Here is a 72089-nt window from a genome sequence, read left to right as displayed (position 1 = left end):
TTAATGAGGTGTTTAAGATTGAAATATTAAGATTGAGGAGTTTGATCTCAAAAAATGAAGATTAAAGTGAAATTATAAGAAGTTGTGGCTGTAGAAGGTGTGGTTTTGAAGTTGAAAATGGTTGTATTTATAAGGAGTGGATTAGAACCGTTGGATAAGAATAGTCGTTGCTAGCTCAATCAAGACCGACCGTCTTAATATGAGACGAGACTCGTCTTGGCTCAATATAGGCCGACCGACCTATGCTGATATGCTCGGCTCAAATTGAGCCGACCGTCTCGAACTGAGACCCAGTGGACAAACCGTCGAATTTAAAGATTTGTCCATCCATTTTACTTGGAACGATTTTTTGGGGACCATGGTTTTTTTTGGGGACCATGGTTTTATTTTGGGTAAAGGCATTAGAAGTAATTTTAGGTCACCCCATATCTGGTTATTTATTTAATACCTAATCTACCCTCTTAATTAATTTAGGTTATGATTAGTGAAATGATTTAGTTAAAAACAATTAGTGAGATTAAATTAAAAGATGAGTTTATTATTAGTTGAGAAGAATTATTGAGAGAGTAGAGTTAGAGAAGATGAAGGAGAAAAATATGGAAAATAATTTTTTTTTCCAATTCACTAAGTTTGAGTATTCAAATGATGAAAACTCATCTGATTCTTCATCTCCATCCTCTCCTAGAATATTTGTTAATCTTCAAAATGATCCGGATTTGAACTGGATTTTGAACAGTTCGGTTACTTTATATGAAGAACAAGTAATCGAACTCATCTGAAGCTGTAGTTCGGTTGCCCCGTGAGATGAACAAGTAACCGAACTCATCTGAAAGTGTAGTTCGGTTACTTGTTCCAAACACGCAGATTATCGAACTCTCAAATAATAGAATTTCTAGGAGTTACAGTGTTATGTTCGGTTGGTTCTCAACTAACCGAACTTTGGTGTACAAAGTTCGGTTGGTTCGCAAATTGCATGCACCCGAACTTTACGTAATATAAGAGTATATAAGTTTACAAAGTTCGGTTCTTTCGCAAACTTGAACCTAACAGCTAACCAACCGAACTCTGAGTTCGGTTTCCGCCATAAAATTGTGAAGTTGCCGAACTTAACAAACAAAAAAAAAAATGAAGTTCCAGCGTCTATTGGCTAAGTTCGGTTACTTTGTAGTTTTAAAAGTTTTTGCGAACAAACCGAACTCTATTGGCTAAGTTCGGTTATTTTGGAACTCAACATAGTGGCCACAACAACACAGTTCGGTTAGACTGGATTTTTTTTTTTCGGTTCTAAGGGTGGAGTTCGGTTACTTTGTAGTTTTAAAATTTTTTGCGAAACAACCGAACAGAGAGTTCGGCGACTTATTTTTAAATCCAATAGAACCGAACTGTTCTTCGTGTTCTTTATTTTCAAGAAGTTCGATTAGTAAACTAGGATTTTTTTGGAAAATCGACCTAACCGAACATGGCTCTGTAACTCCTATTAAAACCCTATTTTGATGATTTCTATTCGATTGAAGCAATCAAAATCAAATTAAAGTGAAGGGTTTGTTGGAAAATACCTCCAGAGTGGTCCCATGGCAGAATCAAGTTGCGACTGGCGTCTTTTATACTCGATAAAATTATTATGTAACCGAACTTAATTGTGATTGCATTGATGTTGTTACATTTCTTAAATAGGCGGTGACGGTGGTGGTGGGAGGAGGTGGTGGTGGTAATCGATGGTTGGTGGTGGTGATAATCGAAGGTGGTGGTGGTGGTAATCAGCGGTGGTGGGGGGTGGTGGTGGTAATCGGTGGTTGGTGGTGGTGATAATCAGAGGTGGTGGTGGTGGTAATCGGCGGTGGTGGTGGGAGGAGGTGGTGGTTATATATAGGTGGTTATTAGGTTGGTTTTAAATTAAATTAGGTTAATGGTAGGTTAGTCATTTCAACGTTTTAGGACACCCCTTATCACTATAGGGAAGGTGGCCTAATAAACCTCGCGTTTTTAAGGGACACTCAAAAGGATTTAGGGCCAACAATAAAACAAAAAAGGTCATCCAAAAGGAAAATGTAGCCAGCCCTTATCTCGCATAATTCGTAATGGCGAAATTACCCTTATATATTCGGAGGATATGATAACATTGTTATCCTCCGATTGTAATCGGAAGCCAAAATATTACCCAGACTCCCGATTGTAGTCGGTGCAGTATTAGAATGATTTCTGTTTCATTTTTTCCATTTCTTTTTCATTTTTGAGTTGTATGAGTTATAGAGAAGAATGTGAAGGAAAAAAGGCAAAACCCATTTTATCACTACAAAAATGGATGGATATGAAGAAGAAGGTGAGAATCATGGCGAAGAACAAAATGTTGAGGGTTCACGACCGTTTAGAGAAGACGATTTGGGGTATATGTTGAATGATCCAAACTTTTGTGGAGAGGAAAACCTAGACGGCGCTTTCATGGAAGAAAATGGAGAATCGCCTGATATTGAAACACAAGTATTGTGTTAAGAAACTCAAATACTCGATTTTCATGCGTTTGTGTGCTTTTGTAAACAAGAAAAACCGATTATTGCATGCATTTAATGCCATGAACTACCAAGATTCGGTAGATAATTTCTCGAATAAACTTACGAATATAACACACTGTGTACCAAATATGTATATTCGGTAGTTCCAAGATAGTAGTTTACTGCCGAATATGAGAAAAAACCCCAAACTGGTTTTCCAAAAAAATCTACATTCGGTAGTTATGTAGAGTTATTTACCCCCGAATGGCCCCAAAAACGAATTCCTCAAAATTTTTCAAAACTCAGTATTCTTATCCTTTACAATCGGTAATAGTTTAACATTATTTGACTGCCGAATATAACAGTGGCCTCAAAATAAAATTTCCGAAAACTTGAAAATCGGATGTTTATCGATTAAAGTTATCTCCCGGTTATTTATATTCGGCTATTTTACTATATATTTTAGCTTCCGATTATATCATTTTTTGCACTCAATAAACTGTGTACATTCATTTGCATAAATCGGGTGTTTTGGATAACCGATAGGATTCCGAATATAGTATATTCGGCAGTTTGACTTATTTAATAACCTCCGATTATTGTATAATAATTTGTTGCTTTCATATGCAGGCCATTGAAGAGTTTGTTGATGATTTCTATTTGAGGCCCGACACTTCCCTATACTATGCAAATGATTTGGTATACTCATTACTATTTTTTTTTTTCAAAATTTATATGTTAAATGGTTATGCTTATTAGATTTGTTTTCTTTTATGCACGTTTAGACATTTGGAAGTAAGAAGGAGGCAAAGGAATGGCTTATGAACAAGGAAAAAGATAACATGTGCGTGGTAGTTCAAAATAATCATGTTAGTGACACTCGATTTGAAATGATTTGCGAGCGAGGTGGGACGCGAAAGAGTCACGAGGGAAAGAATAGTAAGTACGTACGGAAGACGAATAGGAAATACCGAAGCAATACCAAGAAGATAGGATGCCCATTTAAGATTGTCTTCTATAAGCCCGATGGTATTAAAGGTAAAGAGTATAAAATGTGTAAAGTTGATAACGGTTGTCACAACCATGATGATCCGTTGGATTTAATTGGACATGTAATGGTTGCCAAGTTAAAACCACATCAAATGAAGATGGTGAGGTCTATGCGGATCCAAAAAGCGAGTGCGATCTTAAGTAAAATAAAGGCGGACGACCCCGACAACTTGTCTTCTTTGTCTACAATTAAGTCGGCCCTAGCTACGATCAAAAGGACTGAATGGGATGGTAGAACGGTCATGCAACAATCGGAGTGGTTAGCGGAGTTACACAGATACACCTTGAGAAGGGAAGAAAAGGATGGTATAGTGGTTCGTATTTTCTTGGCACATCCCGAAATGATCCAATTGGCTCAATGCTTTCATCAAATTTTGTTGATAGATGCTACTTATAAGACAAACAAGTATAACATGTCGTTGTTGAACATTGCTTGCCATACTTCGGACAAAAACACGTTTACGATTGCATGGGGTTTAATGGATCATGAGAACAATGTGAGTTTCATTTGGATGTTGGAGACGTTGAGGTCCATTTATAACGATGATAATTTTCCAAGGGTTATTGTAACGGATAACGATCAAGCCTTAATGCATGCAATAGCGGTAGTGTTTCCGGAAGTCCAAAACTTGCAATGTACGTCGCACATTCAATGCAATCTCAAAACCAATTGCCATCATCATTTCCAAGCTAAAAGACCAAGGAAGGGTACCAAGAGGCCAAAGGAAGAGGATGAGCACATTAGTAAATTAACCGTGGAAGAACGTAAGGAAGAGGATAGGCTATTTGAAGAAAAGTGGAAGGAGGATGGAATTATTTGGAAAATGTTCATGAAAGCATGGGACAAAATCGTTTGGTCGATGACCGAGGAAATTTACGAATGTAACTTGAAGAAATTTGAGGATGAATACGGCACGGACTACCCAAAACCGGTTGAGTATTGTAAAAAACAATGGTTAACGATTAAGGAGAGGTTTGTGTTTGCATGGACATATGAATATCGTAACTTCAAGAACGAGGCGACAAGCATTGCGGAGGGGTCTCATGGTCGACTAAAGAAAATACTAATTGGTAGTCAAAATGGAGTTGTGTCGATCCAAGAAGCAATCCATGAATTCACCAATCGTGATCTCGTAAAGATTAGGAAATGTATGCAATTTAGTGTACACAAATTCCCGATGGAACATATTAAGGAAAAATTGCTTCTAATGAGAGTTGTTCATAAAGTTTCAAGATGGGCAATAAATTGCATGATGAAACAATTGAAGTTATATAAAACTTATGATGACGAGAATACAGTTTGTGTTTGCAAGGATATGAAAGGTATTGGACTCCCGTGTCGTCATAAGTTGGGTAGGTATGTTGAAGTGATTGACATCGATGATATTCACCCATTTTGGAGGCAATTAAATTTCACTCTGAACACCCCGGTAGTTGATGGTCCGTCTTTCTTTGAGTCAGAATTGTGTGCACGAATAGCCGAGCGTTACGCTACATCAAACGACACCAAGAAGCAAATATTGATGCATAATTTGGAGGAAGCCCTTCACCCTTCTTTAAGGGAGGTTGATGAACCTATTAAGCAAAAGAACACCGGTAGGCCGAACACCGAAGTGTCGAGGACCATCCAAAGAAAAGAGTTGAAGGAGTATTTGTCTAATAAAAGAATATTGTCTAGGCACGAGCGTTCGGAAGCCGAATTTGAAGATGAGCCGGAGCCTAAGAAAAGAGGTCGGCCAAAGATCTCTACAGATCCTTCTCAAGTAAGTCAACCCAATGTTGTCGAAGAAGTTGTTGAGCAAATGAACGCCTCGCAACAAACCCAATCAATGGAAATTCTTACTATAAAAGAGGACAAAGGTACTCTTCGTTGCCCTAGAGATCTTAATGGAAGACCAAATCGATCCACATATACAATATACAAATAGTATTTGGAACAACTCCCTCCATTTATCATTCCATTTGTTTTGTTGACCGACGAGGTTGATGGGGATGGAAATTGTGGGTTTCACGTTGCTACGGAATAAATGGGTTACTTTAGAGAGGCGGATATCGAAGATGTCACCCAATGCCAATATTTAAGAAATAAGATGGCGGTACAACTAGTGAAGGACAAGGGTTTTTATATGGAGATGATGAGGCGAGGAGATAGATACGACAAAGAACAAGAGTTCAAAGACTTAGTTGCGCGTGTGAAGTGCCGAAAGGGATTGAAGACAATCAGATCCAAGTATTGGATGACAATGCCTAAATTTGGATATCTCCTAGCGGACGTTTTGAATTGCGTGGTACATTTCTTTGTTCCTCCTATGTATGGACTTAGCATGATGTTTGCACCCACAAGAACGGCTTGCGACGAGTCGGCTAAAGATAGAAGAATCGTAATGGCATTTGTAAATGAAATGCATTTTATCGGTTTAAGAGTAAAGAAAGATTGTCTGTTACTTCCATTGAGTAAGTGGCACGATTACTTCCCGATGAACCATTGCAAGGATTGGGTGAAATAATATGAGTCCAACATGGTTGATTGGGATCGCGTTATGGACCACAACTTTCCCGCTGAGTTACTCGAATTGATCCCCTCGGATGATGACGATGTTTGATCTTTTTTTTTCGAACATGTAATTTGTACAAGTTTTTTGGAAACTTTTTTGTGAAGATATATGATTTAATCGGTCGCAAATAATACAATGTTGTCTCCCAAATGTACGAATCGGGCTCTTTGATACACGTTTTGATTACGAATATTAATCAGTATCGGAACAACAGTATTATAACACTTCAATCCGATTAATCATATTCGGGAATTCCATATTTTATCAAACCGCCGATTAATATTAAAAATTTGAATTTACAGCACTCAAACATCACATGTTATTCTTTTTTCCCAGTCCGAGATGCAACAATCAATGCGCCTTAGAAATATAGAAACGACTCTCCTCTCCACTTGGAATAAGCATCTTGTGCCGCAAACCTGTCGTCTCTGTGCCTAGCAAGAATACGGTTGTACTCGGTGCACAATTTTATAACATGGTGCACCCTTGAAGAAACATGGGATGGTTCATAATTGTGGCGTGGCTTCTTGTACTTACCAACAAAAGGACCCAATGAAACGTTAATCCAAAATATACGATCGTCCTGCTGTTCTTTGGGTATATCTTTCACAATGTAATAATTTTTTATCCATTCGGTCTCTTCTTCAACTTGTTTTAATCTTTCTATATGATGGAATTGTTCTTCACCTCGCTTCTTAGCCTTGATTTCCTCTTCCTCCTCCTTCGCTGCCACTAACGATGGTTTAAATTTTTTGGGTTGTTTGTTCCTTTTTTGTATTTCTTCTTCCATTGCTGCAATTGATGTAGTTGTTCGCTTGCATCTTCGAAGTATGTTGTCGATTGATGATGGACTTGCCATTGAAAATGTTTTTAATTTTGATTTTTTACTCAATAATAACTGAGAGGGGTTACCCTCCTTATATAGATTAGAGTTCCAACGGCTCTAATTTTTGAAAATATGGCCGTTGAGGTTTCTGAAAATATGGCCGTTGAGGTTTCCTACCAATGATGCACTACAATCGGTTGCTAACGATACACGTATTCCCTTCGAATAAAACATTCGGAGGATAACTTTTTTTGTAAAGTTCCGAATGAACGATGGCCCAAAAATCAGAATTTGAGAAAAACTGATACTTTTCAAATTTTGAACTTCAAATAATCGGAAGTTAACTCAGTTACCAGAACTTCCGAATATGGGGTGTCTAACCTTCTATATTGGCCCTTGGAACCACCTAGAGCCATGGCATGATTTGTTTTGAACTTGTAATATTCGGAGGATAATTTTTTTTTGTAAAGTTCCGAATGAACGATGGCCCAAAAATCAGAATTTGGGAAAAACTGATACTTTTCAAATTTTGAACTTCAAATAATCGGAAGTTAAATCAGTTACCAGAACTTCCGAATATGGGGTGTCTAACCTTCTATATTGGCCCTTGGAACCACCTAGAGCCATGGCATGGTTTGTTTTGAACTTGTAATATTCGGAGGATAATTTTTTTTGTAAAGTTCCGAATGAACGATGGCCCAAAAATCAGAATTTGGGAAAAACTGATACTTTTCAAATTTTGAACTTCAAATAATCGGAAGTTAAATCAATTACCAGAACTTCCGAATATGGGGTGTCTAACCTTCTATATTGGCCCTTGGAACCACCTAGAGCCATGGCATGGTTTGTGTTTGAACTTGTAATATTCGGAGGATAATTTTTTTTGTAAATTTCTGAATGAACGATGGCCCAAAAATCAGAATTTTGGAAAAACTGATACTTTTCAAATTTTGAACTTCAAATAATCGGAAGGTAACTCAGTTACCAGAACTTCCGAATATGGGGTGTCTAACCTTCTATATTGTCCCTTGGAACCACCTAGAGACATGGCATGGTTTGTTTTGAACTTGTAATATTCGGAGGATAATTTTTTTTTGTAAAGTTCCGAATGAACGATGGCCCAAAAATCAGAATTTGGGAAAAACTGATACTTTTCAAATTTTGAACTTCAAATAATCGGAAGGTAACTCAGTTACCAGAACTTCCGAATATGGGGTGTCTAACCTTCTATATTGTCCCTTGGAACCACCTAGATCCATGGCATGGTTTGTTTTGAACTTGTAATATTCGGAGGATATTTTTTTTTGTAAAGTTCTGAATGAACTATGGCCCAAAAATCAGAATTTGGGAAAAACTGATACTTTTCAAATTTTGAACTTCAAATAATCGGAAGTTAACTCAGTTACCAAAATTTTCGAATGTACCACACAAATCATTGTCATTTGAACTTGTCTAACTTAGTTACCAAAATTTTCGAATGTACCACACAAATCATTGTCATTTGAACTTGTCTAACTTAGTTACCAAAATTTTCGAATGTACCACACAAATCATTGTTATTTATCTGCTCTTATTTACTTTACGACCGTGACTACCTCCCAGTCCTGCACGACCACGGGTTTGAGCACCTTCAGTTGGAGCAGCTTCAGTTGGAGCAGCTTCAGCGGTCGATGAAGCTCGAGTTCTTTTACCCTTCTTTGATACTGCCACCTTGGGCTGATGCCTCTTCGTGACTTTCTCCCCAAACTGGGCAGCATAATCTTCGTTATCCATATTATCAACTAGATCTCTAGCCTCTTTGATCTTCTCAGCTGGCATGGGATCTCCGCTCTTCAGGCATGCAGTTAACATTTTGGAAACACGCTTGAACCTATTCACATGTTTTTCATACGTAATGACATAACATCAAACGGTAATTACCTAAGATTTATAGGAATAACATAAAATGAACAAAAATATAAGAACACGCACCAGTCTATCATAACCAGCTGGTTTGTCTTTGATGATACAATTATAACTTGAACCCGCCGCAGTAGTGTTGGATTTGATTTCACGGATAACCAAAGGATGTGATACCTTGTTATACCAACTCATATAGTCTGGAGAATTTTCATCACCTCGGGTGGTTCGTCTACCAGTGTCGATAATGAAGTCATTCCTCTTATCCCAGTTATCAAGAACAGTAGGTGGGCCTGTGTGAACAATCTTGAGATTATCAACCACTAGAAGAGCACAACTCCAACTCCAATTTGTAGTAATCCCCCATTTTCTCCACAGGTTGTTGTTGTATATACCCGTGTTGTCGCATCACCCTAGAGGGGTTATACATCACATATCCTGTGGGGTGCCACAACGGTCCAAAATAAAGGGACAAGTCCGACCGAACATTTATATGCCCACTGGATCGATCTTCCTTGTATGGATCAAAGCATACGTCTGAGGCCTTCAATTGGTCCAAAATCTCCCTCATGCGAATCAACTGCTGCTCTTTTGTCCTAGAACGGTTGTCTTCAAATATATACTTTGTTCCTCTAGGAGTACCTTTGCACCACCCCGGGTTCTCTCCGGCCAACTTCAGGATAGGGAAGTGGTCATAGATCCATGCCTATATACATAAGAAACCAAGTTTTAGTAAATAGATTGTGTATATTCGGTAGTAATTTCCAAACTTTATTTCCGATTATATATAATCGGAAATAAAACTGAATACCTATCCGCCGAAAACTAAACATTCGGAAATAGAGATGGATCATTTCCTACCGAATATGCGTCATTTGGAGTTCAGTAACCTATAGTTTTTCTGGCCTGTATATTCGGTAGTAATTTCCAAACTTTATTTCCGATTATATATAATCGGAAATAAAACTGAATACCTATCCACCGAATACCAAACATTCGGAAATAGAGGTGGATCATTTCCTAACGAATATGCGTCATTTGGAGTTCAGTAACCTATAGTTTTTCTGGCCTGTATATTCGGTTCTAATATCAAAAGAATATTTCCGATTGTATATAATCGGAAAACAAAGTAAGTACCTAACCACCGAATAACCAACATTCGGGAAAAGAGATGGATAATTTCCTACCGAATATGCGTCATTTGGAGTTATGGATATGCATCATATGTATTGTCTACTGAATAACTAGAGTTAAAGAAAAAACCTGCAATAGAGACACATTCCCGGCAACTTGGCAGGTTCCTAGCCTCGAAGCCTTTCTCAACTCTTCCATCAAGAATGCTAGGCATACCGTGCCCCAAGAATAGTCACCGACTTCATGGAGAGGATCCAAAAGTTGTATAAGGTTGGCGTCGATCCGGTTGCCAGAAGTATTGGGGAATATGACACATCCCAATACACAAAGGAGATATGCGGTGGCAGCGTGGTTCACTTGCTCATCAGTTAACGTTCCATTCTTTTCCTTCTCCAAGGTGCCTCGAAACATATTCATCAAAGATGTAATGTTGATCTGTCTTGTTTTGTAGCTTGCATGCCTCCTAAACTCTGTTGTTGTTGTCTCTTCATCCCAACCTAAGCACTTTTTAGTTAGAGCATAAAGTTGTGCCCAACTTACCTGCTTTGTGCAGTTAAACTTCACAGTTGTGCCTTGGTCGGGAAGGTTAAAAATCTGCACATCATCATCCGGAGTAATCGTCATCTCCCCAAACGGCATATGGAAAGTATCGATCTCAGGATACATTCTCTCCACGAACGCTGATATGGCCACACGATCATGTTCCAACAATGAATTCTCGGCGGCATTAGCTAACCCCGAGTTGGCAACAATTGACTTGAACCTTTCACATTCACCGGATAAAGGCCACGCAAGCATTTTTGTTGGTGTGGCGGTAGGTTTGAGTAGACGGACCGCATCTTGATGATCCTATTAAAGTACATAAAAAAATCCTTAATACAAATATTACGATATAACACATAGACAATACATTAATAAAAAATAGTAATTTTATTACCTCGGTTTCGTATATTTCTTTGGCCCATGAGTCTTTGTATCCAAATAGCAATTTTCCTCCATCCGCCGGTAGCCCAAGGATTGTGCCTGCTAGAATACCCTTCTTCTTCAAGTGCTGAGGGACAAGATGTGGTGCTTTCTTAGCAATATCCTTCTTTACACCATCTTTTCCTTTTTTGGCTTTTTGGGTACCACTTGGTTGTCCTTCTTTTTCTACTCTTGGCACTGGATCAACTGGTTCAATTTCATGGTGGGGTGTAACTTGTGGAGCAGTTGGTTCTGCACTTTGTTGAGCGGCTTGTTCAACACTTGGTTGCACCCCTTGTTCACTGCCTTGTTGTTCTACACTTTGTTCAGCACTTGGTTGCACTCCTTGTTGACTGCTTTGTTCTTGTAAGATTTGTTGAGCACTTGAATTATCTTTGGCGCTCCTTTCCCTCCTAGCACTAGCTGTCACTTTCTTCCTCCTTTCTCGACTTTGTCTAAACAACAAAGAAAGGAACAATATTTACAAACTATACAATCGGAAGACAAAGTATGGAAATATAACCTGAATGAACACATTCGGAAGTAAAAAGACACATACTGTTCCCAAATACAAAACAATCGAAATATAAATAAACATGTTTACAACCGAATATGCATCAATTGGAGTTCAGAAGCTGTAAATTTTTCATCCTACACAATCGGAAGACAAAGTGCACATCTATAACCCGAATGTACAAATTCGGAAGTAAGAAGACACATATTTTTTCCGAATGAAAAACAATCGGAATATAACTAAACATGTTTACAACCGAATATTCATCAACTGGAGTTCAGAAACTCTAAAATTTTATCCTACACAATCGGAGGTATAAAACATTATATTGTCTTCCGAATAAATACTGGCCCCAAAATGGGATTTTTCCTATATCAGAAATTTTGAGATTTTTTCAATATATACATTCGGTAGTGAGTGTTCTTCCGAATACTCTGTGTCTACTTAAATATATTCGGTAGCCAAAAAATTCATTAAACTACCGATTATTAGCAGTTTGTATCCAGGAAGATATGTCCACCAATATTCGGCAAATAATCATCAAATCTTTCTCCCGAATACTGTCGATGTTCTTGAGAAATGAAGAACACGACTACATTCGGAAGTAAATGAGCATGAATATCGTCCGAATATGGATAAATAACTGAAAACCCTAGAAATTTTTTTCTCGATTCGACGAATTAAAGCGAAATAAACACCAAAAATGATAGATTCTTACCTAATTGGGGCCATTTGAAGTTGACGAAGTGTTTGACTATCGGAATCGCCACCACCGACTACATTGTCGGGTACTTGTTCTTCGCGTTCTTCTTCATTTGCAGCAAGAATTTCTTTATTTCTTGCTAAAATCCCAATCTTTGGATCGATACCCCGAGCAACATTTTTTGTTCTAGGTCTGTGGGTTTCATTTCCCTTATCCATTGTTTTATAAACGAATCGACGATGTTTTGATTTTACGATTCGCGGCGATGTTTCGGTTGAACGAGGAAAGTTTTTTTTTTTCCACAATCGGAAGATATGAAACTGGAAGAAGAAGAGTTGAAATGAGTAGAATCTTTTTTGATTTGGTTTTTATACGGTTTTACCAGAAGGGCATTTATGTAACTTCAATATCATATAGGGTACCCTTAACTAGAGTCTTTGGATGGGTATAAATTGATGGCCCCTAAATCCTTTTGAGTGGCCCCTAAAAATGCGAGGCTAATAAAACCATGGTCCCTTCAAAAAAACCATGGTCCCTAAAAAATCATTCTTTACTTGTTTGTCGGTCTCAGTGTGGTTGGATAATGGGCAAATGTGCTTGTTTGTCGGTCCCATTGGACTTTGCTCTAAAGAAAACAACCCAACTACCCATCTCTCACAGGCCCGGCACAAACTGTTATCCCTTTTACGCCTCTTCCTATTAATTCTGTTTCGTTTCTAGGGTTTCGATTTCATTTTGTAAACATAGAGGCAGAGCTTCGCTGTGAAAGTACCCAGAGCAAATCATTATCCTACGCCTATAACTTCCAGGTTAGGACTAGTTCCTGTCCTTTATCGGAATCTCTCGATTGGAAACTTATTGCATTGAAGCACAAATGCAGATGGCTAGAGGTATGTTTCAGAACCCTAATTGTATTTTGAGATTTATGGGTTAATCCATCTTATTTTTTGATTCTACCAGAAATCTGTAGTGTGTATAATGTTTTTCTTTTGAAGAATCAGAGAGGGTTTTGTTGTGATTTGTTTCTCACAATCCTTGTGAATGTATTTTGGGTTTTGCAGGATTATAATTATATCTTCCTTCTCATTGCTGAGTTGCTGTAGAAAAGCAGGATTTCAATCTTTAAGACTTTTTAGATTTTAGCTACGGAGATGATTTCAGAAGAGGATACAGTTGAGAAGATCCTAAAACTTGGCCAAGGAAATGAAAAAGTGGTGCAGATAGGGATATAGTCAAGGCTTGTATCAAATTATTTATTTTTTTTCAAGGGCACATCCTAAATTTGGGTTGCTTTGAGTCAAGCTCGCTCATGTTTTTAGTGATCATAAAATATTCTGGGAATTCTTCGGATGGAAATATCTCAGTTTGGTGGTTGGGAGACGACTAAGATTGATCAAGCACACCCTGGGGCCTGTGGGTGCAACTTCAGTTTCTTGGGCACCAGTGACAGCTCCTGGAGCTCTAGTAAGATCTGGTTTACTTGTTCCTGTTCAGAAGCTTGTTTCTGGTGGTTGTGATAATACTGTGAAGGTTTGGAAACTTTACAATGGAACATGGAAGATGGATTGCTTCCTGGCTCTTCAGATGGGTAAGGATTGGGTGAAGGATGTGTCTTGGGTGGGTATCAAATCTAGGACTTCCAAAATCAACTGTTGCAAGTGCTTCGGCAGGATGGAACTTTTACTGTACGGACTGTCGCAGATCTGTGGGAAGGCAAAGTTTTGAAGGATTTTAATACTCCTGTTCAGAGAATTTCGTGATCTCTTACTGGTAATACTTGGATGTGGCTGATGGTACAATACAACACTGTTACATTCTCGAAAGAAGCAGTTGTTGGAGAATGGCAGCAGGTGAGAACAGTAGAGCCCTAATTCCAGTCTTTCCCTAATTCCAGTCTTTCACTTTATAATTCTCTTGGTAGCTTTATCATATATATTGGGCTGTTTTGTGTTTTTTCTATTCTTATTTTTCTCCCGTGATTATACATTTCCTGGATAGTGCTGGTCAATTTGAAACTCCAAAATTTCAAGAGTTTCGTAGAATTGAAGCTATTGATGAGCTAATTGATCAGTAGTTGGTTGTTGTGGTGAATTGTTTGTCATGCTATCCTTTCGTTTTATTCAGTGGAGTCATCAATACTCTCCTTAAACCTTGTGAGTTTACAACTTGGGAGATTACTTCTCAAATTTATGCAGTTGAAAAACAGAAGTTAGTTTGGAACACAATTTAGCTTACTTTCTTCTGATCTGAGGGATTAATTTCTTCTGATTAGTGGAAGTTTCACAAACTTATTTTACTTTTTACTGATGGTGTGTTTGAATACCAGAATCAAAACTTTTGATTCTACAAAACTCTTGAAGTCTTAGTAAAAAGTTGATTTTTATTATTCTAGAAGTCATTTGAAATTGGGTTCCCAAATTTACGTATGATTTTTGTGCCTCTTGAATTCGAAAAGTAACTTCTTAAGTGGTATCCAAACATGCTATAAAAGTGTTTGGATCCACCTTGAGAAGTTGCTTTTCGACTTCTAGAAGCAAAAAATGTCAGAAGTTAGGTTCAGAATGACTTCTAGAAGTAAAATGATGTACTTTCTGTGAAACAAAATGTTTTTGCTTCTTATATTGTGGAAAGAAGCAGTTAATGGAGAAAGGCAGCGAGTGGCAACATAAGAGCTTTAATTCCAGTATTTCACGTTATAATTCTTTTGGTAGCTTTATTATATATCTTGGGATTTTTTTTTTTTTTTGTGTTTTTTCTTTCTCTTACCGTTTTGTAGAACTTCTATTCTTAATTTTTTCCCGTGATTATAAATTTCCTGAATAGTGCTGTTCATTTTGAAACTTTAAGACTTCAAGAGTTTTGTAGAATCGATCAGTAGTTAGTTGTTGTGGAATTGATCAGTAGTTAGTTGTCGTGGAAGTGAACTGAATTGTTTGTCATGCATATCCTTTCGGTTTGATTGAGTGGACTCATCAATACTCTCCTTAAACGCTTTTGAGTTTTCTTACTGCATTTTGAAAAAAATTCAAACTGGCTTCTGAATTCGTCAACTATTTTCCACGTAGAAACAGGTGTTCAACCATACTAAGCATATGGTTTTCTCTTCTATAGTTCTTCTCCCTGCGAGTTTCCATGTGATGGCTGCCTTTAGAAATGGTTTCTGAACAAACATATCTTATTTCTGTAGCTTATCTGTGTTTCTGGATGTATTAATGATCCTTGATGCCTTACTTCATTTAGGTTTGCAGATTGTGGATGCAAGTATGAAGTGTGTAGTTTATTCTTTATTTTTATAAAACTGTTACCTTTTCCAGTGATGAGCTATTTAGTAATCCGAAAACGAATTGGCATGATGACAGATGGTGCTCCCTTTCTGCGGTATAGGTTGAGGAACCATGATTTCATGCCCTTGTGGATAATAGGCATTCTGAGGATTGAAGGTATCAGATTTGAGATCTGGAAACAGTATCATTTATTTCGGTGTTTTTCTTGCTATGATTTCCGATTTTTTTTGGTTGTCTTTTAATCATTATTTTCACTGAACTGTTACATTTTCCAGTGATGAACTATTTAGTAATCCGAAAAATGAACTGGCATGAAATTGATGACAGATGGTGCTCCCTTTCCGCAGTGTAGGTTGAGGAACCATGATTCCATGCCCTTGTGGATAATAGGCATTCTGAGGATTGAAGGTATCAGATTTGAGATCTGGAAACGATATTATTTATTTCATTATTTGGGTGTTTTTCTTGCTATGATTTCGATCTTTTTTTGGTGTCTTTCAATCACATGCTTCTTTTACATATGTAGATTTTACTGCTATACTTCTTCAGTTTTGTGTCGCATATACGATTGGCTCTCTTCCTGTTTTTCTTATACAGTTTGCTCTGGGCCTCCGCTCAGATATACTTGAGAGAAACTGTACACTTTGAAACTTGGTTGTTGTCAACAATCATGTGCACCACCAAATCTTAGCTATAGTGATTTTCTGTGTATTTGTTTTGAACTGTAGGGTTTAGAACTTTAGCTATTTGGGTTTTCTTTTTTAATGAATCAGAGAGGGACCTTAAGCTTACGTCAGTAGTGCATTCTTCTTTATGCCAAACTATTACCTTTTACTGTGATGAGCTATTTAGTAATCCGAGAAAAGAGCTTGCATGAAATTGATGACAAATGGTGGTCCTTATCTGCAGAACATACTGAGGAATGAAGGTATCAGATTTCGGAGATCTGGAAACTATAATAATAATTTAGTTTGGTGTTTTTCTTGCTATGATTTCCGATTTCTTTTAGTCGTCTTTTTATCATATGCTTCTGCAAAAACTCTTGACAAACCGTGGAAGAAAACCACGGGAAAACTACCCTCTCACATTATTGAAATTGTGGGGGCCAAAAATCCCCCAAGGGGTCGGCCCCAGCAAACATGTGAGATGACGGTTTTCCCGTGGTTTTTTTCGACGGTTCGTTTTTAGAACCACTGTCTTTTACAATACCTTTTCAGTTTTGTGTTGCATATATGTCCACCACCGAATCTGTTATGGTGATTTTCTGGTTATTTGTTTTGAGTCTAGGATTTGGGACCTTGGTATTTGGGTTTTCCGAGAGAGACCTTAGCTTATGTCAGTATAGCGTGTTCTTTGTTTGTGCCGAACTATTACCTTTCTTTTTGAAAAACCTTTGTAAACAGTTAAAAAGCTTTATGGAGTGTTTGTGTCATACATGAGAGATTATTTTTTCACTTTTATTCAGTTGTAAAACCAGAAGTTAGTTTGGAGACACGATTTCAAAGTGACTTTTAAAAGCAAAAAAGTTTACTTTCTCTTGATTTCAGAAATTAATTTCTGCTTATGAAAAGACAAACACTTCTGCTTCTAGCATTTAAACACTCTATTAGCAAAAGTTTCACAAACTTATTTTATTTTTTACACAATAGGGTGTTTGAATACCAGAAAAACAGTCTCCAGAAATAGAAGTCAATTGCAAAAGTCAGAAGTAAAAACATTTTACTTCAAGAAAAGTTAACTTTTTTGACTTTACAAGTTATTTTGAAATACGGTTCCCAAATTTACTTATGATGATTTTTGTGCCTCTTAGAATTTGAAAAGTAACTTCTTGAGTGGTAGCCAAACAAGCTATTCGGATCCATCTTGAGAAGTTGCTTTTTGACTTCTAGAAGCAAGAAAGTCAGAAATTAGGTTGGAACCAGTTATTAGAATGAGAAATAAAAAATCTACTTTTTGTGAAGCAAACTGTTTTTGCTTCTGACTTTCGAGACTGACTTCTGCTTATCCAGAAGAAAACTAGCCTAAACGGCCCTAAACCCTACTAGCTCATCTTTCAATGGCCCGGCATAAACTAGAACTGTTGTACCTTGTATGCATCTTCCTTAATAGTTTTTCGTTTCCGGGCTTTCGATTTCATTTTGTAAACACAGAGGCAGAGCTTCACTAAAAAAGAACCCTGAATTAAAAAAAAAGAAGAAGATCAGTATCCTGCACGCATGATTTGACTAGTCAGGACTAGTTCCTGTCCTTTACCCGAGTCTCTCAATGGCAACTCATTGCTGAAGGAGAAATGCAGATGGCTAGATGTATATTTCAGAACCCTAATTTTATTTTGTGAGATTTAAGGATTTATTTCCTGTTAATTTTTATATTTTACTAGAAATCTGTAGTGTGTGTATAGTGTTTTTGTGTGTATTTTGGTCTAAGACCTTAGTTATTAGAGTTTTTCTTCTGAAGAATCAGAGAAGGTTTCTTGTTGTCTGATTGATTTCTCACAATCGTTGTGAATGTATCTTGGGTTTTGCAGGATTAGAGTTATGTCTTCCTTCTCATTGCTAAGTTGTTGTAGAAAAGCAAGTTTTCAGGCTTGCGACTTTTCAATGGTCTCAGAAGAGGATACAGAGCCTAAAACTTGGCCTTGGAAATGAAAAACTGGTGGAGAATGGGATATGGTCAAGCAATACATCTTATCAAATTATTTAATTTTTAATTTTTGCCTTTTCTTTTCAAGGGCACATCCTAATATTGTGTCATCTTGTTCTTATGATGGGAAAGTGGTTATCTGGGGTGAGGTATGTGTCTTGGGTACCAAATCTAGGGATTCCAGAATCAACTGTTGCAAGTGCTTCCACAGGATGGAACTGTTATTATATGGACTGTCGCAAAAGAAGGTGATCTGTGGGAAGCCAAAGTTTTGAAGGATTTTAATACGTCTCTTACTGGTAATATTCGGATGTGGCTGATGGTAACAACAATGTTACATTCTCGAAAGAAGCAGTTGGTGGAGAATGGCAGCAGGTGAGAACAGTAGACCCCTAATTCCACGTTATAATTCTCTTGGTAGCTTTATCATGTATCTTGGGGAGTTTTTTGTGTTTTTCTTTCTCCTACCCTTTCGTATAATTTCTATTCTTATTTTTCTCCCGTAATTGTACATTTCTTGAATAGTGCTGTTCAATCTGAAACTCCAAAATTACAAAAGTTTTGTAGAATTGAAGTTGTTGATGAACTATTTGATCAGTAGTTAGTTGTTATAGAAGTTAACTGAATTGCTTGTCATGCCTTTTGTTAGATTGAGTTGAGTCGTCAGTACTCTCCTTAAACTTAAACGCTTGTGAGTTTTCTTATTGCATTTTGAATTTTATTTACAAACTGGCTTGGTTTTTTCTTGTATAGTTGTTCTTCTCCCTGCGAGTTTCCATGTGATGGCTGTCTTTAGAAACGGTTTCTGAACAAGCTTAGCTTATCTGTGTTTTGGGATGTGTTCATGATCCTAGATGCCTTATTTCATATAGGTTTGCAGATTTTGGATGCAAGTTTAAGTATAAATATGTGTAATTTATTCTTTATTTTCACTGAACTGTTACCTTTTCCAGTGATGAACTATTTAGTAATCCGAAAAACGAACTGGCATGAAATTGATGACAGATGGTGCTCCCTCTCCGCTGTGTAGGTTGAGGAACCATGATTTCATGCGCTTGTGGATAATAGGCATTCTGAGGATTGATGGTATCAGATTTGAGATCTGGAAACAATATTATTTATTTCATTATTTGGGTGTTTTTCTTGCTATGATTTCGATCTTTTTTTGGTGTCTTTCAATCACATGCTTCTTTTACATATGTAGATTTTACTGCTATACTTCTTCAGTTTTGTGTCGCATATACGATTGGCTCTCTTCCTGTTTTTCTTATACAGTTTGCTCTGGGCCTCCGCTCAGATATACTTGAGAGAAACTGTACACTTTGAAACTTGGTTGTCAACAATCATGTGCACCACCAAATCTTAGCTATAGTGATTTTCTGTGTATTTGTTTTGAACTGTAGGGTTTAGGACTTTAGCAATTTGGTTTTCTTTTTTAATGAATCAGAGAGGGACCTTAAGCTTACGTCAGTAGTGCATTCTTCTTTGTGCCAAACTATTACCTTTTACTGTGATGAGCTATTTAGTAATCCGAGAAAAGAGCTTGCATGAAATTGATGACAATGGTGCTCGCTTTCTACTTTATTGCAGTATAGGTTGAGGAACCATGATTCCATGCCCTTGTAGATAATAGGCATTCTGAGGAATGAAGGTAGCAGATACGAAATCTGAAAATGTACGTATTTGTTTGGGTGTTTAGTTTTTTTTTTTTTGACTCAAAAAAGGGCAATGATATTAAAGAGGGTTCAGCTGCACCATTAAGAGTGTGATGCAGAGAGTAATGCCATCAAATAAATCTGAACCTACAGACCAATTGAAATTAAAAGCTTTTACACTATCAATGATCTTTTCTAGCTTGTTTGGGTGTTAGTCTTGCTATGGTTTCCTATATTTTCAAGTTGTCTTGTGATCACATATACCATTTTTCCTGCACTACTTCAGTTTTGTGTTGCATATACAATTGCCTTTCTTCCCTTTTTTCGTTTGCAATTTTCTCTGGATCGCTGCTCAACTTTTGATACAGTGGAGAAATTATACACTTGGAAGCTTTGGTTGTCAACATTCAGGCCCACCACCAAATCTCAGCTGTAGTTTTTTTTTTGTGTGTATTTCGTTAAGGTCTAGGGAGGGTCCCTTGTTGTCTGATTGGTCTTACAATTTGTATGTATCTTGGGTTTTGCAGGATTGAAAGTTTTATCGTCTCCTCATTCCTGAGTTGTGGCATTGGTTTTCGAAAGGTAGGAGGATCCGAATCTCAAAACTTATAAGATTGTAGTAAAGCCTAAAACTCCGAAAAAAGGAAATGAGAAAGTAGTGCAGATAGGGATATGGTCAAGGCATACATTGTATCAGATGAAGGAACAAGTATAGAGAATTTGCCGTAAGTTTTGTGTTGCATATACTTCTTGTTTTTGTATAATTGATAATTATAACATAGTTTTAAGCATTTAATAACACACCCAAATTGCATCAAATGTAATTCTTCGTTTGATTAGAAGAGGGGAAAATACTAACAACAGTAGAAGGGTTCTTCCAGGATTGCACGTTTGCACATGGCAAGAGAGACTTGCATATGCTGTTGATTTTATACATATTATTTTATTTATTTTGAAAGAAGAATTGTTTGTTAATTTTATTGAAATAGTATACGAGTATATATTGAGAACCATTGAAGGAGTTTGGAAGTAGTCGAGGTATCAGAAAAGAAAAACATACAATGCATACATCAATGACGTAAAATTAGTGTTAGTATTAAGCCTAGCACCCTTGGTGTGCGGCTCTTTTCCAACTTATTATTCTGCAATACCTTATCTGCTATCTAGGTCAGTGGGAGCAGACCATGACTGTATTACGAGGAAGATGATTAACTTATGAACTCACCCCGCCGGCCCTCCCAAATTTGGTTTGACGCATAATCAAGTCTTCAATAACTACACAGTTTCTGGCATTGAAACCATTCATTTTGCTGCTTCCAAAATAAATCTGGAGCAGCTTGCTCTTACATAACTGCTGTCAAAAGAGAAAAACCTAAATAGAAGGAAGTATCTTCAAGAATGGAGGTAATTTATTCATTAAGCGTTATACAAAAAGAAGAAAGAAATATACATTGTTGCAAAAGAGAGACACAATTACAAGCATCAACTTTAAAAATGCGATCTACACAATAAATCAATACAAACTTACAAAAAAGAAAAAGAAGTTCAGGAAGGATTTACTTTCCCCTTTCTAACTAGACTCTAACTTGTCAAGCTACAGCAAGAAAAATCAAAAAGAAATTTCATTTCCACCAGAGTATGGTAGAATGCCAAAAAATTAATGAAACATCTAAACAATCGAATGACTATGACCTTGATATAGGATAATGTACAGAGAATCAATGCACAGAACTACTGATCTACACAGAGAGTAGGGAGAGAAATTCTCATAACTTTCATGGTCTGCTGTGTTTTTCGTCTTCAAACTGAGAACAAGCTTTTTTACAGTAAACAGAGAAAGATCATACCAATCATTCTCTGCCAATAAATAGAAGAAATTTGTGGTCTGTTTTACCTGGGTGCTACAACAACAGATGTATGAACAGCAAAAGCAAGGGGCTTTTGAGTATTTCACCTTTGAAAGAATGGTACAGTTCAGGTCAATGTGACCTTTTGTATCCCAGCCCCAGGCCTCGAAATCAATGAGATAGGCAACATCAAAATCTATGGATAACTGTCAAGAACCATGAGATCAACTGACCTGCTCCCCAATCAAATCAAGACCAACGACTAAGAATGTGATCCCTTGAAACAATAGAAAGTAGAAGTGAATCCCTTGAGCAGATAATAAACTTCTGGCAGAGGCAGCTAATAGAATAAACGCAAGAGCAAGTTCCTTCTTGTACAAACGATTTTTCTTTTTGGATTTCTTGGTGATTTCTAATTTGGTTAGATCAGCTAGGCCTGATTCGGAAGAAGATTTATAGATGAGACTTGTGGTTTCAGCTTGAGTCTCGGATTCTTTTTCAAAAGCAATCAAATCAGCTTCTGACGATCTTCCCAACTTCTTAGTAACCACCCACTCATAGGAACTAGTTAATCTGAAAAGTCCAGATATCATGGCATTGAATTTAGTTACTGACATTGTGTTCTCAAATAAAAGGTAAGGGACGATAAATGGGACTGATCTTGGTGCAGGAATTATATTTAAGATGGACATGACTCCAGGAACGTAACATACGACCCAAGCAGGTAAGTGCGCTTCTGGTAAGAACATGGTAAGTGGGAGAATGATGCAGAAGAGTGTGAATGAATAAAAAGGTAGAATGAGTTTCCGTAAAAGAAAGAACAGAAATATCAAATTTGCCTTCTTTGCAACACTTATCTGCAAGAGAAGAATAAATAGATTAAACACCTCATAGTTCATATAAAGGTTAACCAAATGACCAACACAGATTGAATGAAAACAGTAATCACGACCCTTGATAAATTCACCAAGGTCCTATAGATTTGCAACAGTAACCAAAAGTCTCAGTTTCAGGGAACAGTAGTGCCAACAGGAGTTTGTTTGATGAAAATGTCGTGAGAAAGAAATAATGGAATACATAGAAAAATTTGAAGTCATTCTTACAAAAAAATTCCAGTCCATGTAACAGAAAATCCTCCTCACCTTTGAACGAAGGATGTCAACGAAGCACAGACGGAACAACTGCATTGGGCCAGAATGCCAACGGTGCTGCTGTTTTATATACGCTCCATAAGATTCAGGGAGTTCACAAAGGCACTAAGCACATGAAATAAAGATCTTTTTAGACGATGGCAGACCCAAATTGATGATAGAAAAGAACATCTAATAATTCACAAACCTTAACATCATTTAGATATATGAACTTCCATCCACAAAGATGAGCACGTACAGCTATGTCCATATCCTCAACTGTAGTTCTTTCTAACCAGCCGCCAGATTCCTCAAGAGCTTTGATCCTCCATACACCAGCAGTCCCATTGAAACCGAAAAAGTTGATGAATATGCCATTCACCTGTTGTTCAACCTCAAAGTGGAAAGACAAGTTTATGTTCTGCAACCTTGTAAGCAGGTTCTCATCCTTGTTTACAAAAGACCATCTTGTCTGAACCAGTGCAAGATCTTCATTCCCCTTCAGTAAGAAAAACTAACCATTAATAAAATAACTTCTATCACCTCTGTCTTTGGTCCTCTTTTTTCTATTGAAGTATCACTTAAGGGAAATAACCAATGGACACACCTCTTCTTTTTTTTAGATAATTATTTAGTTTTTCAAGTGAAAGAAAACTATTGTTTCAAATGTTGACCTATTCCTTTGTTGTTTACATTTTAAATCCTGAGAGAAGGTTCCGATCATTTCAATCGCAGCATTACGTATTCATTTATTCACTGCTAAGTTTCATAGTCAAATTCTGTTCAACAAAAATGAACTAAAGCTTCTAACACCTATTTCACTGGTCTGATAAGAGTAGAAAAAAAGAAGTGTACAAAATTACCTTAAAATGGGGGATCGTTTTCTTCAAGAAATCAGGCCCAGGTTGGAAGTCTGCATCAAAAATGGCAACAAACTCATAGTCCTTTACATAGTCGCAGCTCATAGCTGACTTAAGATTTCCTGCCTTGTAGCCAGTTCTTATAAGTCGATGTCTGTATATTATGTGCACACCCTTTTGCTGCCATTTTTGAACTTCAGCCTTGATAAGATGTTGCACATCTAACTCATCCGAGTCATCAAGAACCTGAACTAGCATTCTATCTGCAGGCCAGTCCTGGATGCATACAGCTGCTATTGATTGATGGTAAACCTGTGTTGCACCACACATATAACAATTCACGCAAAAGTCATTCAATAATCAAGTCCAAGATAATCACAATATTTGCTCTCCTTTTGAACAAGATGAAGAAGCTAGAAATACCCAAGCGCATATGAACTAAGGTCAACTAAAAACATGGAAAGTAGTAGAATGTAAAACGAAAGTCAGGTTTGTAAAAACATAATCGATTCATTACTACATTTTTAACTCGAATTTTTCTGTGACTTTCTTGAATATAGTATGGCAATGCGAGTTATCAACTATACAGTTAGTTAATCTGAATGCCAACGTCAGACTCTGTTGAAACAATCTGGCTTACAGCTGACTAACTGGAATTGACGATCCCAAATTCCCAATAGATATTAGTCGGAATAACCGACCCTTCTATTCATGCTATCAGGGAACATGACATATCATTCTCCATTTCCACCTCTATTTACAGAAATTCCATTACAAAAATAGGGCTAACACTTGAATGCAATGCAGGGTCTTCTACATAAGAAATTAAACTGGATAGAACTGGTGCAAGATAAATTAGCCATTTGGACAATTTACCCAGTGAGAAACATCAATCTATAGTTATACTACTCCTAATGAAAATTAAGCAACACCAAAAATGCCATTAGAATGCCAGGATATTAGAATACAATTATAGCTCAAGAGCCAAGGGGCCAAGGGGTTTCAAAACTTAAGCATGATAGGCAACAGAAACTTCTAAATCCAGAATTCACTACAGCATTGAGGGTACCACACATGGAGAAGATCACTTACAATCAGGGATAGAAGTTACGTATACTTTCAAGTAACTAATCACTTTTTTTGAAGCATATAACCTAGCATATTCACATAAGATAACTAACACATTTTGAAGCATTCATTTCAGTTTTCTAAAAATGAGTACATCCAAAAATTAAATAAGCAGCAATTTCATGGATAATTCAAGTAATACTGAAGAAACATACAGAATTATAGGCCAGATCCAAGTATTTATTGTTACCTCCTTTTCGTTGCACATAGGGATCTGAATCAAAACCATTGGATAATCCTCAGAATTCTGATCTTCAACATCTCCTCCTCCTTCTCCATCATTGAATTCCATCAATGGAACGGGTTTCAACCTCCGAAACTTAATCCAGAAACACCCTAATATCAAGACAATACGATCCACTGATTGAATCAAGAACAAAACTATACAAAAATTCGACATAACCTGTAACGGAGGTGCTAAATAATCTGCTCTTATCAACAACCATTTCGCATACACAAGTTTCTCAAAACTCAAAGCTGAATCTATAGACGGTGGTCTGAAATGCCATCCTTTAAAGTAAGCAATAAGCTCAATCACAAGTAAACATACAACCACAATCAGAAACACCTTAATAATCTTATAAAATCTCGATTCAGAATTCGACGATGATCCAGAACTTGAAGAATTCGTCGACGAATTCGAATTATTCTTCGATATTCTACGATTTGTAGTCCGAATCAATGAACAGAAACCGTTGATTAACCAAGCTAAGAAATTCGAAATTTGTTGAAATTTAAGAAGAATAACAAATGAAATTTGCCGAGCATTTCTACTTCTACCAACTTCTTTTCTTCTATGTTCATCATCTTCATCATCATCAACATCGCGATGATTGTTACTGGTACTAGTAGAAGTATTATTACTGGAGATCTCTGAGTTGATTTCAGATTTATGTTTCTCTTTTTCTTTGTTCCACCATTCCTGAAACTCGTAATTAGGTTTTTTAGACATCAAATCTTGGAAAATCTCTCTATTTTTGTTTTCCGGGGAGCATTATTTTTGTTCTTTCGTTTGTTACAGTGAGTCTGGTTTTGATCCGTTGTTTCAGGAGTGAGGCGCTAAATTTAGTGAGAGAGACACAAGTCGTAACCATATTTAGTGGAGGTTGTCAGTCAGTGTCATCGGACACCGATTTCGGATAATTAAACAAGGTTGTCCCACTAAATGCAAGTTATACAACCTTCACCAGGGGTTGGATACAGTTTTTTTTTTTTATAGGCAGATACAGCTTAATTTGGAGTTCGATTTTGTACACACTCTCTTTTGATTTTTTTTTTGAAACAATGAAATTTATTAAGAGAACTAAGAGATTACACGGTTTATATCCTCCATAAGTTGGATCTCAATGTTACTTGGAGGCGAAAGAATCTAGAAACCACTCATTCTCTCAATTCTAGCCGACTTAGATAGAAGATCAGCTACCTTATTCATCTCCTTCGAAATATGCATACGCCCTCAGGATTTAAATCTACTAAAAAAAAAATATTTCAGCAACTAAGTTATGTAATCTCCAGTCGATATTATAGCTCTCACTGTTAACCACATCAACCAAAATCTTCGAATCTAACTGAAAATGAACGTTGTCTAGTCGAAGTTCATTATCCCATCTGACTGCTTCCAGCAGTCCTTTACATTCTGCTTGATCGGCTCCCCATGAATCAGCTAACTAGAAGCTTTTTGCTCTCCTGAAAGCCCCTGTAAAATCACGGATTATTAGACCAAGACCACCAGAATTATTTATATGATTAAAGGAACCATCACAATTTAAAGAGAGAGTGCCAATGGGAGGAGGCAACCAATGAAGGTTAGTTCTATTTATCTTAGAAGCTGGTCTAAAATGATAAGTAGAACTAGTGTGTTGGCCATCCATAAACTTATGACAGCTAGTTATTATAGCCTGGGGGGATATAACACTTCCTTGAAAGACCTTATCGCATCTGTGAGACCAAAGGCGCCAAGCAACAATGACCCTATTCACTAGCACTGATTCTGTGATCTGGTTATCAAAGCATTCATCAAACCAACTACAGATCCAGTCTGTTAGATCAAGAAGAGGGACATTTTGAAGACTAAGAGCTCCAAACCAAATAGCCTTAGACAGACTGCGACCCATCAAGAGATGAGTAGATGTTTCCAGTTGATAAGAACAGTAAGGACAAGAAACATCAGGGATAATATGAGTTAGTTTGTCTCTTGTTGGAAGGATGCCCCTAATGCATTTCCAAAAGAACTGCTTTACTCTTGGAAGTATATTGAGTCGCCAGAGCTTCTTGAAAATTTTCTTCATTCTTGGACAAACTGTTGAAGTACCATTTTGATCCTCAAACATCTTCTTATAAGCAGACTTGACTGAGAATTTTCCGTCCTTTTCTAATAACCAAATGAGTTTGTCTTCACAATTCTGATGGATTGAAGTATTAAGTATAACTTCTACAGTTGGAGGATCAAAAAGAGAATGAATTAGAGGAGAATTCAAGGTGAAAAAGTTTGGATTGAATAGCTGCCACACATGGGTATATTGCTCAGGGTTGACTGTCGTTGTACTGGGTTGGGGAGGACCTTGTAAGGCCTGTAACCATCTGTGTGTCCATATCTGTATTTTTTGTCCATTTCCCAGACACCAACAGATGTTACTTTGTATAAATAGTAACTCAAAGCTGATACTTCTCCAGCTCCAGGTAGTGTTACTCTTTCTTTGAATAGAAAAAAGATTACCGTCCGGAAAGTATTTTGCTTGCATAGATTTACCCCAAACTGTGTTCTGATCTGTACATAACTTTCATGCAGATTTTGCCAGAAGTGCTCGGTTGAAAATTTTAAGATCCCTAAAACCCAAGCCACCCTCCTCTTTAGGAAAAGAAGCATTGATAAAATGTTTGCCTCTGTTGTGAGCCTTATTCCTCCAGAAAGCTTGTTGTGTGCTGTTCAGTTTATTGATTGTTGAATCTGGTAGCTTAAAGCTGGTCATGTGGTGGACCGGAATGGCATTAGTTATATTTTTCACCATGATTGTACGACCAGCTTCAGAAAGATTAATAACTCTCCACTTTGCTAGCCTGTGAACCATATTATCGTTCAAAACTGAGAACGAAACTCTCTTGTTACGACTTACAAAGAAAGGCAGACCGAGATACTTCTCCTCATTTAAGTTTAGTTCTCTGACTTGCAGCATTCCGCATATAGTTTGACACTCCAAAGGGTCCATGTTTTTACTGAAATAAACAGCAGATGTATTGAAGTTAATCAATTGGCCAGAACATAAACCAAAGTCTTCTATTACCTGGAGGAGAAGATTAGTTTGCGGATGATTAGCTTTACAAAAGAGTAAGCAATCATCATCAAATAATAAGTGATTGATTTTTTTGGTGCTGACATGGATATCTTCATTCCCGTGAGTTTGTGAGATTCTTCATAATGGTTTAGAACCCTTGAAAACGCTTCCATTGCTAGTATAAAGAGGAACGGAGACAATGGATCTCCTTGGAGAATCCCTCTTGTGGGTTTGAAAGATGCAGTCGGAGCTCCATTAAGCATTTGTCTCTATTTCTGTGATGCTGATGCACTGAAGAACAATTTGACAAAATTTTTCTTGAAAGACAAATTTCCGAAGAACATCAATTAAGAAACTCCATTCAAGTCTGTCGAAAGCTTTCGACATATCCATCTTCAGTGCTAGATGACCTGAACTCCCCTTTTTCTTTTTCATGGCCTGAACAATTTCTTGAACCAGAGAGACATTATGTTTATCATATGCTTTTTAAGCCTGAGAGCAATGACTTTTGAGATGATTTTATATGAAGAGTTACAGAGAACAATGGGACGATAATCCTCAGGTTTGTGAGGGGTTTGAGTTTTAGGTATGAGAGTAACTCTTGTTTGGTTTAGCTTCTTGAGTAAGAAACCTGAGTGAAAAAAGGATTTAACCATTCTACAGATTTCATCTCCGACTGTTGACCATTGAGATTGATAGAAGCCCGGTGGAAATCCGTCAGGGCCTGGGAAGGTCCACGGATCCATAGAAAAGAGTGCATTTTTAATCTCATCATATGTTGGTATTGCTACTAGTTATGCATTGTCTTCTTCAGTGATACATACTGGTATATACTGCAAGAATTGTGAGCTATCAGTTGGGTTGGAGGTTGTACTGATTTTCTTGAATTGTGTGGAAAGAAGTAATATGATGGAGTTTTTATCTTAACACCATGAACCATCAGGGGCCTGCAAAGAGTCTATTTGATTCCTTGATCTCCTCCTATTCGCTCCTATGTGAAAATATTTAGAATTCTTATCCATTTCATTATAAAGATTATCTTTTGCTTTCTGTCTATTGGAGCTTGCTTGAATCTCATTTAACACCTCAATTTCTTTCTCAACCCTTTGAACCTCATTGGTATTATTTCCTGAAGTATCCGAAGCTTGCAGTTTAGATAGTTCTTCTTGTAAGAACAAAAGCTGCAGAGCCAAAGACATTAGAATTCCAAGCAGATACAATTTCACTAGAGCAAGAATCATTTTTTAACCAATATTCAAAGAATTTCCAATTCCTACCAAAAGATCTATTACAATTATATAGACTTAAGAGGATGGGACAATGGTCCGAACCATTTTGGTTCAAATGAGTTAAGGTAGCATCTGGAAAGCTGATGATCCAATAACTATTAATTAGAGCCTTGTCTAGCCTAGATTTGAATTTACCAGTGCCATGACTATTACTGGTCCAGGTAAAAGGATTACCCTGGAAACCCATATCATAAAGGTCTGAATCTCTAATACGATCAAGAACATCAGCAGAGGTATGATTAGTCGACAAAGAGTTTCTTTCAGAAGGGTTCATGGTGATGTTGAGATCTCCTATTACTATCCAAGGAACTGAAACAGGCTTACTAAGGCCATTAATATAGGATCATTGGCTAGTGTGATCAGTTTTGTAGGGAGTACCATAAATGCAAGAAAGAAACCATTCTCCTTTAGAAGGATCGTGGGTAACTAAAGCATGAATCATTTTTTCCGACGAATGGACAATATCCATAACAAAACCATGCTTCCACAAAAGTATGAGACCACCAGTCTGACCAATGGAGGTAACATAACAATTGTTTGGAAGGTTTAGAAATTTAGTGAGATTCTGAATTCTTTTATCATTAATTTTTGTTTCAGACAAAAAGATGATGTCTGGATTGTGAAGTTGGTTGAGATAATAAAGATGATCTCTAGTGTCTCTTCCTAAGAAACCCTGACAGTTCCAACTAATGAGTTTCATTGTGTCTTCCAAGAAGAGCAAAGAATAAAAGTAATTACCTTTAATCTTAGATTCTAAAATAGAGAGAAAAAAATATACGATTGGGGAAAAATAAGTAGAAAAAAGAAAGAGATAAGGGGTTACCAAAGCAGCAGAAGGGACTTGATTCATATGGGAAGGCTCTCTAGTGATTGCAGCATCATTCTCGGCTTCATATGTTTCCATCCCTTCGATGAGATCTTCTTGAGTAAATCTAAGAGTAAGATCATTATTTAGAATGCCAGCATGAGTTCCCAGAGTATTGGATTTTAGGGATGGGCCATTTCCATCAGTGATAGGAGGGATATTTCTGGCTCTCTTGTTATTTCTATTAGGAGCATTTTCATCCATCTCAGCATCTGCATTATCGGTATCTTTCACAGCTTTGTCTTTCTCAACTATCTCAACCTATTCTTCCTCTTGTTGTACTTCTTTCTCCTTGCTTTTGCGGTGCTCCTCGTATTCTTCTTCAGTCATGGATTTTTCTTTTAAAAATTCTGCTACTTCTTCACAAATATCATCATTATGATCCACTATAAAGCATTTGTCACGCAGCTCATGGGGTTTCTTTAACCAGTGATATCTAATCCAAGTAGGTTCACCAGAGTTTGTGTTCCACCATTCTCCTCTTTTAATAGGAGTTGAAAGATCAACTTCTACTCTGACATTAATCATATTACCAGATCTTGGTCTGCAATTTGTAGGATTCGTGGATATTTTCCTTCCTAAATCTTGAATGGCTTCATGAACAACTGCGACATGGTGATGCTCCAGAAGAAGATTCTTGAACTGCACGTTCCATTCTTGTTTGGTAAAAGTCCATTTATCATAGGGGATTGCAGTTGTATAGACTTTCAGAGGCATAAGGTAGCCGAGAACATTCCAAGGCGCCTTTTTAATGATATTTCCATGTCTCTCTTAGAAGAAAACTTGAAAACATACAAATGGTGACCAACAATTCTCGTTTCTTTCCTTCTATAATTCCTCCATAGAAGATTCAGCTCTTCTTTCAAAGCATCAGTTTCTAATTCATTTGAGTTGACCTTAAGATGTCCAATTAAACTGTTGAACCAGACATCTGCTGCTTCACTTATGTTCTTGGAAGACCCAATAGCACATCTGGCAGGATTCACACTTGATTTGCCTATTTTTGCAGATTTCATTTGAGTAGTGATATTATTGATCTGGTTACTTGAAGTTGCCTCCATGGTACCTTGAGAAGTAGGCAGAAGCTTAGGGTTTTGAAATATGAGATGATGAAGAGTAAAATGTTTCTTTATAATATGATGCGAGGATGAGAAATAATTTATAGCAGTAATCACCAAATAATATTGTTTCCTAAGATAACAGTAGGGATTATCAGGAGAAAGGAAAGAAATATCTTGGGTGACTAGGTAATGCATGGCCTTAGTGTAATAAGGGTAATATCTAAAATCACGCGAGAGAAATGGGGGAAGACTTAAGTCTTGAATTTTTTGAATTTTGAATTTGTGAAACAGATTGCAGAACGTGTGCCTCATGGGTAGACTCATGCTGTCAAAAAGTTGAACGTGAATCTGTTGTTGATGATCATACTGGTAGATACTTGAGGAGATCAACACCAAAGTGATGATTTGCAATACTGCTGGTTTTGGTAATATAACCAATTTCAATACCGTAAGATTATACAATATAGTTAAGAGAAATATGTAAAAACGCATATTAAGAGTCCAAAAGTGGATGCTTCCCATATTTTGAATCAAGTTCATGCAGAGAGAAGATTAGCAATTCATTAGAGAAAAAAAGAGAAGGAGAAAGGAAAATAAAGTTTATAGGAAAAATCACTAATTAATGAAGAGAATAAAGGTAGATAAAATCATGTAGAGATGAAAACTAAATATCTAAAGACTAAATGATTGAAGATGATATAGAGAGGCATGACAAACAAAGAAAATCATGAAGAATCTGAATAAAAACATCAAAAATATGAAGACCACAACCTTCTAAAAAGAAAAATGCATAAAACAACTATGAGTCATGAAACGAAATCAAAAAATCTAAAATGGAATAACTTAAAATCTAAAAAGAAAGCCTTTGTAAATCATAAGATCAAAGTGGAAAAGATTATCAGATTCGAATCATAAGAACAAAAAGAGTTTTCAAAATTTTCCTAAATTTTCGGTGCTTCTCTCTCCTCTCCCGTCGACTTTTCTCCAATCTCTTTTGAATATTTGAGGTCCCAATTACATCATTTGAATTTATTATAGTAGTTATATAACAAGAATTAGGTCCTTAATATGCACGGTTGTGAAACCTGTTTTTACTTCTTTTTTTTCTTACAAATGACTAAACTTAACTTAGTAAATTTATTGATTTATTGAATCTGTAAATTTATCAGTTAATTGATTAAGTAATTCTGTAACAAGAAATTTCTTATATATGAATGTAATACAAGTGTTTCGATGTTGTTGAAATCTAGAGAGTTGACATTTAAGAACCCAAAACATCAGTACAGAATATCATTGTTGAAAAATTCACCACATGATCATATAAGAAATTAAATGGACCCGAACCCTTTAATCATGTAGTTGGTTAGACAAGATTTTAAATTGAATAATGTTTTGACGTCACGAATGTTCGCACAAAGAAATAATGTATGATAGTAGAATTGTGTATGTCAATCTTAATACCAACATGGATGCCAGCTACCACCGAAATGATAGTAGGAATGAACTTTAAAATGATGGTAATGATACCCCTCACATGATTTTTAGCAAGTACTTGTGACATGGATTGATACTCGAATTCTGAAGTCGACCCAACTGCGCATTTGTAATGACTTGATCCCATCGATATTATTTTTACTTACCTATCACAGTTATTTAGTATTGTGTAATTTTAAATGTGAATTATTAATTAAGGTCGTCTAACAACATCTTCCTAAGAGATTTTTTTTTTTTAAGGTTTAACGTTAAGGTGTACGAGTGCAAATGTAATAAGGTTTAAAACCCCCATATTTGGATTGCTTCCTGGGAGATCACCCATATTTGTACTGCTTTGTCCAAATAATTTTAAATAGTTTTTTTCACTTTGAAATTAAACTTGCTAAAAAAAAATTGCGCAGTATTGGTAAAGTTCATATCATATTCATATTTCACTTGATCTACCATTGTTGACTCAGGTGTGTTAAATCAAGGCTTTCTAACTAATTTTTTCAAACATTATAAGGTTTGCTAATGATTTCTTTGAACATGATATTTTTGGATCCCATTAGATCAATTGAAATGTTTATTTACATTCCAAAGACAACTTATACGGTTATTTGGTACTGATCTAATATTTGTAACCTTTCCGAAATCAGGTACAATATGGTTTCAATCAATTGTATAGGAGGGAGTATACTACACTAATCTATTAAATCCATGTACGTTCTTATGTCAAACATGATATAAATTTCAATATTAGATGACAATATATATATATATATATATATATATTTGAATTCGAATTGAGTCTTGATTTTAGTATGCATGACCATTGACCAAATAAAGTCGGTAAAAGTTTCAGAGGAACTAAGACGTGACTTTGTATTCCGCAAATGTCATTTTGGCTCCGGAACCATGGTGAGTTAGAATTCCCCAAATTTCAAAACTCATTTCTTAACAACATATAGTTCTGCAACCATGTCACGAAACTGATACCTATAGTATTTTACGTATATTTCGATAGTTTCGCTTTACACTGAGGTTAATCCGTTTGCACGAGATATACTTTATTTAAAATGTATTTTACTTTTTTTTTTACTTATTGTGGCAGCAAGGGGATTACTTTTATGCACATAAATTGTGCATTAAGATAAGCATTGAGGTAATGGTAAAGCATCTCCGCGGGCGAAACGGGCAAAAAGTGAATGCAATATAAAGTAAAATAATGATGCAGCTCTATAGCTTTCGGCTGTGACACTTTAACCATTCCCGTGATACTTTATCCATAATAAAAATCTTAATTGGTTGTCTTTGATAACGGGATGCTACAAAAAACCTTTTGAAAAAACAATTTGACAAATTTTTTAAACCAGTAGATGCGATTATTCGAATGGATAATAAATTTAACTAACGTGGCGTTTAACTATAGTTATTCTCTATTTGGTTGAACCCATATAGATGCTAGGATTACTGTCATTCATCGTCCGTCTCTTTAATCCCCCTCATCTTGATGACCATCACCATGATCAATTTTCTTTTTAAAAAATAAAAACCCAACTCTTTGATAGTGTTGTTGGCATTCATCGTCCCCAGTTTCTTCTTCTACATGGAATGAATGTCTCCTACTTCTTCTTATCATATTCACCACCAACAACAGTTTCTCCAAATCATCAGAATGGAATTGTGTTTAGATTTTGAGTTATATTGATGATTTTTTCACCCCCGCAATGTTAACAATAGTTGTTCTTGGTGTACTGCTAATAACAATCTTTCAAAACACAATATGGAGCCTCACAACATGAAAATTCAGAAGAAAATTAATTGATGCCTCTTAAAAGTCTACCAAATCAATCAAAATAAAGAAGTAAAAATATTTCAAGACATGATATGGATGGAGACGGTTAAAAACTTAAAAGTAGAAACATTCTCCTTAGAAATTTTCAATTAAACCAAACACTGTATGGAGTCGGTTAAACTGCCACGTAAGCATTAATGTAAACCATTAGATATGAGAAATCTAAGATTTGGTAGCTTTTGTCAAAAGATTTTGTCGCAGGATCACAACCTTATAACTATATAGCGCACATTGCAATAAAAAGTTATAATAATTAATGTTAACATATATATATGTAGAGTCCATATATGAATCTTATAATTAGAGTTACACATGATTTTGTTTTCAAATTATATGTTTGTACATATTCTTAGATATTATAGTTATCACTAAATATAAAATTATTATCATCCAATCAAAATTACATCGTACCAGTTCAAACTCATTTCTGTTACACTTTATTTTGAACAAATGCGACATATTTTCATAATTAAGCTAATATTATTACTTAAAGTAAATACACTAAAATATTACGAATATATTATCAGATTTTCCCATGATTAGCTTTTAAAATCTATTTTTTTATAATAGATAGCAAAACATATGCTATTATCAAATGGTCACACGGATAAAAAAAAACTTAATGTCGTAAATAAAAAAAACTCATATTTAAGAAAGATATTCATTTCTAAATAAATTATGTGAAAAAGAAGAATCTATACGATAACATTCGTATATATGTAAATTAAAATCCTGTATAACATTTTTCTTCAAAAATTTGAAAGTGGTAAATCTTTAAATATGTAAATAAATATGGATTTTCACTAATCCTAAATAAAATATCTTCTTGTCTTGGCTTTTGGTTCGAGTGGTTGCGACTACACCTATGATGCGAGGAATCATGGACTTACATCTCGATATCTTTTTCTTTCTGATGATAAGTCTTCTTCTTTCTTCTGGTTTCGGGGGTTTAGGTTTTTAAAAATGTGGGTGAAATTAGTTGTATGAAGTTTAATATGTAGAGAGAAATTTAAGTTGATAATACAGGTTAAATGTGCATTTTATTTTCTTCCTGAAGGCTGCCTTGCTAGAGAGTGATCAATTTTGTTTCTTCTTCTTCTTCTTCTTCTTCCAAAGGTTTATTGTTCTATGATTTAACTTTTAATCAATGCCACCTGTGGAAAAATTAAGGCTCACTGGCGTCGTGAATTCATTTCATCCAGATAATCATTCTGGTTAAATTATAGTGTCTGATGGTAGTAAAGATATCATTGTTTATGGATCATCTATTATGTCTTTAGGGTCTAGAGTTCTTTTCGAGAAAGAATTTATGCTTGATCCTAGTGATGATTTTCAACTTCTCAAATCGCTGAAATAACATGTCTCGGTGGGGAACCTGTACAAGTGTGTGAGATTGAACACACTGCAGTTACTAATCCTAGTGGTGGTTTAGGAAGTGGGTCTTTAACATGGAAGAAAGAACAATGCCTAAAGTAGCATATGTATATATGACAGGAGCAACCAACAATTCTTAGTTTTTCTTGCTTTTTCTTGTTTTCTTAATATACAATGATGAAAGTGCAAAAAAATAAAAAAAGATATGAATAGATAAATCCCTCTCACATGTTATCCCTGCTAATCAGACATGGGCATGAGAGAGAGTGATCGTAGTTGAAGTCTAGAGTATGAGAGAAATTAGATATCACACTTCTAATTACACTTTACATTATAATAAGCAATGCAAAAAGATTTAGTGGTACCGATTCTACCGAAATATTGAACATCATTATTAGTATATTCTACCCACCTAAATCCTAGCAAGATGTACATAGCTTGCAAATTTTAGCTAGACTTGAAAATCAATTCTGCTAGGTGAACAACATTGTAACACCTAAATGACAGCTGATCAGGCGTGATAATAGATGTGGAAGATTGAAGTTATTCCTCCTCATTACCGCTTCATTAACTAAAATATAATTTTTTTTAATCATCTATGAACATTTTTTTTTATTATTATTATTTGTTTCTGAGAAGGTATTTTCTTTTACTTTTTCATTGAATCAATTAAGTCTGATTTAGAAAGGGTTTGTTTTCATGCTTTAGTTTTTAGTCTTATGCATTATCGTATTATCATGTAACATTCTTGATCGATTTAAGATGCAAGATCTTGAATTCAATAAATATTTTTTTATTGATCTTCTCACTCCTTTAATCAACAAATCAATAAATACTATTGAAACCATAAGTTCTTCCATGTAGAAACACAGATACCCTATAATTTATGCAATTAAGTTCCAAAAAATTCAGTGTGAATCCAGTCTTATCAAGTTCTTAGCTATTGAAATTGAAAGACAGTTTGAATAGGTTTAGGGTTATCAAAAGCTTATTCTAATTTTTCATGTGAAACTGCAATAAAAACTCATAACCATGATAGAAAATGGAAGACCATATATATATATAAGTTTGATTCATAAAGATTGATATGGATGTGGAATATGAAGCAGTAATAAGATGTAAGTTATGAGAAGATAGAAGGCAATACAGGTTGATACAAAGCGTTTTACTTTGCCTTGTTTTCTAATGACATAGCAAAAGAAAAACTCACATTTTTTCACTCAATAGCTTGACACGTCAAAATCAGCCATTATTTAGTTGTTAAGTAGTTGGTTAAATAACATTTACAACTTTGCAGTTATACGTATAGTTGTCAAAAATATTTGTGAAATCTCATAGTATGCAATCCTAAGAGGGTTACTCTTCATAATGCTAACCAAAAAATAAATCAAATAGTACCATGCAAGTTTAAGTAATGGTTTTACATATACATATATACTCTGAATCCATAGGCAAGTAAAGAAAATCATTGATGACTTACCATGGTGATCATCATCATATTTAGTGGAGGTTGTCAGTCAGTATCATCAAACACCGATTTCAAATAATTAAATAAGGTTTTCCCACTAAATACAACCTTCAATATGATTAGACACAACTAAAGTTCAAGTTCAATTTTGTACACGCTCTCTTTCAAAGTGTATTCGGGTGACTTCCCAAAATTTCATTTGACTTAATTTTGGTGATATGTAACAAGAACGGAAATATATAAGGCGCACACTAATAAGACCTGTTTTTACTTATATTTTTTTTTAAAGGGGATTGAATATAACCTTGTATATTTTCCGATTCAAATTAGTATTGCTAAGAGCACAAGTTTTTCACAATTTCTTTCGTGTGCTCATGTTCGTAACTTGTTAATTTTGTTATATGAATTATTCGTATATATGAATGTGGTACAAGTGTTTCGTTGTTGTTGAAATCAAGAAAGTCGGCATTCAAGAACCAAAAACATCAATATATAAGCTCACCGTTGGAAACCTCACTACTTGATACATATAGGTGACTGAATGGATCCAAACCCCTAATCATATAGTTGGTTAGACTAGATTTCACATTGAATAATCTTTCACCATCACACACAAAGGAAACAATAGATGATGAAAGACTTGTATATGCCAACATGGATGGCAGCTACCACAGAAATGATGCCAAGGAGGAATGAACTTAGAAATGATGGTATATATACGCCTCACAAGATTTTCAACAAGTACTTGTGACGTGTATATATGTTCGAATTTTGAAATCGACCCAACCTAGCGAAGTAGTGACCTGATCTCCACCGAAATTATTTATACTTAGCCACCACGTTGTATGTGATTTTAAATGAGAATTATTAAACTCATCTAATGATATCTTCCCGAGAGGTCACTAATGTTTGGATTTTTCCCACTCGAGCATGCTTAAAAAGTTTCTTTCTAACTTAAATTTTTTTTTTTTTTGAAAATGCTTTGATACAAGTTCATATAATTTTATTTCATTTGTTTAATCGTTGTTGAACCAGCAGTGTTAACTCGCAAGGATTTCTAACTAACTTTATAAACCATTTTTTGGGTTTTAAGAAAAATTCTTATTAACATAGATGGATTTGCCGCCCGTCAGATCGATTGAAATGTTTAATAACATTCCAAAGGAAACTTAACCGTTGGGATATCGATATAATACTTGCAACGTTGTCAAAATCACTATATGGTTCAAACTTATTGTATACATATGCAGAATACTACTCGGTTGAACCCATAGGCATTGGTATGTCATGTAAATGTCAATGTTAGATGCCAAAAGGTGTGAGATATATGGGAGTTAGGTTGTATGGTCATAAGACGAACCATATCGACGTTTCGTTACCTCCCTAAAGATCGAAGAACACATAATCACATCCATGGAGAGATTCTTCAGTAAAAAAGTTAGTATCATGAAAACTGATGATTATATTTATGTTCTCTGTATATCTTTCTTTCTATTTATATCGAAGAAGAGCTCACTCATTAACCAATTTGCATAACACAAAACATACGTACTTGTATTTAAATTCGAGGGAAAATTGAGTCTTGATTTTAGTACGCATGACCATTGACCAAACGAAGTTGGTTAAAATTTGAAGGAACGAAGACGTGACTTTTTATTTCGGTATAGACATAATAAAACTAGCTATAGACATAGTAGATCTCGATGTCTGAAAAACTCGTGAATATAATGGACAAACCAAAAATGTAAAACTATCTATAGACATAGTCATGATCGCTCATTATCATAAGTGATCGTTCCTGAATATGTTTTTTTACTGCGAAACAAGCTTAGCAAATCAACTACTTCAATATATGTTTCTAAAAATGTTTTCTAAACATACTAATTAAAGTATACAAAATCTCCTGAAAGTTCAACACGCTAAATAATAACAAGTTACCAATTAGTGCAATGTCGAGAACGTGAAGTCTGCTGATAAACTATTCTTCGTATCTTCATAAACTTGAATTATCGAAAAAATTATTGTATATCATTCTTTCTGTTACTCTAATCATAATTTAAAGACCAAGTCACCAATACTATAGTCATTGTTACAAACTTCGCATGTTATGTTTTCAATGAATAAAAATTTGTAAGAACAAAGATAGAAATGAAACAAGTCAAGTTTGCAGTTATCCCAAGATGAAGGATTATGTCTTCGTTGTCTTCAATATGTCTTCAAGTTTTCATGAGTAATTAGAGAAAGTGTCAATATTTCTATGTTCCTAGTTTAACCTAACAAAGTTGACTTTAGTAAGCTAACCATGCGACTCGAATTTTCAAACGAAACTTGACATACCAACACTTGGTGGGTTTAACCGAGCAATGATTTAACATTTCCCATATTACCGGACTAGGGGAATTAACAATGGAAAAGGGGGAGTTTCATACCCAATTTTTCGGTATCATGTTGTTTGGCTTGCTCATTGGATTGTGTACCTGAAATTTCTGCGATCACATTTTTCGAATTATGTTAGTCGTATGAGTTTCACTATTAGCGCTATTTGGTTTCTTATCGTATTTATGGCTTCTCATTACTTTCTATAGGGAAAGTAATATACCGGTAGTAAGGATCGTTCCCACGCGGAGCTGTGTAATTGTTATTTGTTTTCAGCTTCTTATATCACCAAGGGGGTTGTAGAATTACTAAACCAAATTAAATTAAACTAATAAAATAAAAAAGAAGTTGTGATCAAAGGGAGAAAATACTGATAAGATGTTTCATCTTCCATTACTAAACATTCCCGTTAACTGATTAAAGTTAACATTCAATCCTTCTCGTACCAATAACATTAGAAATCCCCATTGTAGTTTTACTCCAGCAAAGCTCTTTATATCATCAAAAACGCAAGAACCATTTTTCGAATCCTTCTCAAAAAATAACTTGGAGCAAGAGCTGCTCAAGTTTAACCCAGTGAAAGCAATGGTCTTTGTGAGTTGAGGTTATTTTAAGCAATCCGGCGTAAGCAATATACGAATTTAAATTAGGTTATGCTTCTACGCATAATTGCATGGCAACATCCATTCGTTAATAACTATGTTGTCCTACTTGCCGATAATTCCAGATCTCAAACCCTAGTCGTGCATCAGATGTGAACATCTGATCATGTAATTTGCAACTTAAATGAGCAAGTCTTCGATTATACATGGCGATATTAACAATAGGAAATACGTGATAAAAGAGATCACTTATGTTAAAACTAACCCGGATTGATTCACATGTTTAGAACTTCCAACTACATCCCCAACCAATATGAAAATTAGCTATTTATGGGTTTACTAAAACCCATGGAAAATATATAAAAGAAGAAGTAGAAGAATGGTTTCTCACTGAGGTGGTAAATCCTAGAATATTGAATGTGGAGTGTCTCTCTTCACTCAAGTGGTTGATGTCTTGTTTGAGCCTTAGATGCCTTCTTATATTTCCTTCAATACTTGACCCTCAAGTATCCTCTCTTTCTAGGCTTTGAAAACCTATTAGGACCGAGTTTTCTTGATTTAAAAGTCTAAAACACGGCTTCTTCTTTCCTTCTCGCGAGCCCAATAGGCCCAACAACCAACAAAAACCAATTCAAAGTTGATCTCAATGTTTTGCTAATAACTTCTTCATACGACTTCGGAATGGCCTCATTCCTTTAGCGCTGGCTTCAGTTTTTCATTCTCATCAAGTTACATTTGGTCCTAACCTTTCATTTCCTATACAATTAGGAGTGATTTCTACTTCCTTTGGTTGATTTGTCCTAACAGAAGCTACAAATATAAGAACAAAAAACGTAATAACAATTAGTATGTAAGAATTATAATAAATATTAGCATGACACTGATACTAAGAAAATATTGTTGTTTAAAAGCTAACCACTATATCTGAGTAAATATAAACTCACTAATAAGCTAAATCATAAGTAAAGAGACACTAGAGAAAGAACTTGCACTTGATGGAATCTTCAAGTTGGGATCCTTGAGAGAGTCAATGATGAGATCGTTAGCTTTGAGACTAAGGTTACATATTGGGCCAATTACAGAATGGTCATACTTTTTGTAATTCGGTCACAAAATGATCATACTTTTGTAATTCATTTACAAAATGGTCTTTTTCCATCCGATTTAACACTTTTGAATAAAACGGTGTTATCTTTTCCAAATATACCCTCCCTCCAAATACCCTTCCTAGTTAACTAATTGGTTGAAGTGGTGGTGGTGAAGCGGTGGTGGTGGTGGTAGAAGCTTAAGAATACCTGCTAAACCCCTGAGGGGAAGCGGTGAACCCTTTGGGTGAATGCGGTATAACGATCCTGAATGCGGTGTAACGAACCTGAATGTGGTTTTACGATCCTAAATGCGGTGTAACGATATGTAAGCGGCACCACCACCACCTACAAATAGCACCACCGTCAAAAAAATTATTAATGAAGACAAAAGTTAAAATTGTATGTGGAAGGATAATATGAAGGACATATAGATAATTTCATTAACATATTTAACTGTGAGTCACCACTTAACTCCCTTTTTAACGGAAATATGATCATTTTGTTAATAATTTGTAACAGTAGAATGCTTTTGTGAATCGGGTCCTAATACTAGGACTGTTTTGTACATTTTCCTTATATATTTATTGGATTGAGGGAGCACCTTTTAAACGATCTGGTGTTCCTCAAAAGGTACATTAGGTATGTTACATACATTAAAAAGTAAACCTAAACTTGTACTTGGGACTGACGCCTTTATTAAAGGCTATTCCTTCGAGCTTGGGGAAAACATATGGAGTATGGTACCCACACATGAGAAGACAAGGAATTAAAAACCAAGTCACTGTGCACAAGCCAACCATGCAAAAGATCAAAGGGAACTAAAATAATACCCTGAACACCACTAAAAGGGATATGTATTAGTTGGAAAAAAGATTAACAATCCTAGGAGGACTAACTGGTTTAGTTTGGGCCTTAAAGTTTCATTGAGTAGCAAAAATATCCCTGATTGGAGTAACCTTTAGATATTTAAAAAAAAAAGAAGAGGTGCAGCTCAATTTCAAAGTGGTTATGATATAACAGACATCCAAGAGAAGTATCAATGCGATCCTATAAAGAGTTTCTTTTAAATTTAGTCATACTTTGAGTTAGTAACCACAAAAAAGAGGTTGGATACACTTAAAAAACTACATTTTAGATTTCATTAAGCCGAAAAGTCGTACGTTAGTTTGGAACAAATGACTTTTCAAAGCAAATTTTTTACCCCATCTTCTTTTTGATTTAAAGACGGAACGATATTCCTATTAAATGTCATATCGATCCAAAAATGAAAAATAAAAATTTAATCTAGTTTTAGTAGGAAAGAAAAAGAGAGAATATGAAAATCAAATTTATTTTAGAAATTTTAAATGAAGATACAACCAAAATATATTTTGTCTGATGGAGGTAATGTTTTGAGATCCGCTGATATTCTTATTTATAACTAGAAAAATGGCCATGATGTACACCTAAAAGTCACTGGTATTTCACCTTTTACAGGGGTGGCACCGATTTTTTTGCTTCAGGGCAAGCTATTTTCCAGGCGATTCAACACAAACATCACATATATCTGAATAAGTGCGTGTCTCATGGTTATGGTTTGGGTATCCTGGCTTTTTCAATCTCAGAAGAACTTGGTCAAGACACTGTGATCTTTTTGAAGAGGTTGGAGAATTGTTTGGCAAGTGAACTAGGTGCAGGAGATAAATGATGTGAATTGTGATTCTGGTAGTTTTCTTTTTCATAGTATAGGCTTGTCTACTCAAAAGAGTGTTGGAGCTCAGCTTGTAACGAGGCTCCCGTCCAATTTCTGTAATATTTTCTTTACAAATTATATAATAATAATTTATAAAAGTAATGAAAATAAACAAGAAAAATACTAAATAAACTTGTTTACTATTTAAGATTTCATACCGAAAGTTATTTTCTGATTATAAAATTCCAGAGTATATTTGGGAGATTACCGGAATAAAAAACCCAATATAAATAGAAGTTGATCACTTTTATAGGAACGACAAAAATAGAATAGAAGACGAAAATAAAAAGACAGAGGGAGTGCTTTTTACGAAGCAAAATGTTTTCGCTTATGTCTTTTGAAATTAACTACTGTTTTTGGATAAGATCCATCACCCTTTATAACCTTTGGGAACATTGGCGTTTGAAACTTTGAATACTCTTCCAGAAGTTGCTTTTTAACTCTAAATGTAAAAACGTCAGAACATATATTGATAACAAAATTCAAGACTTACTTCTACAAGTAAAAAAATGATTTTTTGTGAAGTAAACATTTTTAACTCTAACTTCTGAGATCGACTTCTAGTTCAGGAGAACTGGTATCCAAACCCCTCTTGAGTCCCAAACGGATTTCCAAGCAAAACAAGTGGATTCAAGTTTGCTTTGTTCCAAACAAGCTAACAACATGTTTGTTTTTTCCTCTACGTAGAGGCTAACCTCTATTAGCCTCTATATAGTGGTGGGTCCCAGTTATATTGGTGTTTGTTTTTTCCACTACCTCTACATAGATAGAGGCAAATTTCTATCTATACAGACGAAATCAAATAGCACCAATTAGGTGCTATCTTTGAACCTATACCTCTATTAGACCTTCAAATGAATAATATACCGTCGAACAAACTTATAATGTCCAAAAATAATTCCTTAATTCAAAATCTAAATTTGCCCCTGTTTCAGAAAAAGGGATACTTTCGCGCTGTTTCAGGAAAAGTGATATTTTACTCCGTTTCAGAAAAAGTGACAATTTAGCCCCGTTTCAGAAAAATGATACTTTTGCCCTGTTTCAGAAAAAGTGATATTTTTGCTCAGTTTCAGAAAAAGTGATACTTTCGCCCCGTTTCAGAAAAAATGATACTTTTTCTCCGTTTCAGAAAAAGTGATATTTTTGCCCCGTTTCAGAAAAAGTGATATTTTTGCTCCGTTTCAGAAAAAAGTGATATTTTTGCCCCGTTTCAGAAAAAGTGTTTTTTTTGCCCCGTTTCAGATAAAGTGATACTTTCGCCCGTTTTAGAAAAAGTGATATTTTTGTTCTGTTTCAAAAAAAATGATATTTTTGCCCCGTTTCAGAAAAAGTGATATTTTATCCCGTTTCAGGAAAAATGATACTTTCATCTCGTTTCAGAAAAAGTGAACATCTTTGGTTGTATTTTCTAATACATTTTTTTTGGAATTTTTGAACATCTTTGGTTGTAATGGATCTTCGTAGATTTTTTGAATTTTATAAAAACAAAATGAGAAATATATAAAATTGGCTACACAATATAGAATTGTTAGACAGTGATCAAACATTATATAGTGATATTTATATAGATACAGAGGTAAACATCTATATAAAATCCTCTACCTACATGGAGGAAAAAACAAACATGCGGTAATTATAAGCTCTTCTACCAGTGAGTGAGACTCATCCCCTTCGGTCGAGAACTATTCCACTCTTACCAATTTTACCCTGCAGTATTTAGGTGCACTTGCCGATATCCTCAAAAAGATTCTCCCCAAACTGGAACGATCCATTTTTTTTTTCCTCTTATCTAGAGATCCCCAAATTTCAAAAAACCAATTTTCCATAATAAAAAAACACGACACCTCAACACATGAAATTTATGACGCCGTTAGTTTAGGGATTCAAAATCTCCGCTCCCACACTCTAACGGATACATTTTCTTTTTTCCCTTTCTCTTTCTTCCTTCCACTACTGTCTTCTCTTCTTTCTCTTTCTTTATTCTCCCTTCAATCGCCTCTGTAAATTTCTAGGGTTTCTTCATCTTCTTCATCATCATCACCTTTCTCAACTCTCTCTAACTTCTAAACAATGAAGAATTACATGTTACCGAAAGGTAGTGGAATCTTGAGAGAAATTAATACCCAAGAACAACAACTATCATCGCCAAACCCTAAACAACGATCTAGGAAAAAAACTTCATCAAGAGAAAATGTTTCTCCGTCAGATCTCAATTCCATGATTGATTATTCGTCTCCGTCTGTTACTACTGCTAAAACACTATCTTCTGTGGGTAAAATGAAAAGCCCTCTTCCTCCAAGACCGCCTTCTTCTAATCCTCTGAAACGGAAATTGATATTGGAATCAGTTCCTGAGAATAGTGCTCCTGGATCTTTCGATTCTGGTGTTCAGGTATGTGTGATTGATTTCTTTATCTCGTTTGCCCTAATTTTGGATTTTAAAGGGAATTTGTTGTAAGAAACCCTATATTTTGTTGAATCAAGATCTTGTAAGCTTTTGGTTTCTGATCTGTTGAAATAATTTTGAGTTTTCCTTTTGATTTTTAGGCTTTTTGATTTTTTGAAGTTTCTTGAACTGTGTAGGTGATAGTACGAATGCGTCCACCAAATCCAAATGTGGATGCGGATGATGAGTTGATAGTAGAGAAGGCATCGTCGGAATCTTTATCAGTCCTTGGTCAGACCTTCACTTTTGATTCTGTTGCAGATACAGGATCTTCTCAAGTAAGAATTCTTTCAATTTTAACAGTAATTTTTGGGAAATTTTATGATTTCTTTCTTTTTCTGCTTCTGATAGAATCAATTGTATTGAATTCTTCCAGAAAGACATATATCAGCTAGTAGGTGCTCCTCTTGTGGAGAATTGTTTGGCTGGGTTTAACAGTTCAATATTTGCTTATGGCCAGGTATGGTTTTCATAGTAATTTAATCTTATCGACATGAATGTAACTTGTATTTGTGTGAAGAAGCATTGTCATCTGAATTCGCTTCATCTAACAGACTGGGAGTGGAAAGACATACACGATGTGGGGACCCTCCAATGCTTTGTTGGAAGATAATCCTTCTGGTGGAGAACAAGGCCTTACTCCTCGCGTCTTCGAGCAGCTCTTCTCACACATGAGTGAGGTAAACCAATTAATATTCATTTAATAAACCAATTAAAACTCTAAATGCAAAATGTTGTATTAGTGCAGCTTGATAAATTCATACTTCCTTTTCTAGGAGGAAGCGAAACATGCCGACAAGCAACTCAATTATCAATGTCGCTGTTCGTTTCTTGAGGTGGGATTCGGAACATTTTTTGCTTAAGTTTGTTTAGTTTGATTTGTTTCTGTGTTCATGGTTTTCTTAATTTCTTGCAACAGATCTATAACGAGCAAATAACAGACTTGTTGGATCCAAGTCAAAGGAACCTCCTGGTAAATATAATATATTATCTGCTTATCCTCCTCTTGCTATGCCTCCTCGATGGTTTTTAACATTGTCGTGGTTAATGTTTTCAGATTAGGGAAGATGTGAAATCAGGTGTTTATGTTGAGAATCTTTCCGAGCAGGATGTATGTTCGATGAAAGACGTGAGGTTGCTTTTGCTAAAGGTGTGCAAAAAGGATTATGAAGTTTGTGTCTAAATTATAAAACTTCGATGTTTGTATGTTGCTTGTTGGTGATGTAGATAAATTTCAATTAGTTCACATTCTTTTAAGGATGTGCATGGCATTTTTCAATTCATCACGATGGAGATGCCTAGATGTCATCATACTGCTGTATTAACAAGATATCTAGAAACAAACAATAAACCCTGAATTAGGATTGTCTTTACGAAGGTTGTATTTTCAGTAACATAGGAATTGTTTTCAGTACAGAATTTTAATTTTTATGGTTCTCCATCGTGTGATACGTAGGGACTGGCGAACAGGAGGACTGGTGCAACAAGTATAAATGCAGAGAGTTCTCGTTCGCATAGTGTGTTCACTTGTACTGTGGAGTCACGATGCAAGGTAACCTTTTGTGTTTATTGATTTTATGTAATTAATTTGAGATTGCAATCTAACCTAAAGTTCCATATACAGAGCATGTCGGATGGCTTGAGCAGTTGCAAGACTAGTAAAATAAACCTCGTTGATCTTGCTGGCTCAGAGAGACAAAAGCTTACTGGTGCCGCAGGAGAAAGATTGAAGGAGGCAGGGAATATTAACCGTTCCCTTTCCCAGCTTGGGTAATACTTCTTTCTTCTTGCTTCATGCATAGTCTTGTATGATATGTGTAAATAGAAATGTCATGGCAGTGTTTTGTGCCTGTGTTAATGGTTTTCTTTTGTGGTAACTTCAGGAACTTGATAAATATTCTCGCTGATGTTTCGCAAACTGGGAAGCAAAGACATATCCCATATAGGGACTCTAGGCTAACTTTCTTGCTGCAGGAATCCTTGGGTGGTAATGCAAGATTAGCAATGATATGTGCTATTTCTCCCGTGCTAAGGTAATTATCTATGTGTCGCTTTACTCCAGACTATAGTCTTTTCTATAATCCGGGAACTCATGTGGTTGGAAATGATACAGTTGTAAGAACGAAACACTCAGTACTCTGAGGTTTGCCCAGCGTGCAAAAGCAATTAAAAACAAGGCAACTGTTAATGAAGTCATGCAAGATGATGTGAATGTCTTGCGAGAAGTGATTCGCCAGCTTAAGGTACTCCTTTTCCTTTTGATACTCATTTTACATTCTTTGTAACTTCAAGTATATAATTTTACTTGATTTTATTTCTTACCTTTATTTTTTCATGCCAATAGGATGAACTTCTCCGAATGAAAGCAAATGCGAATCCTGCAGCAGCAGGCCCCAACGGAGGATATTCAACAAGTTGGAGTGCACGTCGAAGCTTAAGTATATTGAAGATGAGTCTGAACCAACCAATGACATTACCTCATATTGATGATGACAGTGATGAGGAGATGGAAATCGACGAGGAAGCAGTTGAGAGGCTCTGCAATGAGGTAGAAAATAGTATTAATGAAAGAGAGGTTGCCTCCGAAAACGCTGAAGTAAAAGCACTCTCTTCCGATGATCCTATAAGTGCACCTGTTAGTAAGCAGGGCTTGGAGGTAGCTGATGTTCATATGGAAGTTTGTCCATTAGAAGGAATAACAGAAGAAGAGGCTGTGGAGAATGGTTTGTTTATTTATGATCAAGTGAAGGATGTAAAGGATCCCATTGAGGAGCAACTTCAAGAGGGAGGACCAACATGCGAGACTCTGGTGGAGAACCATTCTGCAGATGCTTCTGTCTCCAAAACTTCTGTATCCTGTTCTCCTAGTGCCGATCTTCCTTCTAACCTTAGCATAATTTCCTGTGAGGCGACTCCAGTTCTTCGTTCTCCCCCTTTGAGTGTTTCACCAAGAGTCAACGAAAGCAGCAGGAAAAGCCTTAAGACATTATCGATGTTGTCTGCTTCCCAGAAAGATTTAGCAGAGGAGAAAAATCTTGGACTGGAGGATCTACCTAGGAAATCTGTGAAATGCAAGCCCTCAAGTGTTCAAACTAGTACAAATGGCTTTACACAAACTGAACATCTGGCAGCAAGTCTCCATCGTGGTCTTCAAATTATCGATAGTCACCGCCAGAGTACAGCCTTCGGTCGCTCTTCCTTCAGATTCGCTGAACTGAAGCCTCTTCTTCTTACAGTTGATAAGGTTGATGTTGGAGTACAAACTGTTTCACTTGAATCTGAAGTACCTGTAGAAGATGCATCAGAATATTTGTGCAGTAATTGCAAGAATAGAACTCCTTTACTTGAATTGAAAGAGGAAACTGAGAACTCAAATATGCAATTAGTACCTATTGAAGTGTCACAATCAGGTGAAAAGACCAAAAAGCTAGTTCCAAAGGTATGAATTAAACGCTAAAAACGATTTGTTCTCGCTGATGTTGTTGTTGTTTAGAGTCTTGTGTTTCATTGTATTTGTTTCACCTGCAGGCAGTAGAAAAGGTGTTAGCTGGAGCAATCAGGAGAGAAATGGCTCTTGAAGAGTTCTGTGCCAAGCAGACTGCTGAAATCTCCCAGTTGGATCGTCTTGTTAGTTCTTTTCTTTCTCTATTTCATATATTAGCTTCTTAAAAGATGAGATCTTTAAATTTTCTCTGGGTTGTTTGTTAGTACTTACTTGCTCTTTTTTTTTCCTTTATTTCCTTGTTTTTATAGGTTCAGCAATACAAGCATGAAAGAGAATGTAACAGTATAATTGAACAAACAAGAGAAGACAAAATCAGAAGGCTAGAGAGCCTGATGGACGGGGTCTTGCCGACTGAGGAATTCATGGAGGAAGAGTTTATGTCCCTTGCAAATGAGCATAAGGTATGATTTAATTTGTATTCGCACTTGTGAAGCTTGACTATCTTTGTTATTATCAATTATGAAATTAAATTTCTATATTCCCTTTTTTATACTGGTCTGGTTGTTAAAGAATTTTCCAGTTATTGATAGAGTATTATATTGCAGCTGTTGAAAGAAAAATACGATAACCATCCTGAGTTGCTGAGAACAAAAATTGAACTTAGAAGAGTTCAAGATGAGCTTGATAGTTACAGAAACTTTTTTGATATGGGTGAGAGAGATGTATTGGTGGAAGAGGTTCAGCATTTGAGAAGCCAACTCACCTATTACGTTGAATCTTCTTCTTCTCCTTTACCGTCTCGAAAAAGAAGTCCAATGCTACAGCTGACATATCCTTGGGAGCCGCCTTCGACACCCTTATGTGCAATTCCTGAGACAACTGAGCGAAGTATGGAGGAGAAATTTGAACAGGAGAGGTGTAACTGGACCGAGGCAGAAGGCAAGTGGATCTCCCTTTGCGAAGAATTGAGAACTGAACTTGAAGAAAGTCGTGTTCTTGCCGAGAAATTGAAGGTGGAATACAATTCAGAAAAGAGATGTGCAGATGAGCTTAAAGAAGCAATGCAGATGGCAATGCAGGGACATGCACGGATTCTTGAGCAGTATGCTGACCTTCAGGAGAAACATCTTGCTTTACTTGCAAGGCACAGGAAGATGCAGGAAGGAATAGAAGATGTCAAAAGGGCTGCATCTAAAGCAGGAGTTAGGGGCGCTGAATCAAAGTTTATCAACTCCCTTGCTGCTGAAATTTCTGCACTTAAAGTGGATAGGGAAAAAGAGAAGAGGTATCTGATGGATGAGAAGAAGGGGTTGCAGGCTCAACTGAGAGATACTGCTGAAGCTGTACAAGCGGCTGGTGAACTTGTTGTGCGGCTTAAGGAAGCAGAAGAAGTTGCCTTTATCTCCCAGGTCAGTAATTTCCTTTCTATCGGCATTTCCTTGCTTGTGCTTTTCTCTTTTGTATTCTGCTTACATTATGATTTTGTCAACTCAAACCTGAAATAGTTGAATGGGTTTATATTGAACTTTTTGTAAGATAGGTAATAGTGGCGACTATATGTGGGCATGGGTTGAACAATATTTTCTTCCTCTTGTGATGTTGAGTCAACCACGGTCCAACTCAATCCCACTATATGTTCCCAGTGAGATATAGATATAGATATGTTTGTGTTTTTTTATCTTTCCAAGTAGTGGGGGGAGGAAGAAGATGCGGTGCACTGTGCATGGACCATTTTATTCTTGCCTCCAGCATACCTAAACAACAGTTGGTTCAGTAAGCAGAAAGAATCCTTAGTAATATATCTACTTTAGCTTGTTAATATACACTTTAGGTTGTGTGCTTAGCTTCATATTTTCTTTTATCTTGTGTTTCTTGCTTCTTTGAAGATTAGGTGCAGAGTGTATAGACCATTTTATGCTTGCCTCAACCTAACCTAAACAACAGTTGTTCATTAAGCAGAAAGAATCATATGTTTCTTACTTCTTTGAAGTGAATTGACATTTAGATAGATTGAAACATATATTGTAATGCTTGATTATTGGAGCCCTAAAACACTACTTGTTTCAAAACTCATATCTTTCATATCACACAACTTAAGTACTTTATATCATCAGAATAGTCAGATAGTTCTCTTTTAAGAGTAGAGTTCTCACTTCTTTTGTATTTAACATCTCGCAGAAAAGAGCTTTAGAGGCAGAGCAAGAGGCTGAGAGAGCATATAGACAAATTCAGAAATTAAAGAAAAAACACGAAAAAGAAATTTCTACTTTGAATCAGGTTGTTGCAGAGTCTCGTCTACCTAAGGAGGCAATCAGACCTGCAAACTATGATATTGACACGACTAGATATGATGAGCCTCTCTACCACGGCCAAGAAGAAGATACCGAACTCCCTGTGGAGCCATTTCCATGGTTCTCCTCCGGGTACGATCAATGCAACATCTAGATAACTTTGTGGTGTCAGTATTGCTATGTACCCTGCCTTAGCTGAGCTTGTTGTATAACGACCCTGTTGTGGATTGGTTACGTTACGAACCAAATATATTGGTTCTAGTCAGTGTGTCAAAACATTTCATTTTTCTTGTGGGGGAGTTTCAGGTTGAATGAATGATTCTCCCTGACTTCCTTTTCTTTCTGCACATATTGTAATCTTATTACTTCATAAATTTTGTATTACCTATAATCTACTATTTCCAAAGTTTCTATAAAATTTGTAATCTGTTTGCTTCTCTAGGACTTGGGGTTTTTGGACTGAACCCTATTTTTCAACCTTGTTTCGTTAGTACAGTACACAATGTGGAACTTTCAGTTTCATGATTTTCGTTTCATTGTAGGTTGTTAATTCTGTTGTAGTTGCTCGAACAACCGCTTCTTCTCCTACATTATTTTGTGCCATTAAATCTTAACATATGATTAGATTAAATGAGTTTTGTGAACGTACTACGTACATTAAGACAGCTAACTTTGGCATTATCACAAAATGAGCGCACAAAAATATTAACTACTCTAGTAGGTATGCGAACCAATTTATTAATATTGTTCGGATCCAAAACATCATTTTAATCATATAAATCTGATTAAGAGTATCGTAATAATTGCTGGTGATTAGTATAATTATGTGTTTAAAGATTTGAACTTTGAACAAAGAATTTTAACAAAAGAAGTAGGAATCTTCAATAATTCATGTGTTGACCTCAATGTAATTTCATACAGAGTGTATCAAGTTGATACGCGTTTACCTGAACACAGTAGGTAATTTAATTTCTAAGCCTTCATTTCCAGTTTTTTCCACACCTACTATATTTTTGGAGCAGCCTGATCACAATTAGCTGTTTTTGGTTCCTCGGCGCTTTGACGGTTTTAAATGATACTGGGGGATCTGGCTGTCTGTTCGGTGCCGCCTAATACGACTAATATGCATCACCTGAAACGGAATGGTAAAGAGCATCACGAAATTTCTACAAAGATGGCCAAAGTGAAAGCAAGCTTCATGAATTGTACTACAAGGGGGGTGGCCTGTAGTACTACAACTTGACTAAATTTTCAAACTCGAGATAAAGATAGCAAAAAAATTCAGTATTTAGGGGTGGCCTGGGCTACTTGCACCTGTCACTGTAGTACAATGGACACTGGCAACATATTATATCAATGACCAGAGTTCGAAACTCGTAATACTCAATTAACATAAACAGATATGTTAATTAACATACATTGGGTAAAAATTAAAAAATGATACGTTCTATAAGAAAATGTTTGGGTTCTGAATCTTATGATGGTCCAAAAACAGCAGAAGTACAGAAGTTCTTTAACTGTAATTTCAGGAGGAAAAAAAACGCATATTCTCTGATGGATCAGGTAATCTAATTATTACTTAATTAATGTAATTTGATTGGGTTTAATAAATTATTAAAGAGAAGTTTAATCAGAGAATCTTCTTTAATAATGAAGGGTTGGCTTACTCCAATCTTTCCGATGATTCACTGTTTCTTTGTTTCTAAATTATTTTGTTTGGGAGAGAGTTACCAATATATTGATTGAGTTTAATGCATTAATAGTTTTCAAACATTTTATTGTTTAGAAAAGATAGATTTAGTATAATTATGCATCAAGAATGTGAATCTATTCAATCATGGCACTAGACACTTGAATCTCAATCCAAGTTTGTGCATAATTCTTTCTACTAGTTTGTGAAATTTGACATATTCTCATTCAATGGGTTATCAACTAGTTTTTTTACTACTTGATTCATGGAGATCTCCAATGCGGCTGCCACCTCCACTGAACCCGTCCATATAGAAGATTCCAATGCGGCTGCCACCTCCACTGAACCCGTGAATTGAGTATGCTATCCAGCTCAAGTTGGGAAACTTAGGACAGGCGTAGCTAGGAAATGTAGGCACAATCGGATTAAACCCCCCAACATCTTGGGCTTCACGTGAACTAAGTATTCCTTAGTTAGGGTTCATAGCTATGTGATTCCCTAGCCTGTGCTAGTGCTAGCCATAAGTGGGGTGTGACTCTTCAGATATCGGCTAGCGGGAAAGGCTTTTGCCTAATTGCTATCTGTAGAGTACAAACCGTGTGAGTATAGTTTCTCTTTGCTATTAGCTAGGCTACAAGGTAAAGTATGTGCGTACAAAGGAGTGGAGAGTTCAATAAACTTACTGTTTTATTTTATTTTTTTGTTTTGCTGCTAAACCCAACAAATTCGATTGGTATGAAACTAGATGGAAACAACACATAATTAGCCAACTTATTTTCATTTGATTAGCCAATTACTAACAAATTTTTTACACTTGCAATAAGTATCTAGCAACTGAGTTGATCAGACGCCGAGTGATTGTACCAAGAGGTCCAGAGTCTGAATCCAACCATTGACGAACTCGATCTTGTGGTTGTTCTTCTTTTTCTCTCTTCACACAAGTTTGTCAAACTTGATTTAATTCATCGTCTCAAGATCGTGTTGTTAAAACCCTAAGAAGGTCGACCAGATACAAACTAAACATTATATATATGAAATCAATCATGATTAAGAGAACTTAAATAGCCATTATGGTTCAAAACCACTAATTACATTGTTTTCCAATCATTTCAAGTATTTTATTTGAACATAATAAACAGTAGTGCCTAGCTTGATTCATGAATTCGTGTACATTTATTTCATTTCAAAAATAATACTCCTATAATGGCAAATGAAACGTGAAATATACATGGCACTATTACAGTGCCATGCATGTTCAAGTTATACACGATTAGATTTACAGTATTGAATCAAACTTTCTAGGAGAACTAACAGAAACTTTTCTTGTTAGATTTACACTAATCATACGATACGCCTCTCTGGAAGTAATCACACATCTATACGCGGTTTTGAAATGCCACACACAAGTATAGATATAGCAGTTTCAAGAAAAAAAAATCATCACCGACCAGGCCAATATTATACTGCATGATTCATTTTGTTAAGAGTCTCAAACTCACTCACTACTTCTACTTCATCATTCAACCAAAATATATTATAATGTTGTCTTTCTTGTAGAATAAAGCTAAAGAAAAGAAAACAGTAACTTCTCTCTCCATGCACCATCTATCCATGATTTCAATCTTTTTCTAGGGAGTAATTAACTAACCACCATTAACAAACAACTTTGAGATTAACATTAAGAATTCGTAGCAGAAGTAGACGAAAAGAAAGAAGAAGAATTATAAAGAAGGATCTACACTGCTTTCCATGATTTGTTTTTAAATCTCATTCTAGTGTATTCACTACACTTATTCTCCTCTGAGCTCTTTACCCAAAGCTAGCTCTAAATATCTTTGATTTCTTAACTTGTTTTTTCTTTTTTCTTTCATTTTTAATTTTACTTTGTAGCATAGGTGCAGTGTACACACTGTGAGAGCATATAGGTCATTGTATACGGTATTATAGGTAATAGGTAGTAGTGTTATGTAATTCAAACCTTGGGAATATACCCTCTAATTGACAAATTAAAGTTGATTGTGGATCCAGTACTCAAGAAAGATTTAACTAAACTAATAACCAGTCAATAGGCTGCATGCTATTGCATTTGGTTCGAGGAAATTAGTAGCTATAGCCGACGAAGGACACTGTTTCTCAAGACAAGAAACTTTTTCAAAGTTCAAAGCATCAAAAGTTTGGGGCTGCATCCTAGTTAGTAATTCGGGATTCGGCAAACGTACGGAACGACAAACGTACGAGTATTATACGGTTTTGTAAAATCCAGATTCGGTCCAAAATTCGGTCAAGGGGACGTGATTCGTCATTAATTCGGAACGGCATACGTACGTGTATAATTCGATTTATAAATGTGAGTTCGGCTCTGAAAATTCGGTATCTATATATAACAAATAATTTGTATTTATAAGGTCATAGACCAATTTTTATGCATATGTGTGAGTTATTTAAGGAAAAAATAAACTCAATATGATGATATTAATAATATATACAACATTAGTTATCCAAAAGGACGTCGTATGGTGGTTTAGATGCTTGGTTAGTGAGTTTGAGATCTCTCTCACCTTCACCTTCAAATCTCTTCAGTCGTTTTTGTTTCATAAAAATTACAACACGTCTAATATTCGGTCGTGTATGTTCAGGAGACAGTAAAGCCCAAAAAGTGGAGTCTTTGAAAAGTAAAAGCTAAAGAATTTATGGCGAATTAAGCGGACGTATCATTCGGGATACGTAAAATTCGTGAACGATTCGCGAATAATCCGGGAATGCCACATAATACGCGACTTGGGTTCGGAATTGCAAACGTACGCGAACAAAACGGTAAAATTCGTGATACGGAAAAATTCGCGAATCATTCGCGAATCATTCGCGAACTTACTAACTAGGGGATGCATGCAACTTTTTCCTCTCTGCTGTATATTTACAGCTGCGCCAAGTCAATGTCAACAGTAATATAGTACTACAGTAGTAACTGGGAAATAGGGTTGGGAACTTGATTAATTGTGGATTCCAAAAAATTTACATAAAATTGGTCAATTAACCCAATAACGACAATTTTTGGGTGAAAAAGACATGTAAAATTTGATATTGTTCAAATGGACGAGAATGTAAAAATAGTCATGATGTAAATAGAAATGTACCTTCATTTGGATATGAGTAACCGTACCTAAACATGTACACCTTGTTGGCTCAACAATAATTAACTGAAGTTAGTCATATGAACACTTTCATATCAACCTTATTCATCTTAACCACAACTAGTTCAAATGACTCAAATGAAACTAGTTCTAGAGTTGTTCAATTGTTTATATTCTCATAGAAGTATACAAGACACAATTGAAAGAAAATCGGTTTGATTCACTCGAATTGATTCATGAACATTATAGCACGGTTTACAAAAGATTGCATTCCTTATTATATTAATGTGTTGGTTCATGACATAACTAATTTTAGAACATAACTCAAGTATGCAAACGGGTACGCATACCTAAGTAGCCGGACTTGGACTGTGTTTGACAGTACGCAAATGGGTACGCATATTTTCACACATCCAAACTTCAGTTAAAATCAGTACGCCTACGGGTACACATACCAAAGTTCACGGACTTCAAGTGAGTTCGCCAGTACGTGTATGGGTACGCATACTCTAGCACCCGGACTTCACCTGACCTTGTCTGTACACATACAGGTATGCATACAACACCGGTCTTGGATCAACATATATGCAAGTACGCATACTATGTCTATAATCCAATTAAGGTTGAGTGCTTTAAACTCCATTTCAAGCATTAAAACATTCTTAGAAGACGTCAATAGCTGTCTCACACAAATTATTAGCTTCAAAGAAATTTTCAAGTGATCGAATGATCAATATGAAACATTCTAAGTCTACATCACATGACTGTCTCACACAAATCATATAAGATGTTACCAGGCGATTTTTACATGATCATCTTTTGACTTTCGTCAAGAATATAAGATGAACTCAGCTCGAAATATCAAATGTGTATAAATCGAATACTATATAGTTATATGAATTTTGTCTCAAATAGGAGATAGAGTAGAAATAGACTTTCCGAGTAATAGATGAGTTTCAGTCTCCACATACCTTTTGTTGATAAAGTTCCACAAGCTATCCTTAGTAGTTCTTCGTCTTCAATTGATGAACGTCGTGAAGTCTAAAACTCAACTACACAATCTATCATAGTTCGAGACATCGCTATAAGTATACTAGAAATCAAGACTTATAGTTTTGATCACTAAACTTGACAAACAAGCTTGAGATAGCAACGCTTGCGAGTTCGACCGAGCAGTGCTCTAACAACATTGATCCCAGTAAGTGTGACGGTTGCTGGAGTGCAAGACTGGGAAAGTAGGAAATCATGGATAAACCAGTTCCACGTCGTGCGGAGACTTAGTTGATTGTCCATCCACTATTTTTCTAACTTCCTCAACTGCTTGCATGACTTACTCGCATTTTTCATCGTGGGTGTACACACGTGTCGTAGATCGCCAGACCAAAGCCCTAGTGAATATCCTCCCATGTGACGTGATTGATGTCTCATGAATGTAGAGTCTGCAAGGCAGACGTTTATTTAATTGGTCAGTTGTTGATTTGACTCGACGATGAGTCTTAGCCTTGATGATTCGAGCATAATGAACGAATGTGGTATGCTCTGAGACTCATGGATTGATCATATGGTGTCTGCTGGGACACAATAATGGAAAGACGTTGAGTCCTCATGAATTGTGATATATCATTTTACCAGTTGAGGTGGGATAATGCACATACGTTGAGTCTTGATGAATTGTGATATGTCATTTTACCGGTCGAGATAATAATGATATTTTCATAATTTGGACTGAGCGTCCGATTAGATTGCTCGATCGAGGATTTATTTTAATATGTCGAATATTCGACAGGAAATCAAAGATATTGTTGAATTATGCAGAATGATCATTTCTGATCTAATATATCATGAATGATCAAATGACAAAGTAGGAATCAGAAATATTGGATGGTTCTTCGTTCGTTAGAAGTGAATTCTTAACCCAGTTGATCATATATTTTGCTAACTTAAGCAATTTAATGTTCATAGATGAGAAAAATAAATACTGCTAGTTTAAACAATTATTGCTGGTTTGAGCAAATATTGCTCGATTCATGAATTATTGGTAGCGGGACCGAATAAAATATTAATTAAAAATACTGCTAGTTGAACCGAATATTGTATAATTAATCAGGATGTTGATTGCTGGATCAACATAAAATTATTAGTGTTTGAATTTGCTCAGAACTAAGTTTTCAAGAGCATTTGGTTTGAAAACCTAATTTTGATCAATTATTGATTAATGGATGATTTACTGAAAATCAACCATGAGTGATATAGGGACCGACTACATGAGATGACGGGACGATCATGTATTACCCAGGTGCTCGAATGAGCATGCACCAAAGTCCTTTGTAGACCAGTTGGTGAAAGGATGATTAAATGCTCGTTTAATCATTATTAAAATAGTGCTCGTCTGAGTATTAGGTGGTAAAACCTAATTATGAAGAGAGGGACCGACCAAGGGGTATGAGACCGACCCTTGGTGGTCATGGGACCAACTAATGGTTGGTTGATGAAATTTCAACTTGTTTGGAAAGAGTTTGAACCCAATATATATGAATTATGGAAGATTAATTAGGTCAAAATCACAATAGGGTATGGGACCGGCTTCTGCAAGCCAAAGGGCCGACCTTGTTCGGTCAAGATAGCATGCTTGTGTCACCATATTTCCCATGACTCAATTCTGAGAATTTTGATTTTTGTTGGTGTGTGTTCGAGCAATATTTTAGATTTTCAGAAGAGTTTGATCTTGACTGAAACTCTCGATTTTGCTTGAATGAGCAAGTAGAACTTTGTTTGTGCGACCAATATTTTGAGAATTAAAATAATGATATTTTAATATTTATCGTGATAAGCTCGGAAGGTCATGTGACCATTTGAGTTTTTGGCTTTTCGGTAGTTTGAGTAATATTTGAAAAATATGAAAAAAAAAGGTTTTCAGCTCAAACGAGGGAGTTTCATGAGATGAGAGAAGAAGAAATAATAATAATAATAATAATAATAATAATAAAATGCCCTGGTTGGCGCCCAGCTTGTTGCTCGGTTGCCTTCTACCGACTTGTAATATACACACTGTTGTCTTGCTAATAAAATGCCCTGAGTGGCTCTTATAATAATAATAATAATAAAAACGGGCCCCTAGCACAGCTGGTCATCCTCGTTCCCCAAAGTTTCATGCGTTCCAGGAGGTCCCAGGTTCGAGCCCCCATTGGCGTAATATTGCAGAAATTAACATGGAAGGTAGAGTTAGTTTTCCCCCCTTGTGACACAATCTCAGCCCCCCATCTGCTTCGGCTCCTTTGGCTAGGTTACCCATGAGGCTCGCTGGTAGGCTAGCACAACAACCTGTTCAATTAATGTAGTAGTATGTCGTTGGAGCTTAGCTTGTTAGGCATCCAACTAGTTTCATGTAATAATCGTTATCCAATAATATAATAATATCTCAATAATAATAATAATAATAATAATAGTAATAATAACATTCCCGTTTCCCAAAGTTTAATGCGTTCCAGGAATATCTATCCAACTAGTTTCATGTAATAATATCTATCCAATAATTTTTTTAAAATAATAATAATAAAATAAGGAATTAGAGAGGCATGGGACCGACCACGACCAAGGCATGGTCGACTGACCATTGTGCCCGGTCCCGTGCTCTTCCGTATTTTATATTATTATTTTTCATCATGTGAGGAAATATGGAGAAACTAGGAGTTTTGCTCAAACGAGGAAATTTGCTCAAACAAAGAAGTTTTCATGAGACAAGAAAAATATGGAGTAATAAAATAGGTTAAAATAAAATAAAGGGAGAGGCGGGACTGGCCGGTCGGTGGGCCTGGTCCCGTGTGCCTCTTGTTTATTTTGTTTTATATTATTTTTTCCCCTTATTTTGCATAGGTTTCCTCGTTCCCCCATATTTTTGAATGCTTGTTTATTCATTTGGGTGCTCACTTATGCATATTTGGGTGCTCGCCGTGCATTATTGTTAAGTACACTCGCACCATTTTCTCGGGGCTTACTCGGTGCTGGCCTGAATGCCTGAAAAGTGAATATCTATTACTAATTCATGGAATTCAGTTGAGAATAATCCATGAAACAACGTACTGAGATAGATTAAATAATTTTCTATCTCTTCAGTTGATGAATGTTGCGTTAGAATTAATCTATGAATGACTCTATACTAACATGCAATATGTCTAGGAGCGTTTATTCAAGAATCGAGGTATGAGATGGTAGAGACATCATACTCGTTCTGAATATTAATTCTATATAATCAGTGAACATTGGGACATCCTGCAGAAGTTAACGCTTTATCGAGCATGCAATACGTCTTAGAGCCGTCTAATCACTAACGATTCATATACAGAAGTGTTGATGAAATATGCGAAGTGTTGAAAGCTCAGTTGAGAAGCTTTAGGTATCACATATTCATGCATGCTCTGAGAGGGTGAACACTTAGTCAGAGATTGTGAAATGAGCTTTCACAAATTCTAAAATATGAGTTTCACATATGTGTCTGAAGCCGTGTCAGAAATATGCAAGATCACGATTTTAGACCTTGTCGATAATCCACCATCAACAGAGTGCTACTGATTACATAACATATAGACAGACATCCTTCCATTGGAAGTTTCTCTAAACGCCAATATGTTTTTCGACTGCTAACTTTTGTGTTAGCACGCCAATTGATGCATCACCTGCACTTGGTAGTTAGTTTTGCCAAACAAGGTTATAAATCCAGTCTATAACCGTTTTGATCCAATTCTTACTCTGGCATGCGTAAGACACTCATAACTAACTCATAACCGCCAGTCTGAGCCATTGTTGCACCATCATGTCTTTGTAATTGGTTTGGCCATGCACTTGACTCACTTGGGAAATATCACACGAGCAAAGTCACGTCATTCCATGCCTTAGTATAATGATTGGCTCAACTTCATATGATATGCTTCACTTGCATTCTTTTAGCCAAATAATAAACAATAATGTCGCATTTGGTATCGGCACTGATTGCGTTTACATTGTCCAGGCCTTGGACTAATGCCTAAGTCATTTCATGACTTGTATGGGATCATTAATTCATTCGTTGAGCTGGGCTAACTCGGATTATGGACTTGCAATATTGTCGCGTCAATGTTGCATATGTTAACGGCCTTCCTTATCTTAACGCAATGTCGTTGCCGTCAGATAATGTAGCTCCATTTTGGTAGGATACTTGACTAGCCAGTCATATTATGCTATCAGAACAAGTATTATGACTGACATATATAATTTTTGTAATTTTCAAATTATTTAGTGCGCGTATAAATGTTTCTTTGCATTATCATCTAATTTTTTCGGAAAATGGGTCATTTGCCCAAATATTTTTAAAACATGGTTCTAATGGACGAGTAAAATTTAATATGGGTGAAATGGACACCAAAAAAATAGCAAGAATGAAACTGGATTCATCCTGTCTTAAATTTTAAAAAGAGCAAGGATGAACCTGGATGCATCCTGATGTAAATTAAAAATAAGAAAAAGTATTTGAAAATGGGTAGGATGAAACTCATTTGTGTGGAACAAGCTAATTAAGTTCGATCTAATGGTTGAAAGATATTAACTTGAGTCTAATCAGATTTTCATCTAACGGTGAATATTGAATGCTTTGTTACCAAGGTAACATTGATTGCAAAACCTGATTTGAAAACTATATAAGGGAGTACACTAGCAACTGGGAATCCTAATCCCCACACCTCCTGTGTGATACTAGTTGCGACTAGAGTCAATTCTCCTTTAACCTTAGGTTTTTTCCAAAACCCTGTAGGTTAACGACTTGAAGACTTCATTGGGATTGTGAAGCCAGACCCAACTATTTTCTTTATAATTGCGTGTTCTGATCTTGGAGGTTTTTATCGTATTGAGTACTATGTTCTCTAAGATTTGCTCGAGATTTAATCTCCGATAGGCAAGATAAAAAGTAGTCACAAACATGTTCGTCTCATCGTTTGTGATTCCAAAATATCTTGTTTCGTTTCCTTATGATTAAGATTATTGTGAGGTGATTGATAATACTAGGCTGTTCTTCGGGAATATAAGTTTGGTTTATCAATTGGTTCATGTGCACCTTGATTTATCAAAAGAAGAAACAAAACTTATAGGTATTTCTGTGGGAGACAGATTTATCTATCTCAATAGACTTTTATGTGTGAGACAGATTTATTTATCAAGTCTTCGACTTTGGTTCGTAGCAACTCTTAGTTGTGGTTGAGATCAGCTAAGGGAATCAAATGCGTAGAATCCTACTGGGGTTCAGAGACGTAAGGAGCGCAACTGTACCTTGATCAGTGTGAGATTGATTAGGGATCAACTACATTCCAGTCCGAAGTTCATTGGTAATAGGCTAGTGTATGTAGCGACTTAATACAGTGTGGTGTTCAAACCTGGACTAGGTCCCGGGTTTTTCTGCATTTGCGGTTTCCTCGTTAACGAAATTTCTGGTATCTGTGTTATTTCTTTTCTGCATTATATTTGTTTATATAATTGAAATATCATATGTTGTGCTTAAGTTCAATCAATTTTTGAATCCGGCCTTTGGTTGTTGATTGAATTGATTGAAACTTGGATACTGGTTTGTGATACCTTCCAAGTTATTTCTCTTATTCAATCGGGCTCGCGAATTCCTATTTGTTTGATTTCGAATTGAATTGAGAAATTGAGATATAAATTCTTTGATATACTTTTCTAAAGATTGAGTCTGACTGTCTAGTTGATTCTCTTGAAAGTATATTGGAGTTTGTCCATACAGATTGCTAAGCGAAATATTGGGTGTGGTTGTTAGACCCCCGTTTTTTTATTCGGCATCAGAGCAGGCAAACACGTTCAAGAACTCATAAGTCTGTGTTTGTAGCGATCTGACTCTATGGACAGAAGTTCTATCTCTATAAACGTACCGCCAGTATTCGATGACTCAAATTACTTATGGTGGAAAATTGCTATATGTGCCTTCTTCAAGCGCGTGATTTTCAATCATGGGTTTATGTAATTAATGGGTATGATCCTCCGGAAGTTACAAAAGTAAATGTAACTGCTCCAAAGGATATTGGTAAATATGATGTTGCTGAGATTCTTGCTGCAAAGCAAAATTATGACGGATTAAATGTTATCATCCATGCCATTACCCCATATCTTCAGCACCATGTGACTGTGTGCACTAAGTCTAAAGAATCCTGGGATATCTTAGAAACTGTATTCGAAGGGAATACCTCTGAAAAGGAAGCTAGGCTTCAAAACCTAAATTCTGATTGGGAAAACCTTCGTATGGCTGATGAAGATTCATTTGATGAGTTTAATCACAAAGTTCCTGAAATTGTTAATGCATCTTTTGCATTGGGTAAGACTATTCCTGAAAAGGACATTGTGATGAAAATTCTCAGATCGTTACCAACCAAATATGATTTTAAGAAGCATATCATCGTTGAAGGAAATAACCTTAACACGCTATCTATAAATACAGTGGTTGGGAAGTTAAAGATCTTTGATCATGAGTATACATCCAAATCTGGAAAGGATATTGCTTTCAAAGCACAAAAGAACACTAAATTACTTGATAAAAGTAAAAGTGTTGGCATCTCTGAAGATGATCCTTCTGAGACTGATTCATCAGATAAAGATCTTGATAAGTCAGTCTCTTTGATCACAAGACAGTTTAGAGATCTTCTGTTGAAGAGAAGTAAACGGTTCACTAGAGATAAACCTAGGTCATCAGTTTAACCTCATAATCGTGTTCCTTATAAAAACAGGGATAATGACGATACTGATGACGAGGATATGCCTCAGTGTTTTAAGTGGAAAGGGTTTGGTCATTCTGCAAATGAGTGTTCGAATCGTACAAAATACATTGGGAACAAAGGTCTTGCTGCAACTCTTGATGAAATGTCTGATCACTATGATTCTAATGAAGACGAAAAGTCAAGTGTTGCGCTCTTCTGCGAAAATATTGATTTTGATAATTGTAGCAATACATACATCAATCTTGATATTCTTTCGTAAGAAACCTCAACCATTTTGGAAGAAAAAATGGATTTCTCTGTGTCTGTTGGAAATTCTATTTCTGATTTTTCAGGTTCCACCATGTGTCTAGCAGCTTACACAACTATGGCGTCTGAACCATCCTCTTTGTTGACATGTTCTTATTATACTCTCAAGGGTCATGAATTCTCAAAATGTTTTAAGTACAAACATAAGATAAGATATGTCAATAAACTTAAACGAAGAGCAAATCGATTAGCAAACAAGCTCAAACGTGTTCAGAAATCGTCTGAGGTATGTAAACCCATCTCTTCTCCCAAGAAGTTAATTTCCAAAGAAAAGACTAGACCACTATAGAAAAGAATACGGTCTAAACAGTCTGTTAAACATGACTTTAAGAAATCCGTTCAAGAAGGTTATGATGAACAGATTATTGTTCACCCCAGCACAACTTAATTGTGTTGTTGGTGTATCTTGTCTCGTGTGCCTGGTTCAAAAGAGACAAGAGTTTGCACACTTCAGGCTTTAGGAAAAGATTCGTTTTTCTTTTTCGCCTGTTTGGAATTCTTCCATCTTTTCATATCTAATTGATATTGAAAAGGGTTTCCTCGTTTGATCAATATAAGAGGGCTAAAAATCGACAATTTTGTTTCTTTAGGGTTGAGAATTGTGCGTACGTGAATTCTTTTGGGATAAAGGTTCCGTAACCCTATATTCCTTTTCCTTCTATGAAAAACTCTTTTTTATCACAAGATAGCTTGTTGAGTCTGATTTGTGGTTTCCTCCCACAATCTCATACTTGAATGGTGACTCCAAGCATTATGTCTTCTGATGGAAAAGATGTTAGTATGATTGTTAAGCCATCAATCATGAAGGAAAAAGATAAATCTCCATTACCTCCAACTTTGAAAAGAAAAAGAAGGAATGTGAGGAAGCCAAGAGTTGTTCCTTCAAATTCCCAGAAGTTTTCTGGTGTTCTTGAAGAGATGAAGGAAACAAGAAAGGAGATTCAACAATAGTTTTGAGGACTTTCGAAATTAGAAGGCCCCGGTTCGACATCAGTCTATAATGTTTGTTGGAATTGACTCATATCTTCATGAACCTTATGTTCCCATGGATGTTGATGACAAGGAGTTCAGGGACGATAAAGAATTTTTTAGAGGTCTCAATGTCTAAGAAACTTCTTATGAGAATTTATTCTTGTGTTTTAAAAAGGATAACTAGGGTTTGGAATATCAATTATTTGAGTATACATAGCTATTCCCAACGGTTTTCATCTTGCAATGTTTTTAGATTTATTTATTTAAATTCTAAGTTATTTGGAAGATGATTTTGCAGTATTATCATTATTGGTTTTATATATTGCAAATTGTTATGAGATATGTGTGTTTACGTCCGTGAACTATGAATGTCCCATAATTGCTCAAAAGTTAAGTCTATCATATATCTTTTATGCAAATATTGATGAAAGATAGAATGAACTTTTGACTCCAAAGATTAAGTCTATTATATATCATTGTGCAAATATGTGATGAAAAATAGAATGAATCTTTGAATATTCCGCAGTATTGGTCTTTCCCTGATCCACATCCTTGTGAAAATACTGTGTTGTTCCGTAAGTTTTCTTATGTTGAGCATGGAAAATTGTATTAATCATTTTCTTTGTGGTTAATTCAATTGAGATTTTTGGATACAAACTCATGTTTCATGTGATTTGATTATGTCCAAAGAAATCCTTATTTTCTTGCAAAAGTAAGGTCGCTCTTGTTGTTCTTTCGGGAATGACATTTTATGGGGGAGAGTTCTTACTTGTGTGCTTAATTTCCAAGTCTTTGTGGGAGTGCGGCTGTGGAATATTGTAGGAGTTTTCTTGTATCTTTATAAACTCCTTGATGAATGCATTTAGTTTGGACTATATAATTGCATCTAAACAAAGTTGATATGTTGTATTTTGGTCATGAAGTATCCCTATGGAAATTTCATTAGGATCCCACTAGTTTTCGTACCTTTGCCAATTTATATTGACAAAAAAGAGGAGAAATAATGTGTAGTTCCCACTACAAATACATATGGATTACGAATCATTATGTAAGGGGGAGCGTTTTTCATTGTGAGATGAAGTATTGACTAAGAGGGAGTGATACATATCACCATAGTATTGTTGTCAAAGTTGTGGTACAATTGAACTTTGATGTTGTGTAATAATACTATGACACTGTATACAATAATTAGGAGCAATTTTTTTCTCATTTTTATGGCTACGGATCTTCAACAACTATGATGCTGAGTTGAACACGTTCAGAATCACTGGAGTACTTGGAAGGGACGAAGATTTCGAGTAATGTTGAAGAACCAAGGAGATCAAGCATTTGGATGAGAAGCTACAAAGTTATATTTATTTTGTAATCCATATATATTGATAGTTTTGTCAATAAAATTGACAAAGGGGGAGATTGTTAGAGCACTGCTCGGTCGAACTCGCAAGCGTTGCTATCTCAAGCTTGTTTGTCAAGTTTAGTGATCAAAATTATAAGTCTTGATTTATAGTCTACTTATAGCGATGTCTCGGACTAGGATATATTGTGTAGTTGAGTTTTAGAATTCATGGAGTTCATCAATTGAAGACGAAGAACTACCAAGGAGAGCTTGTGGAACTTCATCAACAAAAGGTATGTGGAGACTGAAACTCATCTATCACTAGGAAAGTCTATTTTTACTCTATCTCCTATTTGAGACAAAAGTCGTATAACTATATAGTATTCGATTTATACACATTTGATATTTCGAGCTGAGTTTAACTTGCTTACACGTTTCTCGAAATATGTGTTGATAAGCTTTCGATTTAACCAAGTTCATCTTATATTCTTGACGAAAGTCAAAAGATGATCATGAGAAAATCGCCTGGTAACATCTTATATGATTTGCGTGACACAGTCATTTGATGTAGACTCGAAATGTTTCGTATTGATCATTCGATCCTTGAAAATTGCTTTGAATCTAATAGTTTGTGTGAGACAGCTATTGTCGTCTTCTAAGAATGTTTTAATGATTGAAATGGAGTTTAGAACACTTAACCTTGATTGGATTCTTGACATAGTATGCGTACTTGAATATATGTTGATCCAAAACCGGTGTAGTATGCATACCCGTATGCGTACTGACAAGGTCAGGTGAAGTACGGGTGCTAGAGTATGCGTACCCGTACATGTACTTGCGAACTCAATTGAAATCCGGGAACTTTGGTATGCGTACCCGTACACGTACTGATTTCAACTGAAGTTTGGATGTGTGATAATATGCGTACCCGTTTGCATACTGTCAAACACAGTCCAAGTCCGGCTACTTAGGTATGCGTACCGTTTGTATACACGAGTTATGTTCTAAAATCGGTTATGTCATGAACCAATACATTAATATAATAAGGAATGCAATCTTTTGTAAACCGTGACTATAATTTTCATGAATCGATTCGAATGAATCAAACCGATTTTGTTTCAATTGTGTCTTATATACTTCTATGAGAATATAAACAATTGAACAACTCTAGAACTAGTTTTATTTGAGTCATTTGAACTAGTTGTGGTTAAGATGAAAAAGGTTGATATGAAAGTGTTCATATGGCTAACTTCGGTGAACTATTGTTGAGCCAACAAGGTGTACACGTTTAGGTACGGTTATTCATATCTAAATGAAGGTACATTCCATTTGTGTGTAACAAGATAAGTTCGATCTAATGATATTAAGATATTAGATTGAGTCTAATCAGGTTTTCATTTAACGATGAATATAGAATGCTTTGTTACCAAGGTAACATTGATTGCAACCCCTAATTTGAAAACTATATAAGGGAGAACCCTAACAACTGGGAAACCTAATCCCCAATCCTCTTGTGTGATAGTAGTGGCGACCAGAGTCGATTCTCCTTTAACCTTAGGTTTTTTCCAAAACCCTGTAGGTTAACGACTTGAAGACTTCATTGGGATTGTGAAGCCAGACCCAACTATTTTCTTTGTAGTTGTGTGTTTTGATCTTTCCGGTTTCTGTCGTATTGAGTACTATCTTCTCTAAGATTTTCTCGAGATTTAATCTCCTATAGGCAAGATAAAAAGTAGTCACAAACATGTTCATCTCATCGTTTGTGATTCCACAATATCTTGTTTCGTTTCCATACGATTAAGATTATTGTGAGGTGATTGATAATACTAGATTGATCTTCGGGAATATAAGTCCGGTTTATCAATTGGTTCATGTGCACCTTGATTTATTAAAAGACGGAACAAAACTTATAGGTATTTCTGTGGGAGACAGATTTATCTATCTCAATAGACTTTTCTGTGTAAAACAGATTTGTTTATCAAGTCTTCGACTTTGGGTCGTAGCAACTCTTAGTTGTGGGTGAGATAAGCTAAGGGAATGAAGTGCGTAGAATGCTGCTGGGGTTTAGAGACGTAAGGAGCGCAACTGTACCTTGATCAGTGTGTGAGATTTATTAGGGCTCAACTACATTCCAGTCCGAAGTTCATTGGTAGTGGGCTAGTGTCTGTAGCGGCTTATACAATGTGGTGTTCAAAGCCGGACTAGGTCCCGGGGTTTTTTTGCATTTGCGATTTCCTCGTTAACAAAATTTCTGGTGTCTATATTATTTCTTTTACGCATTATATTTATTATATAATTGAAATATCACAGGTTTTCCGTTAAGTTCAATCAGTTCTCGAATCCGGCCTTTGGTTGTTGATTGAATTGATTGACACTTGGATATTGGTTTGTGATACCGTCCAAGTTATTTCTCTTATTCAATCGGGCTCGCAAATTCCTATTTGTTTGATTGAGGATTAAATTGAGAAATTGAGATATAAACTCTTTGATATACTTTTCTAAAGATTGAGTCTGACAGTCTATTTGATTCTCTTGAAAGTATATTGGAGTTTGTCCATACAGATTTCTAAGAGAAATATTGGGTGTGGTTGTTAGACCCCCGCTTCTTCAAATGTGTCTACTATTCATGCAATATAAATAAGTTTCTGAATCAACGATTGATAACAACAATTTCGACCAACAAGAAATTATCACTCAATCGATCAAAACTTATATCATCTGAACTCAACAGTTCACAATCCTTGATCATCATTGATCTCACACACACTTCTCATCTTCCCTCCTACAGATCGACCCTCATCCCTCTTTGTGACCGAATTGACTCTGGAACGATCATTTTCTTGGTTTAGGACGGAGTCCTACAGACTGATCTCTCGAACTCAAAGCACTCCCGTGCAGTGCATCTGTTTGAAAAAAGTTTTAGCAATTTGCTCGTTCAAGGAGTCTACGCCCGTACGCTCAAGTCTCCGCTTTCCTAAAAAACCAGCAAATCATTTTGACCCATCAACACACTCAGTTTGGCTTTGTTCTTGCCGCTATAAATAACCCAGATAACCTCTGTAATAGTAAGTCTTCGAATAAGAAATGCACCATTATTGTTGTAGAGTGAGTTTAAACTTAGTTATGTAATAATCTTGTAAGTATTCTTCCCCTAATTAAGTAAGTGAAAATGATTTCATTGGCTTAAGGTTATGTTTGCGTTCTTACTGTTCGTAACTTGTCCCTCTTCCTATGAAGCTTAATCATGGCGCAAACCAGTGTTTGTAGATAGGCTATAATTGAAGGTAAAAAATAAAATCAAGTAAGTGTTTTGTTGCCAATCTGTTAGGAGTGTTGCTTTTTGCAAGAATGGAAACTTATAAGGCTAAAAGTATGAGTGGGTGAATTGTGTTCACTGAACCAATGTACTGCTGGTTTCGAGCCAAAAATTACAATGTGTATTTGCAGGTGTGACAAATTGGGTATCAGAGCACAAATTTCTCTACTTTTGTGAAGATTTTATCTTATTTTACATGATTTTGTTCGCTAAAATCGTTAGTTCACGATGATTAGTATGAAGAGTAGATTAACAACTTAATGGACCGATTATCAGGCTTGGAAGATAGAGTTGGCGAAGAGGTACGCCATCCACATGATAAATATTAATGAAAATCCTATGAATCGCACTCAGGCGTTGGAAAACTTTGTTGCTGATATGCTTGTCTTAATCCAAGATGCGACTAGAAAACGTACTGATCTGGAGGCCAAAATTGGTACCGCTAAGACCATATTCACAGAATCATTTAAAGAACTTACTGATAAAGTGAGTGCCTTAAGAAGTATGGTGGGTACATTGGGAACGGACGATGCTACTGTTGGTGGTAGTGGTGGGGTGGACTGTGCTAAGATGAAACTTCAAGAATCTATAGTTATTTATGGTGCACGAGATGTTAGGGCCTTGGAGAACTTCATGTGGGACATAAAACATTACTTCAGAAAAGCCAGAACTCCGAAAGACAAAAAAGTCACTTTGGTTAGCACGTACCTAGAAGGCGATGCAAAATTATGGTAGAGAACTCATGCCGATGACGAATTTACTAATGGTTTTCCAGGTATCATGACTTGGCCGGTCATGAAGGAGGAACTGAATGGGAAATTCCTACCAAAATAATGTTGCTTGGCTAGCTAGAGATAGTTTGCATTAGCTCAAGCATACCGGTACACATTGAGAATACGTGAAATATTTCTCGTCTATAATACTAGACATTCGTAACATATACGAAGAGGATGGGTTATTTAACTTCACATATGGTCTGCAAGCTTGGGCTCAGGCCGAAGTAAGAAGGCAGAGAGCCAAAGACCTACCTTCGTCCATTGCAATAGTGGACAACCTTGCTTATTATAGGCCAGTTAATATCTCAATTGATGCGAAGAAATGAAATGAAAAAAAAAAGGCCAGAAGTCTAAGGATTGTGGTAATGGGAAGAGTTCTGTAGTGAGGGGGAAAATGCCATCAACGATGGTGCATTATTCAGATTTGACCCTATGGTCAACTTGAGTATTTCACCATAATGGTGCCATATCTCTCGGCCATACACCCACTGGCGTGATACACCATGATGATGCAATATTATATCTTGGCCAATTTAACCTGTGTAACGCAGCATGATGGTGCAATATTGGATCTAGGCTAATATAGCTTGTGTTAGAACACAATATAAGCTTGAGATGAAGCTTCATCTCATGCAAATGATGCATATTTAAGCACGCGTCATGCGAAAAGTGTGGGTGTTATAATAACCTTGTTTACAACGATTCTTGTTAAATAGCTTGTATGCAATACAAGTTAGAATTAAAGGCACTATATAAGGCGCATAACAAATTAATGCACGAGTAATTTGGCGTGTACCCATAGGCACGACATGGCTGGTAAAAGACTTGTGTGCTAACGCAAAGGCACAACAACAAATTTTTAATCGCTTTTGGGTATTAACGTGTGGATCAAGTAGAATTGAAGCATATTCGACGATGAAACAGTGAATCAGAATTCATAAGTTCAATGACAAGGCACTGAAGCTAAATGGTGGCACATGGTACTAAGAAGAAAGTATTGGCAAGGATAAAGTCCAACAAGATTGCTAATTCTGAGATAAGTTTTTAAGAGCGTGCAAAACCAAAGGGTTCAGGAGGTCCCGAATAAGAGTTGCGTTCAACGAGGACGCTGAACGGATTTGGTGGGGAAGGTCTAAGACCGGTTGGTCAAGTGGCCTAGCGAATGAAGCCACATTATATGACAATGCATCGAAATACGCTAAGACAAGGAAGGCCGTTGACATATACAGCATTGATGTGACAATGTTGCAAGTCCATCATCCATAGTTACCGCACCTCAAGATATGGATTAAAGATGCCAAAAAATTCATGGAATGAGTCAGGCATTGGTTCAAGGCTTGTCCAAAGCCTGGAATGCATCCGCAGCAGTGATTATGCCAAAGGCTATATAGTTGTCTATTACTCGGCTAAAATAATGCAAGTGATGCGTGTGCCATATGAAGCTGAGCCAAGCAACAGACTAAGGACTTATATTTCCCAAATGAGTCAAGTGCAT

General features: G+C 36.0%; 2 protein-coding genes and 1 long non-coding RNA gene across 7 annotated transcripts; 2 read left to right on the top strand and 1 right to left on the bottom strand.

The window, feature by feature from the left end:
• Positions 1-12862: 12862 nt before the first annotated feature.
• On the top strand, positions 12863-20511 carry LOC113313878. Of its 5 annotated transcripts, none has more exons than XR_003342106.1 (6): positions 12863-13023; positions 13195-13983; positions 15493-15573; positions 15770-15825; positions 17945-18435; positions 20243-20511. It is a non-coding gene; the product is annotated as an uncharacterized LOC113313878 (long non-coding RNA). The 5 variants fall into 5 exon arrangements; XR_003342094.1 differs by having other exon boundaries at positions 15765-15825; XR_003342096.1 differs by having other exon boundaries at positions 15745-15825.
• A 601-nt stretch (positions 20512-21112) lies between these two features.
• LOC113313855 (probable xyloglucan glycosyltransferase 6) lies at positions 21113-25755 on the bottom strand. Its single transcript, XM_026562643.1, has 5 exons — positions 24871-25755; positions 23556-23864; positions 22901-23191; positions 22705-22818; positions 21113-22419 (listed from the first exon to the last, which is right to left on the bottom strand). The coding sequence occupies exons 1-5, from the start codon at positions 25630-25632 to the stop codon at positions 21787-21789; spliced, it is 2109 nt and encodes a 702-aa protein (XP_026418428.1). The 5' UTR covers positions 25633-25755; the 3' UTR covers positions 21113-21786.
• A 19236-nt stretch (positions 25756-44991) lies between these two features.
• LOC113313846 (kinesin-like protein KIN-12B) lies at positions 44992-51744 on the top strand. Its single transcript, XM_026562634.1, has 16 exons — positions 44992-45529; positions 45721-45861; positions 45960-46043; positions 46138-46263; positions 46360-46419; positions 46503-46556; positions 46641-46733; positions 47040-47135; positions 47208-47353; positions 47467-47616; positions 47697-47826; positions 47928-49022; positions 49112-49210; positions 49337-49489; positions 49634-50437; positions 51207-51744. Exons 1-16 carry the CDS (start codon positions 45209-45211, stop codon positions 51471-51473), a joined length of 3819 nt encoding a protein of 1272 aa, XP_026418419.1. The 5' UTR covers positions 44992-45208; the 3' UTR covers positions 51474-51744.
• The last annotated feature ends 20345 nt before the right edge of the window (positions 51745-72089 follow it).

Source organism: Papaver somniferum, chromosome 1 (genome assembly GCF_003573695.1).
Source record: "Papaver somniferum cultivar HN1 chromosome 1, ASM357369v1, whole genome shotgun sequence".
Lineage (NCBI taxonomy): Eukaryota > Viridiplantae > Streptophyta > Magnoliopsida > Ranunculales > Papaveraceae > Papaver > Papaver somniferum.
This window is presented reverse-complemented; position numbering and strand designations above follow the sequence as displayed.

Coding starts and splice junctions, on each gene's coding strand:
- LOC113313855 (XM_026562643.1), bottom strand. CDS start 25,632: ATGTCTAAAAAACCTAATTACGAGTTTCAGGAATGGTGGAACAAAGAA. Junction 23,192..23,555: donor AAACGATCCCCCATTTTAAG/GTAATTTTGTAC, acceptor TTCTTACTGAAG/GGGAATGAAGATCTTGCACT. Junction 22,420..22,704: donor TTGACATCCTTCGTTCAAAG/GTGAGGAGGATT, acceptor CTTCTCTTGCAG/ATAAGTGTTGCAAAGAAGGC.
- LOC113313846 (XM_026562634.1), top strand. CDS start 45,209: ATGAAGAATTACATGTTACCGAAAGGTAGTGGAATCTTGAGAGAAATT. Junction 46,264..46,359: donor TCTTCTCACACATGAGTGAG/GTAAACCAATTA, acceptor TTCCTTTTCTAG/GAGGAAGCGAAACATGCCGA. Junction 49,023..49,111: donor CCAAAAAGCTAGTTCCAAAG/GTATGAATTAAA, acceptor TTTCACCTGCAG/GCAGTAGAAAAGGTGTTAGC.